Source organism: Haliotis rufescens, unplaced genomic scaffold (assembly GCF_023055435.1).
Source record: "Haliotis rufescens isolate VD_foot unplaced genomic scaffold, xgHalRufe1.0.p SCAF_58, whole genome shotgun sequence".
Lineage (NCBI taxonomy): Eukaryota > Metazoa > Mollusca > Gastropoda > Lepetellida > Haliotidae > Haliotis > Haliotis rufescens.
Genome location: NW_025964312.1, coordinates 3,364 through 75,452, shown reverse-complemented (window position 1 = coordinate 75,452; position 72,089 = coordinate 3,364). Strand labels below are relative to the sequence as shown.

General features: G+C 39.4%; 2 protein-coding genes and 1 long non-coding RNA gene across 3 annotated transcripts; 1 reads left to right on the top strand and 2 right to left on the bottom strand.

The window, feature by feature from the left end:
* Positions 1-16,741: 16,741 nt before the first annotated feature.
* LOC125374502 (NAD kinase-like) lies at positions 16,742-22,368 on the top strand. Its single transcript, XM_048385400.1, has 6 exons — positions 16,742-16,796; positions 18,458-18,603; positions 19,294-19,393; positions 19,515-19,672; positions 21,598-21,680; positions 21,900-22,368. The coding sequence occupies exons 1-6, from the start codon at positions 16,742-16,744 to the stop codon at positions 22,081-22,083; spliced, it is 726 nt and encodes a 241-aa protein (XP_048241357.1). The 3' UTR covers positions 22,084-22,368.
* A 2,515-nt stretch (positions 22,369-24,883) lies between these two features.
* LOC125374486 lies at positions 24,884-29,649 on the bottom strand. The gene is made up of 2 exons (XR_007218627.1): positions 26,034-29,649; positions 24,884-25,050 (listed from the first exon to the last, which is right to left on the bottom strand). It is a non-coding gene; the product is annotated as an uncharacterized LOC125374486 (long non-coding RNA).
* Positions 29,650-33,318: 3,669 nt separating this feature from the next.
* On the bottom strand, positions 33,319-46,302 carry LOC124126007. The gene is made up of 4 exons (XM_048385399.1): positions 46,205-46,302; positions 45,902-45,981; positions 42,568-42,603; positions 33,319-40,379 (listed from the first exon to the last, which is right to left on the bottom strand). Exons 1-4 carry the CDS (start codon positions 46,300-46,302, stop codon positions 34,018-34,020), a joined length of 6,576 nt encoding a protein of 2,191 aa, XP_048241356.1. The 3' UTR covers positions 33,319-34,017.
* Positions 46,303-72,089: the final 25,787 nt, after the last annotated feature.

Sequence of the window (72,089 nt, the reverse complement as noted above, 5' to 3'; positions counted from 1 at the left end):
TTCGTGTAGCAGGCAATGCTGAATACAAGGTGTAGTGTGCATTAAATGTGGGATCACATCAATTACATGCAACCTTTATAACGTTTATTCTTTACAGATTCTTTTTAAAAGACACAGATATATTATATTGCTTGATTTGATGTACGTTGCTGTCCTGTTTAAAATTCCCACTTAGATGTGCACGCATTCTAACAGTTCTACCATAAACAACGTTACACTGGATACATTCTATTATTTAGTTTGTCTTCCTGAAAAACTGACAAAGTGCATAAGTCGTGTGCCTTGCCTGCTGTTTGTATGTCACCTTTTTTCAGAATTACACAACATACACGTTCCATTTTTCATCTTTACCAAACAGTCATATGATATGTAATCAGAGGAAAACCAACAAGTAGAGAAAGCATTTTTCTCAACATTATCCTCTGTGATTGCTGACGAATTCCAGTATATGTTCAAATGTGATGACTTTCTGAACTAGATATATAGTTATATCGAATTTTATTCTTATATGTTTCTCTGTTACAAAAAAAAGCCTGTCTACATTTATATTAGTGCTGTTAGAACAAAATATAGACCGTACCCGCTATTGTGATCATGTTATTAATTGTTTGTAATTGTTATCAATATATGCTCTTCCGCTGTAGTAGGTGATTTGAGAATAAACAATTGATATGATTGTAATGTACGTCACCTATATGTATGACTTCATTTGAAGTTGCATGAATAATTTAAGTGATTGACACATATTACACACACACACACACACACACACACACACACACACACCAAAAAAAAAGATATTGAGACTATTTCTCTTCTATCTTAATTAGTTTTGTGATACTTCCTTAAAGACAAAAGGAAGCGTCAGAATACTTGCATTTGACAAGAATGGGTCACAGTGGGTTACGTTTGGTCAGCATGAATTTTGCTTTTCTTGATTAGAGTTTCTACCTGGTTACCATTAGTAATGAACATTTTTACAGACGAAGACCTTGAGCTTTACGTTTTCCTGTATGTAGAATGTGTCAATTCTTCAACACTTGTAAACACTCACTTGTAACGATAAAATGATAAATAATCAGTGTTTGAAACAAAAATAAATTATTACCAGGCTGCCATCGGGACCTACAGACTTCAGAAGCTGCAGGCCCTGACTAAACTCCTCAGGTCCCATTAAAAAAGCCCAGCAGGTTATTGTGACAAATACATTGACACACAATTTAATGCAGGCCATAAAAACCCATACAAGCTTGAATCTACAAGCCTACCAGCAGGTGCTTATTTCAACCACTGTAAATAATAACCATTTTTATCAAATAAATTCTGCTTCAAGGAACGTCTGTTTAGAATTAATGCCGCACTCAGCAATATTGAAGCTATATGACGGGGGTCTTTAAATAATCGAGTCTGGCAATTATGAACATCGAACTACTCAATTGGGACACAATGACATACCATCAGCTAAGTCAGCGAGCGAAATTACCCAATCCCGACTGGGTTGCTGAAAATTATTTCTTACTTCGTTCTTCAAGGGAGGTTTAAGGAACGATAATGATTCTCTTCATAAATATAACATAACTTTGTACAGGAACCTTCTTAAAGTAAATCTCACTCTCAAATAAAATGTATTTCTTGATATATTATTTGTATTATTTCATTAGTTGAAGGTTAGACGCACTATTTTTATGTACCGAGTTCTGATTTGAGAAAATAGTGAAAAGAAATAAAATTAACACAAAGAAGGCTGAAGAAAGACAGGCCGCCACATTACTCTCTGTTGATCAAATGTGTCCAGGCATTGCAGATGTCACTGGGGTTGTGTATGAGGGAGACTGGTATATTGGCTCCATTGTTGATGATGACGGTGAGATCCAAATTACATTCCTAAGAAAAAGAATAGAGCGTAGCAGTGGCCAAAGCGTGAGGATATTATCTTGATCTCGAAATCAAAGGAAAAATAAAAAGAACACAAAAGAATTTGGTACAGAATTGGTTTGATCATTTAGAAAGATGTAGTGAACAGAATATCATTCATCAATTAAATGGTATAAAACTTTTCGAAAGCATGAACTTGACATAAACAATCAACTCACTGAGTTGGTTGATGCATGTCATATTATCACAATTGCGTGGATTGATGCTCATGATGTCAATCAATGGATTGTCTGGTCCAGACTTGATTATTTACAGACCGCAGTCATATAGCGGGAATATTGCTGAATGCGGCGTAGAACAACAACAAAACAAATTTGCTGAAGAGGCGGTTCACGGCCATGTGGTGAATCAAACCATGGTTCGTCGGGGTTACGAGCGACTTTGTTAACCACAAGGCTACACCGACACTTCTCATTTACAGAAAACGCAGACTTCAATTCCCCGAAACCTCAATATTGCGCAATTTAGAATTAGTCAAGACCTATTAAACGACCACTGGTATATTACGCTGTGTGTTTAAATATCTTGCGTATTTTGAAGCGACAAGGAAGTGACACCTGGTGCATGCTGGCCTACACAGATACATGCAGTGTGAGACAGAGCGAGAGAGAGGCCGTGCTCAGTCTGCTGCGCAGAGTGCTTTGATGAAACATATAAGATACCTTCCTTATTGAAACCGGGTTGTCTTAAACTACAACACCGGTGCACACTTTACAATGATAAAGTGGGTTGGGACTAACGCTGATTTAAACTGAACTTTTGCGTGGTGTTACCATCTAACATATGTGATTATCATTCAATAAAAGAATCTGGATTGGTAAATAAATCATCTGACTTAGGTTAATACCGCTGCAGCGAGTGGTCAACAGTTTGGTGCAGTTGATGGAAAGGTGTTCAGTTACAAAGAAAGTTATTAACTATTTAACACTTATTCTACCATGACTTGAGTAAATACTTGATTCTGATTGACACCGAACAAACTACCGATATGACGATGGATTACGGCGATTTTGCTGTCGTAAATTTCACATCTGTTTTCGAAGATGGATTTAGTGATGATGAGCTCAATTCAGGTCAATGACAGGTTAACGGAGGATAGGCCCACATCAACATCGAACATTGAGAAAAGCCGTCAGTCCACATAAACATTGACACTTTGGGTAATAATTCAAACAAAAACATTCGGTTTTAAATTTAATTTAGTGCCACGATATACGACCTCTTTTTCCACAGTAGGTTTATCTCATAAGTACTTCTCTTAAAATATAAAATAAGTCCAACATATTATTGATATCATCCTATATGCCAGTTTCAAAATAATTCCATCAACAAGAGCTATTGCTTGATGTGACCATCTCAAATATTAATTATATCAACACACATGCCAGTTATAACATCACAGTTTTCCACAAGACCTATTGCACAATGTTACCATCTTAAATATCCTATCTGCAAGAGATATTGCATGATGATACCATATAAATGCTGAAGATATCATCACATAAGCCAGTTGTAACAGTAGCTATAGCCAGCCGCATCACCGTTTTATCACGTGACAAATTTTCCATCATATCAATGACAGTTGCCTAGCCGTCCAGATGGCACTGCTTACGAAATTGTGAATTGTACTTTGGAATTGTTTGTTCAAAGAAGAATTGCTTTATTGATCTTAAAAAGCCCCTTTATCTCGAACTAAGTGTGACCGTGTTGTAACTTTGAGATATTCGGACATTCGAGATAACGAGGTATGGACATCTAAACAGATCCAGAAACAGTATTATATAAAGATAGTATCATACATTGCAATACGGTTACATACACAAGAAATTAGGAACGCAAGACGTGTAATCGATGATAAATATAAATATATTTCGTTGGCATTGATTAATAACAATTGTGTACAGTTAATTTATTACGCATATCAGCAATCACTATATAGTCAATCCACTTGACAAAATCAATAACGTGCCACTCTTTCAACAACCTTGGTAATGCAATATTGTGAGTAGCATGACACCACTTTGATGCATTTAATCCGTCTTCTCACGATGGTTTATTTGTCAGTGAAAATTACCATTACAAATGTATTAAAAATAAATACATCATTGGTTAAACAAATTAGTTGAGATTGCATTGTACTTTTACAGCGATGTTTTATGTGTGGGGATAGGTACTACATATACTTCCACAAAACTGTTAATGTGGCAAATACCAACTTCGAGATAAAGATATAAAATAGCAAAGTCGATAACGAAATATGTTTTAATCTCGAAATCGAGATAAGTGGGCAAATCTATATTTAGTTTATATCGTGAGGCGGTCGAGACCGGAGAATAGGTTCAATATATTTGTACATTCAAGAGAACGGGATTCGATATATCAAGGTTCGGTTATATATACGAAACTAGACGCATGGCAGGGATTCATATGGTTGTTGACAACATACATAGTGGAGATAAGTATGATGACGTTGCGTTTAACATATCTTTGAAATGATATGCATTGATAGTTAGTGAGGGATTTGGGTTTAACGCCACTTTGAACAGTATTTGAGTCATATCACGGAGTGTCAACTTCAACTACAGAACTGTCTACAGGAATCAGTGTCCGTTTGTTCGATTCAAATTATGTCATAAGCATGTTAGGTTGTTTGTCCAGCAACAGTCTAGCTATTTGACGTCCATCTGTGTACAGTAACTCCTTTTCCTGGAATTCTGCCACCTAACAACATAATCTTTGTCGAGATATTTGAAACCTGTTTTGCTCTGAATGCCTTTATTGTTCACACAGGTGTATAACCAGATCAACAGGCATGTCAAGGACGGGTGGGTATGTACACGGAAAAATAATCTCAGCCCGATCTAAAGCTGTGTTAACTTCTAATACGAACAAGCATGAAATACTCACATCCCCCGCCAATATGACATGTCCGGTTGTGTGCAATGCATTAGCCCTATGAACTATGTTCACTGGGCCTTTCGGTAAATGGCCTATATGCAGCTCTAAAAAAGTTATTACTGGTGTTGTTTTGCCATCTGCAGTTTATGATAGAATATGTAACTGTCTTTGTAATGAGTAAGGATGAGACATATGGACAAACAACGTATTTATTACAATTATGATCGATGGTTTCCATGTAGGTTTTAACACCGTTATCAAGCAAGTGACGCACAGAGTATGGTTGACAAGAATATATACAGGATAGGAGGCAGTGTTTATGCAGTTGAGTAGGTTTAAGATCAGTTACACAGTTGTATTTGTAATGAGTTGTGTTTCTGCATGAAGTTAGTCAGTGAATGCAACAACCGTGTCCATGACACTTTTGGAGGAACATACACACAAGCAATGCAGAACTTACCAACAAGAAAGGAAATGTATTCAAAACTGGTTTGGTTTTCAAGATCTGCTCCGGCAACGAGGACTACCGCCATTTTCAGTCTAAATCAAAGTCGTTGCCATGGAAACTGGAACAACATTTTTTAAAAAACTCCTTAACTATCAAAAGGCACCAGTTCACCACTAGACCTATCTATGTGCCAAGTTTGTTGAAGAAATATGGTACGGTTTTCAAGATCTGCTCCGGACACGAAATGTGACGGACGGACGGACGGAAGGACTGAAGGATGGAAGGACGGAAGGAAGGACGGACTTCGTGGCGGGGGATAAAAAAGGAATAGGCTCGTGAACACAAACATGATAAATTGTTTGATAGGCATTACTTCGAAGTTGACGGGTGACAAGGTAAACACAATTTTAACAATAACAAATTCTTTAATACTGTAAAATGCAACGTTTCGGTATAGACTGCTTGACAACGGTATAAGGATCTATACCGAAACGTCGCTTTTTACAGTATTAAAGAAGTTGTTATCCCTAAAATTGTGTCTACCTTGACAAACATGATAATAGAGACCCAGCCTCACTGATCAGCCGTTTTAAAAAAACTGGAAACTGAACGCGTAGATGTAAGCGATAAAACCTTCTGCTGGGAAAGCTTTCTGGGGGAATGGAATCATGATGAAACATTCCACCATCTGGTATGATATTCAACACAGAATTATCAACTCGGACAAAATTATCAATGAAAATATGTTATAATTCCAACAGCGATAAATATGGACAGCTAAAAATATATAAACGTTGGAACCCCATAAAATTTATAATTACATTTTGGCTAAATAAATGAAGTTAAGTTGAGATAAACATTTACATTTAAAGTTATTTTTAAAAAGAAATAGTAAATGAAATGAAATGAATTTGAAAGGAAAAGGTAACATAAAAAAACACTTGTTTGCAATCTGTCGCTTGATGTAAATCAAATTCCTGTGCATGAGAATTAAAATAAGAAGACTGATCGTGCATAGTTATGCAGTCAACTACACACATTTGACAGAAAAAGACAGAATGGAAGTCTATGTATATATAACATGCTGCACATATTCAAATATAATGGCGCTTATCCATGGAAGAGCGCACGATTTGGATGAAGATGGCATAAAGTTAGGCGAAGCTACATTATTGATGGTTCGAGAATGGAGCTAAGTCCGCTTGTCTAATCGAAAGTTCGAACATTCGATACAAATCGCACCTGTTGCAGAATTTATGTTCTACATAAATAGGCCCGTATTACGAACTATTATGTTGTCTATTTGAAAAGAGTATTGTGACTATTAATTGTATTACAATTAGCAAATGTGAAGAAACTACAGCAGAACTCACTTCTACGAACATCGCAAAACTAGGTCGTGGGGTCAGTGATATTCATTAGATATTCCTTTTATGGAACAGGTTCCCGGAAAGGTTTCAGCTCATAGGCTGGTATCATGTCCGAGTTCGATTCAAGGGTAGACATTATTTTCAGGTTTAAATCACCACCGACATTTATGATTAGATTAATGAAGTTGACTTCGTGTACCTATCGTAGAGCTAACGTCACACTAAATAATTTATAAAGACATTTCTCATCAGTATATATTGAAATATATGAGAATTATATATAATGTTACATATCCATACCAACAAAACAAATGTGCACCTACTAAATGACTTAGTCAATCCAATGAAGCCTAGCAATTTCAAAATGGTGAAGAAGTGGGCCCAGATCTTAGAAAATAATTATTATTTTGCCAACCTACTGAAGCTTAGCAATTTATAAATGTGGTCCCTCCTGTCGCAACCACTATGACGGAAACTGTAGGCCACATTTAGAAACTGATTATCAGCACTAATTAAGCAGCCTAATGAAGCTAGGCGAAATACAAATGTAGGCCCACTTGTTTGGATCACCATATCTGATCGGAAAAATGTGGGCCCACATTATCAGCACTAAACCAACCAAAGATAGAGCGGGATCACATTTTGTGAAAACTAATTTTACGAGTTATTGATTTTATTGTCAAGCACCGTTGTTAATTTTCTGCAATTTACAAATAGAATGATAAATATATAATGTGTTTAAACATTTAATTTAAGAATAGGGTTTACTTTAGGGATTAGATGGTCAATTAATAGCTATGCCAACGACCAGGTAATCCGTGTCTGACGCCATTGTTCGCAAATATGAAAACAATGGAGATAGCTCCTGGTTGAAATTAGACTGCCCGAGAAGACTATGTGTTTCAGGTTGAGAACATGACATCAAAAAATTAGGAAAGTACTCCCAAGGTTTTAAACTTTAAGTACCATTTTCCCTTGGTACCTATTCCAAAGCATTTAATTGTGAGTGCCATGACATTGCTTTTTAATTGGGAGTATTGATAATAATATCACTGGATTATCTTTTCCAGACTCGATTATTAAGGTACGACTGCCATAAAGCTGGACTATTGCTGAGAGAGGCGTTAAAATAATAAACACCCAAAACAGATGCAACTATTAAATGAAACAAGACATGTGACACTGCTCTTAGGTCTTTCATATATTTACTTTTCAAAGTGTACTTTATGCAAAGGCATATAATACAATGTTGAGCTATTACAAAGCAATGAATGCAAAGTTCCTATGCAAGTATGGCAACAGCAGAGTGAAATGTAAAGTCAATAATATAATGTTGTCATACGAATTATATATACTTGCATCAATAATATTAATTATTATTAATATTGTTGTCTTGTTTGAAAGGAGAATGTCACCGTAATGCTTTAATCTATTAATGACTGGGTGCCTTGGGAAACAAGTTTGGATTGTGTTGATTTCATGTATTATAATATCACGATTTACATGACTGATATATGTTTATTCAGACACACACACTCCGCATTCCCTCCTTCAAATAAATATCTGACGTTGAAATCGTTGAAAATAATTTATTATATATCCCATACAAACCTATTCTACGTTCGTAATTACGTATGGAATATATCCAGTCTTTATACAATACAAAACTTACTCAAATCATACACAATGTAATATAATGTTATGACGCTTCAACATCAATAGGAAGGACGTAATTGTACCAGGGAAGGGTTAATTCGTTGAGAGGGTTTGTATTTCAATGTGGCGGTTTGCACTGGTGTCTATTCGCTAGGGGAGCCTCTATGCTGGGTGCGATTCTAATTCGTGCCATCCACAGGAAGTGTTGTTTACCTCAAGAAACATAGGAACCAGCTTTCATGTGAGGATTGCTCATCATCCCTTACCTCGGAAGCTAGAACATACCGGTGAATATATTAACTGAATATATTGATTTGTAAACTTAGTGAAGTTCATAATGCATTTGTTGACTGTATACCACTTGTTGGTTGTTTGTTGGTTTCACCAATTTCTGGGTTAACACATTGTTGCAATTCGGGAATCTTTGCTTTGCCTATCACAAATGTTATGCTTGTGGTTAGTGTAGTCTAATATAACTTTGTGTTCAAGTCGGTTTACATGTAAGGCATTATGGTTAATATCTTGTGAATATAACACGTTATGTGGTTTTATTCCTACCACCTAGTGATATTTGAATACGAATTTCTCGTTTGTATAATGCACCATACAGGCCCATAGGAACAGAGGGTGCTAGGGGGATCAAGCGGCCCACTTTCGTGTTGGTATACCATATGAGCTTTTCTAGGAATGATTGCTCATGAGCTATTTCTAGACAATGACGGCTCCACAACACAATACGACCCCAGCGAATTAACCTTACCTCAGTCTGAAGTTACGACCGTTTCCCCGTAACTCGATCTTCGTGCGATATGTCAACCTTAGCGCTGAGAGTACAATCACAAAGCTGTATGACTTGCGTGCTAAAGCCATTACTCGATATGCTTTTAACAGCCACCACTTTGTAACCAACCTTTCTTAATAGCATGCGTACATGTTGTTTCAAGTCCGTGTGTAAGATCTGTATTTAATTAGTTAAATATAAGCAGATTCCCCTCAACTACCCCAAAATGAGTCCAATCGCTGAAAGAATCTACCAACAAAATAGACTCAGGCCGCAACAGGTTATCTGAATGATCATCACACATTTTTTTATTGTGTAAATGTTGCTTTGTTTATAGAACATCAGGAGAATACAATTCTCAAACACAGGTAGAAAAGTACTATGAGCGTCACCAAATATAAAATCACAATGTACCACAGATATCGACAGTTGTCTTGCTTATATTAACCTAACCTTTATTTTATACTTCAATTGTTAATTTAAATAAGATATTAGCATTACACTTTTAGAGGGGCATTACACTATTAAAGAGGCATTACACTATTACAGGGGCATTACACTATTATTGGGGAATTACACTATTAAAGGGGCCTTACATTGTTATTGGGGAATTACACTATTACAGGGGCATTACGCTATTATTGGGGAATGACACTATTAAAAGGGCATTACACTATTAAAGGGGCATTACGCTATTACAGTATGATTACACTATTAGAGATGCATGACACAATTAGAGGGGCATTACACCATTACAGGGGCATGACACTAATACAGGGGCATTACACTATTACAATGGTATTACACTATTACAGGGGCATGACACTAATACAGGGGCATGACACTAATACAGGGGCATTACACTATTGGAGGAGCATTACACTTTTACAGGGGCATTACACTATTGGAGGAGCATTACACTTTTACAGGGGTTTTACACTAATACAGGGGCATTACAGTATTACGATGGTATTACACCTTTTACAGGGGCATTACACTATTACAGGGGCATTACACTTTTACAAGGGCATTACACTAATACAGGGGCATGACACCATTACAGGGGCATTACACTATTACAGAAACATAACACTATTACATGGACATTACACTATTACAAGGGTATTACACTATTACAGGGGCATTACACTATTATTGGGGAATTACAATATTAAAGGGGCATTACATTATAACTTTGGCATTACGCTATTACAGTATGATTACACTATTAGAGGGGCATTACGCTATTACAGGAGCATTACACTATTACAGGAGCATTACACTATTGCAGGAGCATTACACTATTACAGGAGCATTACACCATTGCAGGAGGATAACACTATTACAGGGGCATTACACTATTACAGGGGCATTACACTATTACTGGGGGATTACGCTCTTACAGGGGTACTACTATTTTGCTGAGACTTACTCTAGTATAGGGCATTACACTATCGTAGTTGACAGGTGGTATTAAAAAAACATTCCAAATCTGTAACTGTGAACAGACAGATGAGTCGTTCTTTCCTCGGAAATAGGCACTTCTCCTGAAGACGTAAAGCACCATCTGACATGTTCCTGTATGCGGCTCTTAAAACTCGATTAAACAGGTCACCATGACCAGATGCACCCGTCCCATGCAAAGCTATCACTAACACGATACAATTTGTTATTTAGATAGCAAGCCTGCTTACTTACAGGTGGCTAACAGAGTTTGAACATGTGCGGATGAACTGGAATCAGATATGAATCTGGAAAGCGTTATTTCACATTCAAACTGAATGTCTGTCAGATCTGACAGAAAAGGATTTGTAATCGGCTTTCTGGCGTATTATGTAAATTAGTAATACCTGGTTATGTGTTGCCTCTCAACATTCATTTAAGTCCAGTGATTCTGCTTTCTGAATTAAAATACCTCTGGCTTAGTGTGTCACTTTGAGCAAAGCCCCTTACGAAGACTGTTTCACGTTTCATTGCACACGTGAATATCACTTGTACAGCTATCTATCTCACAACTGTACAATCATCTAGCATAGATAACCAAGCCCTTCATGGTCTTATAAATAAAGAAGCGATCAATCGACCTATCTATTTATTTTCATCACAAGTGGGGAACTATTAATTCTGGTAACACTAAATCGTGTTTTGCTCCGAATGAGTGTATTTTGTACATTCTATATGTAGGCTTACCTTGCATGTTGTACAACATGTCACAGCGAAGACAACGGACCTATTGAGAAGAGCATTGTGAGATATACTAGCTACTACCACAGCAAACACAGCATTACCATATACAATATCAGTGACATCCTTACAAATGCCAGTTGTAACATCACTTCCATCTACAAGATATTTGTTTGAAATGTCATTCATTGAAAAGTATATGCAAATGGATTGGTGAGTGAGTGAGTCAGTGAGTGAGTGAGTGAGTAAGGCGTGTCAGCTTAATGTTGGAGGAAATAAGGAAACCAGGTTATGGAACTTTTGTGGAAGAATTCTCTTCAATAAGTTCGTTATGCAGTTCATACTATAATTTATCATTAGCACGTTTGTTTGTTTGTTTGTGTGTTTGTTGACTAGCACCGTACTCAGCACTCAGTCTGTAAATCTGTATACAGTCTGGACTAGCCTGTAAAGCGACAAGGAAGTGACACCTGGTGCATGCTGGCCTCGATTGATACATGCACAGAGAGAGAGAGAGAGAGAGAGAGAGAGAGAGAGAGAGAGAGAGAGAGAGAGAGAGAGAGAGAGAGAGAGAGAGAGAGAGAGAGAGAGAGGTGTCCGTGCTGAAAGCAGCTTGTTGCGCCGGATGCATTGATAAAGCATAGAGATGGTATAAGTGTACGGGTTACCTCCCTTATTGAAGCCGGGTTGTCTGCAACTACCACACCGGTGCACAGTTTACCCTGCGAATGAGAGTTGGGACTCATGCTAATCAGAGATATTGCATGATCTAACCATGTAACATAACAATGATATCATCACAGATGTTAGTTATAACATCAATTCCATCTACAAGAGACATTGCATACTGTTACATGTACCATATAAAATATTAATAACATCATCACAAGTGTCAGTTGTAACATCACTTCAATCTAGAAGAGTTATTGCATAATGTTACCATCTAAATATTAATGATATCATCACATATGATATTTGTAACACCACTTCCATATTGCATAATGTAACCATCTCAAATATAAATGATATCATTACACATGTTAGTTTTAACATCACGTTTATCTACAAGAACTTTTGCATAATTTAACCATCTAAAATATTAATAATATCCCCACAAATGTCAGTTGTAACATTACTTCCATCTACAAGAGCTATGGCATAATGTAACCATCTAAAATATCAATGATATCATCACACATGACAGTTGTAGTATTCACTTTCTTCTTCAAGAGCTATTGCAAAATGTGACAATCTACATATCAATGATATCATCACATGCCATTTGGGACATCACTCCTATATACAAACGCTATTGATGTTTCCAAATACATACTAAATATAGCATCACAAATGCCAGATGTAACAGTACCTAGGGCCATTCGCATGCTATTTTATCACGTGACAAATCGCCCAACATGACAATAACAGTGGCCTTGCCGTCCAGATAACACTGTTTACGAAACTGGGAAATGTTTGTTTAAAGGAGAATTGCTTTGCTAATCATTAAACCCCCACTCATCTCGAGCCTAGTGGGAACGTTGTGTTACTTCGAGATATCCGGACATTCGAGATAACGAGGCATGAGCATTCAAGAAACAGTATTATATATAGAAAGTACCATACATTGCAATACGGTTGCATACACAATTTACCATGTAAAATATTGATGATATCTACGAGAGCTATTGCATAATGTTTCCATATGAATACTAAAGATATCATCACGACTTTGATTGGCACTTTTCATGTAACCAGGAAGTGCTGTCATGATCTTACTCATGTCGGCTTACGAGGGTATATTTAATATGTGTCAATACAGATTTCCATTGCACCCGTCAATTTTGGGACAATTAATTATTACGAGTGAGTGGCAGGGCGAGTGTTTGTTTGTTTGTTAGTTTGTTGTTTAACGCCGCACTCAGGAATATTCCATCTATATGACGGCGGTCTGTAAAATAATCGAGTCTGGACCAGAAAATCCTGTGATTGACATCATGAGCATCGACCCACGCAATTGGGATCTATGACATGTATCAACCAAGTCAGCGAGCCTGACCACCCGATCCCGTTAGTCGCCTTTTACGACAAGAATAGTCGCCTTTTACGGCAAGCATGGGTTGCTGAAGACCTATTCTACACCGGATTCTTCACGTGTAGGAGGGCAAGTGAGTGAGTGCGTAGGTGGGTGGGTGTGCGAGTGAGTGAATGGGTTCGGGAGTGAAGATTTGCCCAGATTTGGTAATTTCCAGGTATATCATGCTAGGGACACAGGCTTCATGCATTTGAACATGTGGTGACTCGAACCCTGTCTTCGGTGTTACAAGTGAAATTGTTACCCACATCGCCACTTCTCGTCAATAGGGAAACACAGACATCAATACACCGAAACCTTAATATTGCGCTAAAGTAGAAACGTTCTGCAAAACATGTGAGAAGTAATCAAGCAACCACTGGTGTATTGCGTTGCGTGTTAAATGTCTTGCGTATAGTGAAGCGACAAGGTAGTGACAGCTGGGGCATGCTGACCTAGATCGATATGCGCAGTGTGTGTGTGTGAGAGAGAGAGAGAGAGAGGCCAGATAAGTGACGGCGTGTAGCGCCGGGTACAGTGATAAAGAATAGGTGGTATGAACGTACGAGTTACCTCCCTTATTAAAAACCGTTTGTCTTAAACAGCCCCATTGGTGCATAATTTACAGTGAGAAAATGGGTTGGGTCTGACGCTGATTTCATCTGTTAAATGATGTGTCAGCTTGACGTGTGAGGAAAGCCCGAAGTGATGCACGTCTCAAACGTTTACCACTGTGTTGAACCCACAGGTACGGGATTGGCGCTGACAAAACAAATATGATTATCAGGACTAATCTGGACTTCGAGTCCATGGTCATAGGATCCTTGCACGCCTAAGGGACGCAACTTATCATCCTGTCATCATCATCTTCTATGGAAAATTAATGACACATGAAACAAAACATACATTTTCCCAAATTTATTTTTACAGTTGATTGTTCCAGAATGTTTTCATTATCAAAACGATATTTTTCATGAATTTTAAATGAACAGTCACTTAGTGCATGCAATCATGCGGCATAATGATGGTCAGAAATATCAACTAAACTAGTGTTGTTAGATATATTAAACATATTTTAAGGTAATATTGTTGAGACATTGTTTCCAGTTCATAAGGTCCCCTGTGTATTGATGATAGGTTAGGTAGTCAGTCGTGGTCTCATGTTATAGGGGCGGTCGGGTTGCCTGGTGGTCAAAGCGTTCGCTCGTCTCGCCGAAGATCGGGGTTCGATTCTCTACATGGGTACAATTTGTGAAGCCCATTTCTGGTGTCCTCCGTCGTGAAATTGCTGGAATATTGATAAAAGCGGCGTAAACCCATACTCACTCACTCACTCACGTTATAGCCGAAACATGTGTATACATTGAACATAAATTTAGTGACAGTCGTGGTCCCATGTTATAGCCGTCCCATGTATATGCATTGAACATAGGTTAAGTGACAGTCGTGGTCTCATGTTATAGCCGACCAATGTATATGCATCGCACATAGGTTAAGTAGTCAGTCGTGGTCTCATGTTATAGCCGACCCATGTATGTGCATCGCACATAGGTTAAGTAGTCAGTCGTGGTCTCATGTTATAGCCGACCCATGTATATGCATTGCACATAGGTTAAGTGACAGTCGTGGTCTCATGTTATAGCCGACCCATGTATATGCATCGCACATAGGTTAAGTAGTCAGTCGTGGTCTCATATTATAGCCGATCCATGTATATGCATTGCACATAGGTTAAGTAGTCATTCGTGGTCTTACGCTACAACCGACCAATGCAGTCGGGCATACATACATACAGCTGTACATGTAGCACTAGCATGGCGTTGTTTCCACAGGGGTACATGTTTATCATCAGCAACAAACATTCTACTACTTAAAGCATTTGTACTATGGTCAAAATCCTCCAACGTATAACTTTCTCAAAATGCCCCACAGGCCACAGGCCGCCTGTAATCTTATTCCAGTAGTGCCCTGATCAATTGTTTGCGAGCACCATTATGCTAAAATAAATTTCACGAAAGTGTTGAGGGTTTGGGATTTTTCCTCTCTGGAACTGCTTACTAGATCGTAGCTGGAATCACGGATGGTTTGAATCGATTCCGAGTAAAGCCCTGATCAGTATCAGTACTTTGTCTGCACCATATATAACTTAAATAATGCACGAAGATGAACCTTACTTTAATAGTTGGCAGTGCTGTTTGAAGCGTGTCAAGGGAAACAACAGATGTATAAATTAACGCAGCAAACATAAAATGTCCAGAGAAGGGGGAGGTGAGGTGAAATGGGGATTATTGTACTTATATAGCGATCTGAATTTTAATTATTGACTACATAACCCCAAGTGTTAGAGATTAAACTCAGTTGAAAAGCTGACATGCACTTAAATACATGAGGGTTTCCCGCCTTGTTAAGCTACAGAGCTGGACGCTGATGTGATGTTCTTTTGTCTTGACCACCAGTTTTGTGTAGTTGACAGTGAAGAGGACTTCTGTTGAACACTCTGATGATTAGTTTTGCGTGCTTGCAGCCAAGCAGATACCTCGGATAGGGTTCTAGCATGCCTGTTGTCACAACTACTGTGACCCCTGGTCAATAGAGACACTTCATTGGCATTCAATAGTGCTTTTTCACACATTGTGCTGCAACGCCCTCATGCAACTGGAGAAGTGTTCAAATTGATGTTGAATATAAGGCACACACTCCCCTCTCTATTTACAGGGATTTCATTTTAGGGAACTTCAAATGCTTCAAACGGCAGTGACAGTTTAACATTTAACTCTTGATACTGCTGTCAGTGCTGTAGTTCCCTGCTTCTGAAGAATTAGTAATGTATACATGCCATGTAAGACAAGTGATGTTGGTTGAAGGTGACTTCATCGAGTGCCTCGGTGGTGATGGGACACTGCTCATTGCTTCATCTTTATTTCGGGTAAATCAATGATGATGCAAGGATCCCAGTTACATGTGCATGGGTCTCCCGGCACAAAGTTATGTTAGTGCTACCATAATCAGAAGTCGCATACTTTTGGTATAGGCTCCAGGTTGTATAAGTGCTGCGATCACTTTGTTGAACGGGACACTGGAATTTTAATTATATTTTTGCACTTCTTAGCCCTGCCCGCTGGATTAATTTTTGCCCGGTGCACAGTGTCCGAAATAACAGCCCGTGGCTGGTAACTTTCCTGTTGGGTTGCTTGAGACTACTTGCGTATTCCGTTATGTTATTACTCCTTGTAGATTCTTAAGTAATTATTTGCATTATTTTAACTGAATCAAGATCATCACACGCGATTTGTGCCTTATTTGTTTGGCGATTGTTCAATATTTCTGATGTCTGAATGTGTGGGTCATCTGCCTGACAATCTTGTTGGGTTTTAATTTTTTTTCAAACATTGACTGTAATGAGGATTGGTCACTCAAAAGAGTGGGTTCGGAGCATTGAGAGCATTGAGGAAGGTAGAATAGATTGAGCTGTACTATAGAGAGCAGCTGTTCAGTGTCAGCATCTGTTTGTTGTGGGGGAAAGAAACGAGCCAGTATGTAGTCAGTGCAACAGCAGAACAAGGGAGATAACTCTTCAGTCCATGTAGTCAAATCATAGGCCCATCTGAAGGGTGAATCCAAGAGATGTTAGACTCTCTGTCCCTCCTCCCTTTTAGCTCACCTGCAGATATGATTCTCAAGCTATGGTTTCTAAAACTTGTTCACAGAATTCCAACTTAACTTTAAGCATAGACACTATTGTTACTTCATTTGGTGAGCTACAGAGGATTGTGGCTTTGTTTTTCAAATGTCATATTTAATTGCCAGTTTATTTTTTCTTCCCGAAAATTGCGTACATCAAAGGGAAGACTTTGTAATTTTTCTTCCACATCATGAAGACAATGATGAGGAATAATTACATGTGTTGTCTGTAAAGTACATGGAGACTTCATTGAAAGTGGACCACAGTAGTGACTGTAGATAATTTGGCTTCCTGATTATGTCTCGTACGCTCATCATACCAAGCGCCCCAGTTGGATTCATCACATTGGTATAATGCGCAGACATTTCTGGTGTCCCCCGTGATATTACTGGAATATTTCCTTTGAAAGGCATTTAGAAGTTGGAGTACTAAGTAAGGATAAGAAGTTATGGATGAACAACTTCTTTATTACGACGAGCGACGTTTCGGTGTAGGTTCTGACACCGTTATCAAGCAAATGACAGATGTTGTGAGCCTGTCTTGCTAGGGTTGAAACCATTCCTTTCTTGACTTGAGGTGGATGGTTGGAGGCATAGTGTATGTATTGATCTGTGTGGGTAGGTTTTGGTGAAACCCACGAGCACGGGTATGGTGCTGACAAACCTAGAAACATAATCGGGGCGAACCGGAATTCGAACCCACAATCATAGGTTTCTGGCGTACCCAAGGGACGCAACTCTGCACAGCGAATCGCGGCGCCATGGACGACTTGGCCACCCGTGCCCCCAAGATAGGCAAACAAGTCACCAGTGTTTTACAAGGTAATTAAGATATGGAAACCTTGTTTCTGAGTGATATGGAAACATCAACGCAAATTGCTGAAATCTGACAGTACATATTGTTTTTAAGCATTCTCATATTAAAAGGCAAGATAGAAACTACTTACGTGTGAAGATGCACACAGTTGGTACCAGTGATAAAGCCATGCTGCATTTTCACCTTACATCTAGTTCTTGTAAAAATTAAAATCAAAACGCAAAGAGTTTTTTTTTAATTGATTATTGTATTTATTTAGCAAATTCATATGAATTAGGTTCTGATATTTACTATTGAAAAGAAAATTAGTTTAATATTTGTTGGAACTTCCCTTCATAATTGTTAATCACGTCAACGAAGAATAGAAAATGGCTAAAGGAGGCTGATTGTTGACGCAGTACATATGATTGTTTTTATGCTGGGAGCAATATTTGATTTCCATTCTCAGTCATTCAGGAATCTCAATTTCAATATAGCAGCCATGTCGCCGTCTTTGATTTAATAAAAATATTCTTTTCCAAAACGTAGAAGCCTGAAACTTGGAGGGTAAGATGGGCCGGTTTGTTCAAGACATCAAATTATGGCTGCCATCATAAAACCATTCTGTGTCATTCAGGATGTGATGTTTTTGTTGTTTCAGGGGATGCTTCTTTGCTGTTGCGATACCGCCTCAAATGTGTTGTATGTAATCAGGGTTCCGAGTGCTCCAGAATACCTCATGTAAAAAATATAGACACGAAATGTGGGACCGCCCATATATTAGTAAGTACATGTACCTATTGCCATCTGATTGATGACTGATGACTGAGTTTGTTCCGTATGAGTTTAGAGCCAGTTGGTTCTGATTGGCCGTTAATGATGCAGACCCCATAGTGATTCTGGGTAAGAAAATGTCCCCATAGGCTGGTCGAAAGAGGTGACCAAATTAATTATCGTCATGGTACTTCAAAGACTTGTTACTCACAATATCGATCACTGCTTCGGCTGGCCTAGACATAGAGAATCTCCTCGAGTGTCTTTTGATATCAAATATATCAACGGTTGTTGATATATTTGATATCAAAAGACACTCGTGGGAGATTTTATTTTTCATCCAACATCATTCTTCCTACTTTTTCAGTTTGAAGACAGTAATATGCAGTGTTAAAAGTACTGCTCATAGCTTCAGTAGCAGAGCCATTAATGATGTCATTTGATTGTGACGTCATTGGAAGCAATGATGTCACAATGGTCTGGAAAGCATTGTGATGCAATTTCATTGCAGCGATATCTACAATGTAGATATCGCTTGATCTTACACAAGCCATATTTCCTGTGAAAGCCAGTCTGGATGATAAATGATAATTTACAGGCCGCCATCATTTGACTGCAATATTGCTGAGTGCGGTTTTCAACAACAAACAAACAAAAACAAACGCACTGTGAGTGATGATTGTGATGTTTCTGTTTCAGGTGCTGAATGAAGTAGTGATAGACCGAGGGCCTTCCCCATACTTGTGCAATATAGTCCTGTATATAGAGAGTCGACTTGTCACGTCAGTACAGGGGGATGGTGAATGAGAATTATGTTCATTAAGACCACCTTGACCATTGTTGACAGTTGGACTCTTTCAGAACCCATGGCTTGACTGTTTGAGTGTGTCCAAAACCAAACTCTGCACATCCTGTTTCAGGCTTGATCATCTCCACGCCGACGGGCAGCACTGCGTATGCGGTGGCGGCAGGGGCATCCATGATCCATCCCAACGTCCCATGCATCCTCATCACATCCATCTGCCCGCACTCACTCTCATTCAGGCCCGTTGTCGTCCCAGCCGGCGTGGAAATCAAAGTGAGTACAGTTATATGACTATTAGAAGATCGATGGTCATCTGGAGGTATTGTGGAGGTCTGGTGATGGTCTGGTGAAGTGTAGTGATGGTCTGATGAAGTCTAGTTATGGCCAGTTGAAGTCTTCTGATGGTTTGGTGAGTCTAGTGATGGTCTTGTGAGAGCTTTGTGAAGGTCTAGGGATGATCATGTGAAGTCTAGTGATGGCCTGGTGATGGTCTGGTGAGGGTTTTGTGAAAGTCTGGTGAAGTCTAGTGATGGTCTGGTAATTCTGGTGATGGTCTGGTTAAGTGTAGTGATGGCCTTGTGAAGTCTAGTGATGGTCTTGTGAAGTCTAGTGATGGTCTTGTGAAGTCTAGTGATGGTCTTGTAAGTCTGGTGATGGTCTTGTGAAGTCTTGTGATGGTCTTGTGAAGTCTAGTGATGGTCTGGTAAGTCTGATGATGGTCTTGTGAAGTCTAGTGATTGTCTTGTGAAGTCTAGTGATGGTCTGGTGATTGTCTGGTGAGGGTTTTGTGAAAGTCTGGTGAAGTCTACTGATGGTCTTGTGAGGGTTTTGTGAAGGTCCAGTGACGTCTACTGATGGTCTTGTGAGGGCTTTGGGAAGGGCTAGTAAAGTCTAGTGATGGTCTTGTGAAGTCTAGTGATGGTCTTGTGAAGTCTAGTGATGGTCTGGTAATTCTGGTGATGGTCTGGTTAAGTCTAGTGATGGTCTTGTGAAGTCTAGTGATGGTCTTGTAAGTCTGGTGATGTTCTTGTGAAATCTGGTGATGGTCTGGTAAGTCTAGTGATGGTCTTGTGAAGTCTGGTATGGTCTGGTAAGTCTAGTGATGGTCTTGTGAAGTCTAGTGATGGTCTTGTGAAGTCTAGTGATGGTCTTGTGAAGTCTGGTGATGGTCTTGTGAAGTCTAGTGATGGTCTTGTGAAACATAGTGATGATCTGGTAAGTCTAGTGATGGTCTCATATTGTCTGGAAGGTAATTTAAGGTACTGACGTTTACTACAATATCTGAAAAAAATATAGGACCTACTCCAGTCAAAGTTGGTATGAGATTAAACAGTCATACATAACTGGATATTACATTTAAAGACAATCGGTGCCTGAATAAAAAATATGTCTATTTAGCTATCACTATATTTCATCAACAACCAGACCTGTTCGTCACGGGTGGAACGAGCATTCATTGAAACAGCCATCTGCACAATGCTACCCCTGCGTCACAGGGCCATATGACACAGTTGAACCACGGGAATCACGCACCCACGAATACGGTGTTAGCGTTGGGCGTCTCAACGTGCGCGATTCCCGTGCACCCTTTCGACTTGAGTCTTATGTCTGTGGAGATGGGCACAAGTTCTTGGATCATATGCGTCGCTGCTGTCATATGAAGAAACACATCACATCAACACCTTCAGATGAAGGGGGATTCCTCCAGCCAAGAAAGCTATACAGTGATGAGAATCGGAGGAAATTATCTCTTAAGGCTAGACGTTTCTTATGACAAAATGTCTTCAAGAATGTTTCAATAGTGCACTGACATCGCACAAGGCTTTCAGTGATCATTCAGTTACATTCTCAACTCCGAAGGGAGTATTCTTCTGGCTGGATTTCAGTTACAAAATGGTCCACTGCAACTTGTCGTTATAAGCGACTGAATGGATCATGTGGTCAGGTTTCGTGATTGGTTTTTTAGCTTTTCATCAAACACTAATGGCATAATATCAATCACTGGATAGTCTGGTCCTGCCTTGATTATAACAGACCCCTGTCATAGAGCTGGAATATGGTAAAGAAACAAAACAAGTTGCAAATGTGAAAGTGAAATACAGTAAATGTCAGATCTAACTTGTCTTTAGAAATATCTTTATCTTCTTGTCCGTGTGAACCTCCACATGCCTGTGTAGCGTATGTGTTTGCTTGTTCAGATCATGGTGTCTCCGGATGCGCGGAACAATGCCTGGGTGTCCTTTGATGGCCGGAACAGACAGGAAATACAGCAAGGAGACACGTGAGTAGATATTTAGATGTTGTCTATCGCAGGTTGCACTTAGTTTTAAAGTCTGACCTGTAACAATGTGGAATGTTTAGTTGAAAGAACATTTATGAGTATTATCGACTAACTGTACCTCACTTCCAGGCTACGTATCACCACGGCGATGTACCCGATTCCCTCAGTGTGTAAACTGTATAACCATTTATACTATAACTTACTGCCCCTCACTTCCAGGCTGCGCATCACCACGGCGATGTACCTAGTTCCCTCGGTGTGTGCCAAAGACCAAATAGACGATTGGTTTGATGGCCTCGCTGACTGTCTCCACTGGAACGTACGGCGGCAACAGAAGACGTTACCTTCATTACCCAGCACCACCAGTCTGGACTCCGTTATATTGGACCCTGACAGTAACTGACCAAGGTGTATGTGTAACGAGCCTACAAGTAAATTCTAGCAGGAAATATACGTCATAAATGTGCTTTTATAGACCCTGACTCACTGACCACGACACCGTGAGATTGGTGTTGTGTCAACTGTGTTCACTGCTGAAGATCATCTGAACTAAATAACTTACCACGTCAAGTGCAAGGTCAAGGCTGTGATTAACAAGACACCATGATTAGACAGATTCTATGTACCTCCAGATTCATAAATGGTTATTTGGATTTGGCAGGAGGTGAAGATGTGTGAGATTAAGAGTATCTAGGTGTGCAGGTGTTTGTGTGCACATCTGTCTGAATATCTGGTATCTAAGTGTCACGATGTGCTGGTATCTAGGCGTCCAGGTGTCTGTGTGCACATCTGTCTGAATGTCTGGTATCTAAGTGTCAAGATGTGCTGGTAGGTAGGTGTCCAGATGCCCTGGTATCTAGGCGTCCAGGTGTTTGTGTGCACATCTGTCTGAATGTCTGGTATCTAAGTGTCAAGATGTGCTGGTATCTAGGCGTCCAGGTGTTTGTGTGCACATCTGTCTGAATGTCTGGTATCTAAGTTTCAAGATGTGCTGGTATCTAGGTGTCCAGATGCCCTGGTATCTAGAATCAAGATGCCCTGGTATCTAGGTGTCCAGATGCCCTGGTATCTAGGTGTCCAGATGCCCTGGTTTCTAGGTGTCCAGATGCTCTGGTATCTTGGTGTCTTGGTGTTCCGGTACTCAGTGTCCTGTCCTCAAAACTCGAGCTAGCTCATGTTTCCCTATAAGGAATACAATCACATCTGTTTTTGATAGAGATGAAACTTTGTAATGGAATCATCTTTTATAATTCTATATGATCACATGACAGGTCTATGAGAAGGCAATATTGAGTTTTATACACAGGGCTGGAGTGCAATAATAACAGCTTGATCGGGAAGGTGAGAGGGACAACTGGGTCACATTGACCTTTTCCATTGGCGCCGTTATCTGGTATATTAAATGTGTATACACAGTCTCATGCAAATGGTGTGTTTCTGCTGTTGTAATGACACTGTGGTCAATTGGCATTTGTATATATGTCAGATACGTAGTTTAAAATTTTTTAAATGGCTGAGAAGGTGATGAAGGGAGATATCGTTATTCATTGTGTCTGTCTGGACAGAATGATTTAGTTTAATTATCCCGTTAATTGTTCATACATCATTAATATATATGTCAATAGCTTTGTGTTAGTTGATGTTTCATAATTCTCTCGGCGAAGCAGTTTTGTTGTCATGGAAACAGATGATGTCATCCCTTTCCGGTGACCACTTAACATTCCTGAAAACTGTAATATTTCCAATAGCAAGGCACATTAATAATTTATTTTACTTAAAGAAAAAGACTGGACTACAGCTGCTTTTATACTTATACTGCATTGTTGAGTTTTAAGTGTTTTTATTACTGTATGGTGATTTCTGAATTATACCGATGTTGGCACGATATAGACTAGTTTCATAAGAGTTGAGTACGCGATACTTACAACCTTATCACGACATTAACACGATCTCTAAGAGTTTATCACGATGTAAACACGATCTCTATGAGTTTATCACGATGTCAACACGACTAAACCGCAACCAGAATAAGACCGCATGTTGCGGCTGCCATCTTGTCAAGTCAAGTCCGCTGAAAGAACACCTTGCTGCAGGAGCTGACACGAGAGACCACGACAGGGTTCTAGAACTTCCCTATGGTCGACCTGCGTAGAGAGTCCTTACCCTTCTCCCTGAGTCCTGAGGGACTGTGTCTGGTCCTGGACCTGGACCTGGACCTGGTCCTAGTTCTGTGTGGTTGTGAGTAATCTCCAGACTGGGGTGGGTGATGCAACCCACACACTCATCCCACCGTGACTATATCGTAGCGGACTTAGATAAGCTCGTATTCAACACTTGATTATCGTAGTGAACTCTAGGTACACCGTAGCTAACTTGAAGTATGCACGTTTCCCATATCATACTCGTGACAAGGACACGGTTTGCTCTTCCCCATGAAAATTATAATGTGTTGTGCTCTCATGAATCGAACTCACTTTGTGTCTATCGTGAAGACGTTGTACTCCCATGGTGTCTATCATGAAAAAGTCGTGTTTACGTCAGGTCAATTACAGCACGAGGTTGCCACGAGTGTGGTATGACATACACAATCTTCCTTCGAACACAACCGTGGACAACACATATATAACACGAGCAAGGCACGATGTCACATGATCCAACCACAATTGTGATCACGAGCACATAAGGAGTGAAGTTCGAGTATATTACGAGCTGATGTAACGATTGCTCATGCGAGCTTAACATTGTGAAATGTCCCAGCCTAAATCGCGAAAGGTTACAGGTAGCATAACATATAAGAAATGAATTGAAGCAACATGCAGTTTTAAGTGGTTCTTTAAATGACGATGTGAGGAGTTACCTCCCTTACAATATCAATCAACTTGTAGGTGAAAATGGTAGTTACGAAAGGACTTTGTAGGAAAAATAAGAAAATTATTTTTAATTGTTCACTTATGATTGTTTATCTATACAACAAGTAATGCAATCCCTGGAAATACACAAAGAAAGTATGTCCATGTTGTAAATTGAAAACCAAAACAGGAGAGTAATTTATTTAATCACCTCCACATTGTGTCTTTACTGTGCACCTGCTGTTGTTAATCATATATGTGTGTTGTATGCTTCACCAGCTGATAAATTTATATGTGTTAAAGTTAAAAGAAATGCCGAGACATTAAGCCAAGAGCTGAATCTTTTTGCAATACTAATATGAACATTGTCACTCGCTGTTTTCCAATGAGTTTTTTTTATCAGACCATAGGTTTCCAATCACATAATCAGTCTTCCGGCATTCTGCTTGAAACATTTCTCTATGCCATCCACATGTACAGCCATATAGGTAGTTTCTGTAACCCACGACTTCTCAATTAACCTGTAAAATATAGGGTAGTCAGCAGACATCTTTAACAAATACTTGTAGTTGTAAGACCAGTAGTAGCAAATGGGCAGATAACTCTAATTACCCCTAGCTAGCCATGTGCTTGGCATCTGTATTTCTCGACTTGAGACTAAAGTAAGGCATTCTAATCAGCAGCTGAGGTTGTTAACATTCAAAAACCTAGACCTTTGTGGCGTCAAAAATTGAAATCCCAACTTGTGGAATTGTGGTGTTTATTGACAGAGTCAGTCCTCCAGAAACATCAATCACTTAATTTTATTAAATAATACTTATTACATGTGTGCTCAAAAAATAACTCTATGTAAGCCCATTTCCACTGCTGTGATATTTTGTTATAATGCTAAAAGTGGTGTAAAACTTACTATCGTAATAAACTCAATATGGATGCAAGACATTAATCATAAGGCAAGTTATTCTAGTCACTGGATTAATGTAATATTGTCATTAAATATTGTATCTCTATGAAATGATGACATATGGTGTCTAATCTCTGCGTGGACCAGGTCCACGGTCCATCATGAACTCTTCCTTTAGCATGCAAGTAATGGCAACAATTATCATATTGATGTTCTATTTCAAGTGTAGTGACATGTACACAGGTTGTCTAATTGGACCCCTTTGTGGCCATTGACCTGTCCGCACCATATCCGTATTCACTGTAATGTCCTGTGTCATTTGAATGATTCTTCAACAGTAATCTCTGATATAACTAAGATATTGTTCAAAGCAGTGTTGAACCTGACTCCCTCACTCGTTTACCCTTGCTGCCATTGTCATCTATCCAACTGTCCGTGTGAAGCTGAGTATACTGCCAATGTGTCATGTTGAGGGAAGGAATGGTGTGTTCGTTATTACACAGCCTCATTGGTATGGGGATATTGTAGGGAAATGTATCCGTCAGTGTTACATAGTACTGCAAGAGTTAACACGTGCGATTATATACCAAGTACCTTTACCTTCCAACACTGTGTCTGACGTAGCTGTCTGCCTGTTGTCCCGTGGATGGCAACATTTCTTTTCAATTAATTCTTACCTGTCCAACTGTCTTGTAGAAATGATCAGTTGTTCATATTCATACTGATGTTTGTAATATATAAATGATGTTTTGAATTGATTAATATACAATGTCAACACGTGTTTGTATTTTTATGAAATATTTTATTTATCAAGAGAAACAATAAAAGACTACACAATAACAAACTCTTAGTTGTGATATTTGTGATGCTGAAGTCAGTGAACATTACGTAGAGGCTACAGAGACAGCTGATTATGGGAGGGCTAGTTATCATAGACTGAAAGTAAGTAGGAAGGGTTCTGCTTTACATGTAACAACAGAAGCAGTCCATTTCCCACCATTTCCTGAATGTCCAGAAATGGGGTGACAGCAAACTCGATTATCCAGTAATTATATCTCTATTCTGTATATACCTGCGTCTTCCTGCATCTCTTACTAAATGTCACGTGAGAGGTATTTGGTCGGATGTCTAATTTCAAATTTGTGCCATTCAAATTGGCCTCAGGACGACCTTTTATCAGCAAATGCCTGCAGGGTATTTATCATTATAGAATGGAGATATAATACAGTGGATAAGTGCCAATGGGGTAACAGAAGGTCCCCATTGATACAAAGCTGTAGAAATGTTTTCTCTAGTATGTCTAATTCATGTCTAAACTTACTCCTGAGCCTCCAGCTGTCCTAAGAACATTTGTCTGGTTTAATGACATCTCTTCTGGATTTAGCACAAAATACATACTTACAGCAGTATAACTTGGCAACAGCGTCCTTAATAACAAAGGTGTAAGGACGTCCGTTTTAATTACATCATTTCTAGTTGGTTAAGACAAGAACAATAAAGTGCAACTAGGAAAATGACAACTCAATGTCTTCAGCTACCTTAATAAGAAAGTCATAAGTAGTCGTTTGATTACATCATTTCCCTTTGGGGAATACAAGAATCCAGTGCAACTAGAAAATTGAATCATACATGCCTCTAGCTACCTTAATAAGGAAGTTGTAAGATCTGGTATAATTACATCACTTCACTTTGGGGAAATACAACCATCCAATGCAACTAAAAAATTGAAACATACATGCCTCTAGCTACCATAATAAGGAAGTTATAAGATCTGGTTTAATCACGTCATTTCCCTTTGGGGAAATCAAGAATACAGTGAAACTAGAAAACTGACACATACATGCCTCTAGCTACCTTAATAAGGAAGTTATAAGATCTGGTTAAATCACGTCATTTCCCTTTGGGGAAATCAAGAATACAGTGCAACTAGAAAATTGAAACATACATGTCTCTAGCTACTTTAATAAGAAAGTTATAACATCTGGTATAATTACATCACTTCCCTTTGGGGAAATAAAACAATCCAGTGCAACTAAAGAATTGAAACATACATGTCTCTAGCTACTTTAATAAGAAAGTTATAACATCTGGTATAATTACATCACTTCCCTTTGGGGAAATACAACCATACAGTGCAACTAAAAAATTGAAGCATACATGCCTCTAGCTACCTTAATAAGAAAGTTATAAGATCTGGTTTAATCAAGTCATTTCCCTTGGGGAAAACAACACTACAGTGACACTAGAAAACTGATACATTCATGCCTCTAGCTACCTTAATAAGGACGTTTGAAGATCTGGTTTAATTAGATTACTTCAATTTGGGGAAATACAACCATACAGTGCAACTAAAAAATTGAAACATACATGCCTCTAGCTACCTTAATAAGGAAGTTATAAGATCTGGTTTAATCACGTCATTTTCCTTTTAGGAAATCAAGAATACAGTGAAACTAGAAAACTGACACAAACATGCCTCTAGCTACCTTAATAAGGAAGTTATAAGATCTGGTTTAATCACGTCATTTCCCTTGTAGGAAATCAAGAATACAGTGAAACTAGGAAATTGACACATACATGCCTCTAACTACCTTAATAAGGAAGTTATAAGATCTGGTTAAATCACGTCATTTCCCTTTTATGAAATCAAGAATACAGTGCAACTAGAAAATTGAAACATACATGCCCCTAGCTACCTTAATAAGCAAGTTATAAGACCTGGTTTAATCACGTCATTTCACTTTTAGGAAAAGAAGAATACAGTGCAACTAGAAAATTGAAACATACATGCCTCTAGCTACTTTGATAATAAAGTTATAAGATCTTGTTGAATTACAACATTTCCCTTGGGGAAAACAACACTACAGTGAAACTAGAAAACTGATACATTCATTCCTCTAGCTACCTTAATAAGGAAGTTATAAGATCTGGTTAAATCACGTCATTTCCCTTTTAGGAAATCAAGAACCCAGTGCAACTAAAACATTTAATCACACATGCCTCCAGCTACTTTAATGAGAAAGGTGTAAGGTCTGGTATAATTACATCACTTCACTTTGGGGAAATACAACAATCCAGTGCAACTAAAAACTTGAATCACACATACCTCTAGCTACCTTAATAAGCAAGTTCTAACATCTGGTATAATTACATCACTTCCCTTTGGGGAAATACAACCATACAGTGCAACTAAAAAATTGAATCACACATGCCTCTAACTACCTTAATAAGGAAGTTATAGCATCTGGTTAAATCACGTCATTTCCCTATTAGGAAATCAAGAATACAGTGAAACTAGAAAACTGACACATACATGCCTCTAGCTACCTTAAAAAGGAAGTTATAAGACCTGGTTTAATCACGTCATTTCCCTTTTAGGAAAACAAGAATACAGTGCAACTAAAAAATTGAAACATACATGCCTCTAGCTACTTTGATAATAAAGGTATAAGGTCTTGTTTAATTACATCATTTTCCTTGGGGAAAACAACACTACAGTGAAACTAGAAAACTGATACATTCATGCCTCTAGCTACCTTAATAAGGAAGTTTGAATATCTGGTTTAATTACATTACTTCAATTTGGGGAAATACAACAATCCAGTGCAACTAGAAAATTTAAATGGAAATGCCTCTAGCTACCTTAATAAGAAAGTCATAAGCACTGGTGTAATTATATCATTTCTATTTTGGGGAACAAACAATCCAGTGCAACTAAAAAGATGAAACATCCATGTCTCTAGCTACCTTAATAAGAAAGTCATAAGCACTGGTGTAATTATATCATTTCCCCTTATGGGGTGGTTAAATAGATACTTAGGCCTGCTTGTTTTGTCACACAGATCTGGGGATGGGGAAGATATTTGACACTGTGGACAACTAACCTGTTGGATGTACAGGATGTATCACGTGATGGAGCCTAAGAAAACAATTGCCGCTCTCTAGACAACCTGAATGAGTCTGGGTTATTTCTAATACTGTATATATTTACAAAATTTTGAATTTAAGTACAATCAACCAAAAACAAAAGACATAAGTTTCTACACAATGGTCATCTACCCATATATTCATGTATGAACTCCAGTTGTGAGTTGATACTTGTCTTGATAGAGGGATAAACTTATATCTTAAAATACTAATACTAATACTAATAAAGTATTTTGCCAAGTATGTTACAAATGTCACATAACGAATTACACCCAATCTGATAACATTCAGATATAGTAAAAAAGGCATTTTCGACTGCTTCCATGAAAGCCATATCAATAAATCTGATCAGAATCATGTGTGAAATTCCCTGACACGCCAATTCTAGGAATATATACACATTATTACATTTATTTTCAGTGTTATTTAATTTGTTTCCAGTCGTTGGTCATATGTTATAGTAAAACAGGAAAAAAACACACACATGAAAATACATTTAAGTTTTGCTGCATACAACAAGGTACATTCTACCTTCATAAACTTCATGATACATTAACAAATGTTTAAACAATCAGTTCCTTATACTTCAAACATTGTTTCAGTGAAATATGTGCTTTGTTTTGCTTGTTCGACTACAGTATTTACAGTGAAAATCCCAGTGTGACATCAATAACTAACACACAACTGTCCATCACATAAAGCCCAGAGTGTGACGTCAGCAACCAACACACACCTGCCTGTCAGACAAAACCAGGTGTGTGACATCAGTAACAGACACACATCTGCCTGTCACATAAAGCCCAGTGTGTGACATCAGTAACACACACACACACCTGTCTGTCACAAGGCCCAGAGTGTTATATCAGTAACATCCACAAACCTGCCTGTCACACAAGGCCCAGTGTGCGACATCAGTAACATATACACACCTGCCTGTCACACAAGGCCCAGTGTGTATCATTAGTAACATACACACATCAGTCTGTCACACAAAGCCCAGTGTGTGCCATCAGTAACATACACACATCTGCCATTCACACAAGACCCAGTGTGTGACATCAGTAACATACACACACCTGCCTGTCACACAAGGCCCAGTGTGTGACATCAGTAACTTACACACATCTGTCTGTCACACAAAGCGCAGTGTGTGACACCAGTAACATACACACATCTGCCTTTCACACAAGGCCTAGTGTGTGACATCAGTAACATACACACGCCTGTCTGGCACACAAGGCCCAGTGTGTGCCATCAGTAACATACACACACCTGCCTGTCACACAAGGCCCAGTGTGTGACATCAGTAACATACACACAGCTGCCTGTCACACAAAGCCCAGTGTGTGACATCAGTAACATACACACACCTGCCTTTCACACAAGGCCCAGTGTTTGACATCAGTAGCATAAACACATCTGTCTGTCACGCACGCAAAGCCCAGTTTGTAACAACAGTAAACAACACACACCTGTCTGTCACACAAAGCCAAGTGTGTGACATCAGTAACATACACACATCTGCCTTTCACACAAGGCCAAGTGTGTGACATCAGTAACATACACACGCCTGTCTGTCACACAAGGCCCAGTGTGTGCCATCAGTAACATACACACACCTGCCTGTCACACAAGGCCCAGTGTGTGACATCAGTAACATATACACATCTGCCTGTCACACAAAGCCCAGTGTGTGACATCAGTTACATACAAACACCTGCCCGTCACACAAGGCCCAGTGTTTGACATCAGTAGCATAAACACATCTGTCTGTCACACAAGTCCCAGTGTGTGACATCAGTAACATACACACGCCTGTCTGTCACACAAGGCCCAGTGTGTGCCATCAGTAACATACACACACCTGCCTGTCACACAAGGCCCAGTGTGTGACATCAGTCACATACACACATCTGCCTGTCACACAAAGCCCAGTGTGTGACATCAGTAACATACACACAGCTGCCTGTCACACAAAGCCCAGTGTGTGACATCAGTAACATACACACACCTACCTTTCACACAAGGCCTAGTGTTTGACATCAGTAGCATAAACACATCTGTCTGTCACGCACGCAAAGCCCAGTTTGTAACAACAGTAAACAACACACACCTGTCTGTCACACAAAGCCAAGTGTGTGACATCAGTAACATACACACATCTGCCTTTCACACAAGGCCTAGTGTGTGACATCAGTAACATACACACGCCTGTCTGTCACACAAGGCCCAGTGTGTGACATCAGTAATATACACACACCTGCCTGTCACACAAGGCCCAGTGTGTGACATCAGTAACATACACACATCTGCCTGTCACACAAAGCCCAGTGTGTGACATCAGTAACATACACACACCTGCCTGTCACACAAGGCCCAGTGTTTGACATCAGTAGCATAAACACATCTGTCTGTCACACAAGTCCCAGTGTGTGACATCAGTAACATACACACATCTGCCTTTCACACAAGGCCTAGTGTGTGACATCAGTAACATACACACGCCTGTCTGTCACACAAGGCCCAGTGTGTGCCATCAGTAACATACACACACCTGCCTGTCACACAAGGCCCAGTGTGTGACATCAGTAACATACACACATCTGCCTGTCACACAAAGCCCAGTGTGTGACATCAGTAACATACACACACCTGCCTGTCACACAAAGCCAAGTGTGACGACATCAGAAACCAACACACCTGCCGGTCACACAAAGCCCAGTGTGGTGACATCAGTAACCAACACACAGATGTCTGTCACACTAAGCCTAGTGTGACGACATCAGAAACCAACACACACCTGTCTGTCACACAAAGCGCAGTGTGTAACATCAGTAACCAAAACACACCTGTCTGTCACACAAAGTCCAGTTTGTGACATCAGTAACTAAAGAAGATAAACCCATCCATAGTCACATTTTACTCCGGTCATAAATCCAAATTAGGCACCACTAACACAAAAAATGCATATTCTATAGCTACACGTAAATATTGGACCAACATTTATGGAATGAATCTCTGACAAAATATAATATATACAAATGTTTGAGACTATTACACAGGGAAGCAGGCATGCACCTAAATAGAACCTGCAACTATGCAAACTTGTGGGCAAGTGTGTATTTACATCATGTGACATAACAATGTGTGTCACTAGGTCATGGATCCATAGCGACATCCTGAAGATTTTATCATGTGGCATACATACATATTCATATATATACATTCATAACATACGTGAGATGGATTTGAGAATGCTGTCATAATCTCCGATGTCATGAAGATCTCATACAGACATATCTAGATATATCCTTTCAAAAGTACTTGTCTTTCAAGCAACAAATACATTTCGTAATTCTCTCATTGTGCTGGTCATTGTGTAAGCATGCCTTTGTTGTGCTTTAATTTAGTTCCGACCCGCAAAAAATGTCAGGATTACATAAAATTGCAGTGAAAACTTTCCGACCCGGTCGTGAAAAGTTCGGGTTGAGAGAAACAAATGTTTGGGTTTGTTAATGAGCGATGTTCCTGTATATTGTTAATGTGCAACACGAAAAAAGGGGAAATTAAGACATACAATCGCAATACAAATATACAAATATATCAAATAATCAACGATTACAAAAACATCTGATGAAAAGGGAAAGCATGAAACAAATCCCAATAGTTTATCAATTATAAAGGCAAATGTGAAAACATGTCATTTTGAGTGAAACGGAAAGAATGCAGAGACCAAAACGCAACCGAAATCGGAAGTACATGTACTGCTGCACGATAATTCCATGGAAAGACTGTGTTTATGTCAAGTAAATCAAACAAAACGGCAGTCGCCGGTGAATACTACGGCTGGCGGGATGAAGTCCCCCAAAGACAACAGAAAATGACAATGTTCTACCATGGTAACAGAGCTTTAATAAAAACAACAACATTTGTGTCCAGAATTTGTTTGTTTTTTCCAAAAATGTAAACGGAAATGTCAAATAAGAACTTTCACACACAGAGCATTTGTTCTGATCGGAACAAATATATTGCAAGTATTTGTTCCATGCTTTAAATTCATGCATCCCTTCTCTATCCCTCCCCGCCCCCTCCCCAAAAGAACCAGGGCCCAGTTTTTAGTATAGCCCAAGAAAAATCGCGCTTTTAGACACTTGACAGTTCCACAAGGTAGAACATATGTGTATGAAAATCTTGTGTGACCGGAACAAATGTCAGTGTGAAAGTATACCAAACCTGCACCTCAAAATGAAACAAAAGTTAGTAGCAAAGATTCTGCCGGAACTTATATGCACATGGTCGATAAGTCATGGAATATGAGCCGCAGGCATGATTTGAGCTATTGTCTGAGGTAGAGGAGACAGATCAGTTATCTCCCTTGTAGGGCGGGTAATACGAAGCTTCTGGCGGCTTCTTAGTAAGTAACTTTCTCCTTGCATTCATGCAGTCAATGTATCATCAATTGTACCCACCCACTTACTGACAGGAGGAATTGTTTTACACAGCTTGGAGACAGGATATTGACAGGGATTTCATCCTTCAGCTCGGAGTCTAGGAGTCGTTTGCTGTCTCACCATGCTGCTAGGGGTAGAGAAGTGTCATCATTTTTGTTTTACATGGATATATCTGCCACCCCCCAAACCCTTGTCTAGAAGTAGTTTTACTGTCTCACGATGTCCCGTGATGCTGCTAGGTGTAGAAGAGTATCGCCATCTTTGTTTTGTGAAGATACATTAGCCTCCTCGTCTAGAAGCAGTTTTGCTATCTCGCTACGTCCCTGCGATGTTGCTAGGTTTAGAGGAGTTTTACCATCTTTGTTTTGTGTGGATATGCAAGCCCCCTCATCCAGGAGTCCTTTCACTGTCTCAATTTGTCCCCGCGATGCTCCTAGGTGTAGAAGAGTATTGCCATCTTTGTTCTGTGATGATAGAAGTAGCTTTACTGTCTCACTTTTTCCCTGCGATGCTGCTAGATGTAATGGGGTATCACCATCATTGCTGTGTGCAGATACAACAGCTTCCTTGTCTAGAAGTAGTTTCAATGTCTCATTTTGTCCCCAGAACGCTGCTAGGTGTAGAGGAGTATTACCACCTTTATTTTTTGTAGTAAGAAGTAGTTTTACTGTCTGACTATGTCCCCACGATGCTGCTAGGCGCAGAAGAGTATTACCACATTTGTGTTTCGTAGATAGAAGTAGTATTGCTGTGTCACTATGTCCCCGCGATGCTGCTAGGTGTAGAGGGGTATCACCATCTTTGTTTCGTGCAGATACACCAGCCTTCTTGTCCAGAAGTAGTTTTACTGTCTCATGATGTCCCCGCGATGCTGCTAGGTGTAGAGGGGTATCACCATCTTTGTTTCGTGCAGATACACCAGCCTTCTTGTCCAGAAGTAGTTTTACTGTCTCATGATGTCCCCGCGATGCTGCTAGGTGTAGAGGGGTATCACCATCTTTGTTTGGTGCAGATACACCAGCCATCTTTTCCAGAAGTAGTTTAACGGTCTCACTATGTCCCCGCGATGCTGCTAGGTGTAGAGAAGTATTGCCATCTTTGTTTGGTGCAGATACATGTTCCTCCTTGTCTAGAAGTAGTTTTACGGTCTCACTATGTCCCCGCGATGCTGCTAGGTGTAGAGATGTATTGTCATCTTTGTTTGGTGTCAATACATCAGCCTTCTTGTCTAGAATTTGTTCCACTGTCTGACTATGTCCCCGCGATGTTGCTAGGTGTAGAGAAGTATTGCCATCTTTGTTTCGTGCAAATACATCTGCCTCCTTGTCTAGAAGGAGTTTTACAGTCTCACTATGTCCCCATGATGCTGCTAGGTGTAGAGGAGTATCACCATCTTTGTTTTGTGAAGATACACCAGCCTTCTTGTCTAGAAGTAGTTTAACGGTCTCACTATGTCCCCGTGATGCTGCTAGGTGTAGAGATGTATTGCCATCTTTGTTTGGTGCGGATACATCTTCCTCCTTGTCTAGAAGTAGTTTTACGGTCTCACTATGTCCCCGCGATGCTGCTAGGTGTAGAGAAGTATTGTCATCTTTGTTTGGTGACAATACATCAGCCTTCTTGTCTAGAATTTGTTCCACTGTCTGACTATGTCCCCGCGATGCTGCCAGGTGTAGAGAAGTATTGCCATCTTTGTTTCGTGCAAATACATCTGCCTCCTTGTCTAGAAGGAGTTTTACGGTCTCACTATGTCCCCATGATGCTGATTGGTGTAGAGGAGTATCACCATCTTTGTTTTGAGCAGATAGAAGTAGTTTCACTGTTTCACTATGTCTCCGCGATGCTGCTGGGTGCAGAGGAGTATCACCATCTTTGTTTTGTGAAGATACACCTGCCTTCTTGCCTAGAAGTAGTTTTACTGTCTCATGATGTCCCCGCGATGCTGCTAGGTGTAGAGGAGTATTGCCATCTTTGTTCCGTGCATATACATTTGCCTCCTTGTCTAGAAGCAGTTTCACTGTCTCACTATGTCCCCGCGATGCTGCTGGTTGTAGAGGAGTATCACCATCTCTGTTTTGTGCAGATAGAAGTAGTTTCACTGTCTCACGATGTCCCCACGATTCTGCTGGTTGTAGAGGAGTATCACCATCTCTGTTTTGTGCAGATAGAAGTAGTTTCACTGTCTCACTATGTCCCCGCGATGATGCTAGGTGTAGAGAAGTATTGCCATCTTTGTTTCGTGCAGATACATCTGCCTCATTGTCTAGAAGCAGTTTTACTGTCTCACTATGTCCCCGCGATGCTGCTAGGTTTAGAGGAGTATACCCATCTTTGTTTTGTGAAGATAGAACTAGTTTCACTGTCTCACGATGTCTCCACGATGCTGCTAGGTGTATCGGAGTATCACCATCTTTGTTTTGTGCAGATAGAAGTAGTTTCACTGTCTCACTATGTCCCCGCGATGCTGCTAGGTGTAGAGAAGTATTGCCATCTTTGTTTCGTGCATATACATTTGCCTCCTTGTCTAGAAGAAGTTTTACTGTCTCACTATGTCCCCGCGATGCTGCTAGGTGTAGAGGAGTATCAACATCCTTGTTTTGTGCAGATAGAAGTAGTTTCACTGTCTCACTATGTCCCCGCGATGCTGCTAGGTGTAGAGGAGTATCACCATCTTTGTTTTGTGCAGATAGAAGTAGTTTCACTGTCTCACTATGTCCCCGCGATGCTGCTAGGTGTAGAGGAGTATCACCATCTTTGTTTTGTGCAGATAAAAGTAGTTTCACTGTCTCGCTATGTCTCCGCGATGCTGCTAGGTGTAGAGGAGTATCATCACCTTTGTTTTGTGCAGATAGAAGTAGTTTTACTGTCTCACTATGTCCCCGCGATGATGCTAGGTGTAGAGAAGTATTGCCATCTTTGTTTCGTGCAGATACATCTGCCTCATTGTCTAGAAGCAGTTTTACTGTCTCACTATGTCCCCGCGATGCTGCTAGGTTTAGAGGAGTATACCCATCTTTGTTTTGTGCAGATAGAACTAGTTTCACTGGTTCACTATGTCTCCGCGATGCTGCTGGGTGCAGAGGAGTATCACCATCTTTGTTTTGTGCAGATAGAAGTAGTTTCACTGTCTCACTATGTCCCCGCGATGCTAGGTGCAGAGGAGTATCAACATCTTTGTTTTGTGAAGATACTTCAGTCTCTTTAGCTAGAATTAGTTCCACTGTCTCGCTATGTCCCCAATGTGCTGCGACGTGTAGGGGAGTATCGCCATCTTTGTTTTTTGTAGGTACATCTGCCCCCTTGTCTAGAAGTAATTTTACAGTCTCACCATGTCCCCGCGATGCTGCTAGATGTAGAGGAGAATCACCAGTTTTGTTTTGTGAAGATACATCAGCCTCCTTGTCCAGAAGTAGTTCCACTGTCTGACTATGATCCCAATGTGCTGCTAGATGTAGAGGAGTATCACCATTATTGTTTTGTGTAGATAATTCAGCCTCCTTATCTAGAAGTAGTTCCACTGTCTCACCATGTCCACGCGATGCTGCTAGATGTAGAGGAGTATCACCATTTTCGTTTTGTGAAGATACATCAGCCTCCTTGTCTAGAAGCAGTTCCACTGTCTCACTATGTCCTCGCGATGCTGCTAGATGTAGAGGCGTATCACCATCGTCGTTTTGTGTAGGTACACCAGCCCCCGTTTTTTTAAGTATTTTTACGGTTTCACCATGTCCCCGCGATGCTGCGAGGTGTAGAGGAGTATCACCATCTTTGTTTTGTGTAGGTACACCAGCCCCCGTGTTTGGAAGTAGTTTTACTGTCTCACTATGACCCCAATGTGCTGCTAGGTGAAGAGGAGTATCACCATCTTTGTTTTGTTTATATACATCTGACCCCCTGTCGACAAGTTGTTTTACTGTCTCACTATTTCCCCAAACTGCGGCTAGGTGTAGAGGAGTATCACCATCTTTGTTTTGTGTAGATGCATCAGCTTTCTTGTCAAGAAGTAGTTGCACTGTCTCATCATGTCCCCACTGTGCTGCTAGGTGTAGGGAAGTATCACCATCATTATTGTGTGTTGATACTTCAGCCACCTTGTCTAGAAGTTGGTTTACTGTCTCATCATGTCCCTGCTGTGCTGCTACATGTAGAGGAGTATCACCATCTTTGTTGTGTGTTGATACTTCAGCCCCCTTGTCAAGAAGTAGTGTCACTGTCTCACCATGTCCCCACTGTGCTGCTAGGTGTAGGGGAGTATCACCATCATTATTGTGTGTTGATACTTCAGCCCCCTTGTCTAGAAGTAGTTTTACCGTCTCAACTTGTCCCCGCGATGCTGCTAGATAAAGAGGAGTAGCCTCATCTTTGTTTTGTGTAGATACATCTGCCCCCCTGTCCAGAAGTAGTTTTACTGTCTCACTATTTCCACGCAATGCTGATATGTGTAGAGGAGTATCACCATTTTTGTTTTGTGTGGATACACAAGCTCCCTTGTCTAAAAGTAGTTCCACTGTTTCACTTCTTTCATTCTCTGCGGCTAGATGGAGCGGAGTACTTCCACTTCTATTCAACCTGTGTACGCACTGTGGATCTAATGGCAGATGTTGACCTTTTTGTTCATTTAAAAACATGTTAGTGTAGTGAAGATTTCCTGCCTGAACTGCCAGATGTAGAAGTGTATTACCTTTTCCATCTGTGATATTTTGAAGAGGGCAGTTGGCAGGTATCAAATATATCAACATGTGTAAGATGTCACACATGATGGTAGAGTCTTGACAAGTATTAGAAAAATTGCTTGAACAGTTACACCTCTTATGAAGCAATGACAGCTTTAATATTTCCTGACACCTTGATACAATATCCTTGTCATTTCTAAGATATTGTAGTATATGTTTCACTAAGTACTTATTTCCAACTAACACAGTGACTAGGAGTACATCGTACGGCTGAGGTATCTCCGTAGTATTCTGTGTCAGATGTGTCTTGATATCTTGATCAATAGCCGGAGAAACACACAGTGCCAGGAAGCAATCAGACGGATGTGTTGTACACTTGTCTGGCAGCTTTCGCACTAGCTGGTTATCCTGGATATACAGAGCAGGTCCCAGCAATTCAATTGTATCAACTTGATGGAACACGTCAGACAGTATTTTCTTCAGGAGAAACGTCAACTTCTGTAAAATTACATCAGAGATAAGGGAAGTATAGGTGAAAAGGGTAAGTGAATTATGATAAAAACCAAAACTTGAATGCAAATCATCTCCTTCAGAAGAGGGAACGTCCATCTTAACACATTTCACCTCGTGCTTTTTCTGTATAACTTTAGTTAACTTTTTATTTTCCCGCCAACGTTCTACCAGAAACTCCACAAATTCCTCATGACGTAAAGAAGGATGATCAAGTATGACACTGTAACTTTCTGACAAAAGAAGATCTGTGATCTTGTCAGCTAATATAGGGAAATTGTCTCTGGGTAGGATAACAGCCAAGTCATCCTTGTTCATATGCTGTGTATGCATCAATTCCACCAGCATCTTTGGTGGGCAATTGTGTATAGCAATTTCAGGTTCCCGTTTTGAAATATTGATAAATACAACGTCATGTATAGATTGATGCTGGAACTGGTATACTTTTCCCGTTTTCACTAAATACACTTTACAGAAATCCTCTATCTTTGATTTAATGTTTGTCACTGTGACAACTGTGGAAATGTTGCAACATTCTTTAAGATACTCAACCGTGGACTCAAGTTCTTGTTTATAGGTAGAGAGTTTCAGATGATCTGAGCTGAGGGTACCATCTTTCATCAATGTGAGAAGGAGGACAAGGTGACCAATTCCATCACATTCCTGCATTCTCGCTATTTCCTCAGAAACGAACTCCTGTGGCCTTTTGAAGAATTCCATGCCTTTTGATTGTGCTTCCTTGCTTGATGCAAAGAATGTACAACACTGGGGAAAACCGAGGACAGTGGGCATTCTAACAATGTCATGACGTTCTTGATGAGAAAAGAATTTTTCTCCACATATCTTTTCTATCATTTTAAGTTTTTCTTTTGGTGTGAAAACATATTCTCCTTCATCTAGAACTATGCACTGAATAGTTTTTATGAGTTTGTACTTACTGATCTTGGCATCACACTGTGAACATATTTCAGATCTTGAGGTAATGACAAGCCATACATGACCTGATTCCACATTTAGCCAAAGTCGGTCAAACAACTTGACCCAATTATTCACATCTGATTCAACCAGATTACTTGATCCAAATATATCATCGATTAACACCACATACTTTTTCTGTTCAGTACTTTCACCCCCCTGGTGGTTCTCGTGATTTACCTTAGGAATCAGATTCCATTCATTGCATGATGAAAGCACGATTGGCAAGCGGTCTTTTTCTTTTGATACGTTTGCTAAAATCTTTCGACCAAGTGTAGATTTCCCTGAGCCTGACTTTCCTTTTAAGAAGACAGATCCATACTGCTTTAGTACATTGTATGCAGACCTCTCAGCGCGTGTAGATACATGCTTGTTTGAATCGGGCTTCTTGATAAGTTTCCTTGCATCACCTGCAGTTATATGTCAGTGTCAGTATTCAAGTAGTTCTTGTCTGATATTGACATTTCTAATACTTTCAAGAATAGTTAGTGAGTGAGCTTGGTTTAACGCCGCTTTTAACAGTATTCCAGTTATATCATGGCGTGTCAGCTTAATGTGGGAGGAAAGCCCGATGTGATGCAGGTTTCAGACGTTTTCCACTTCAGTGAAACCCAAGAGCACGGGTATGGTGCTGACAGACCTAGAAACATAATCAGGGCGAACCGGGATTCAAACCCACAATCATAGATTTCTGACGTGCCCAAGGGACGCAACTCTGCACAGCGAATCCTGACGCCTTAGACGACTTGGCCACCCGTGCCCCGCTTTCAAGCATAACTCTGTATAACATCAATAATTTGAGAAACGATAAAGTACCCTATTTGATAAAACTTGACCACATAATGATGAGAAGCATAGATATAAAGTATCAGTTTGTTTGTACTATACCTTTTCTGAGAAAAGTGGAACGTTGTATGCAAAGCCAGCAACAAAATACGTCAACTCCCTTAGATTTTACACATATCTTTTTATACCTGTATAAAGCTGTTTTTTCATCTTTGCATATTTTAGTTGGGTTGGCCCAAACAACAATTTCACTTTGATGGCAAAATGCTCCAATACAGGGATCCATTGAAAGTATTTATCAATTATGTGGTAAACTTGACTTTTCACCTTCAAGTGACTTCTTATTGTCTCATGATTTATATTGTTTCCATTTTCTTGTTTGTATGTTTTCAGTAAAGGTGTTGTTTAAAATATTCGAAACTTTCTTTTTTTCTTCAAAATAGCAAATTCTCAAGTTTGTTTCTCTTCTTACACTCCGGCAATATTATGGTGGCAAATGTCTACGCTGAGTTTCAGAATATTTGCAGCAATAAAAGGACAATACTTATTATTTTAACATCATCCAGTCATCCTAATACTTAAACAATCTGTAGTCTACTTGAGTCAATCCCCATTTAAACACAGTTTCAGCTTTCTGTAAATTGTGGTTCTTGAAAAAATGATATTATGCTTTATTGTAAAAAAATATTTCATTATTTTCAGTAAATAAAGTAAAAGCAAGATCACACCAATTTGAACATATAAAGGTGTGAAATGTTAAATTTATCTTTGAAATGATGTCCTACTTTGAGCCATTTCATCCTCATGAACATATGCAGGTTTATTATTGGTGGGAAACGAGCATGTGACGAACACGTTCATTGGACCAATTCCAGACAAACAGAGCATGAAATAAATTCACTTGATATTCAGTCAGGTGAGCTTGAAAAAGAGGAATCCCAAGCTAAGAACATTTCACAAAAGTACATAATTTATAGAAACAGTTTTAATGAGATAAGAAGGGTGTATGTTCACCTACATGCCGTTTGTGTAACTCGATATGGAGTTTTTGAAATTGTGGTAACACCTCGTAGGAGGTATTACAACGATTGTAACACTTCGCAGGAGGGCTTTCAATCATTGTAAACCCTCGTTAGAACAAAAACTACGAACAGCCTACGAGACGCAAGTGCAGATTTCGTGCCATTGCGAGACGCACGTGCAGATTTCACACCGTTGCGAAACCCACGTGCTGAGGTCACCGGTTTTATTGAACCGAGTTCACGACTGCAGGCGATATCTCCGATACAGGTGATACATTTGAGAGTTTTTATTACAGTTATTAAATTAAAAACGTTGTCCATGCATGCGATGAGTCAGTTGATAAGTTGGACAAACCATGTCTCCTCGAGATTACGAGAGATTGTAAACCGTCACATTCGGGAACGTTCCTCGGGGCCTACGGCCCCCCCGGGACGTTCCCTCGTGTGAGGGTTTACAATCTCTCGTAATCCCTCGGAGACATGGTTTCTCCTGCACAGAGACAACAGTGCTGGTGACTGGATGTAGTGAATCCAATGGATCACTAGATTTGATATCCATTCTGATCTTATGGCAGTCTGGTAACTTTCCAAGTATCACATCCTTGTCAAGTGTGGGTATTCTTTTAAGTAAAATTTGGAAGCAGTCTCTTTCTGTATCAGACAGTATGGTCCGCCAAAGCGTCCATTAAGTAGGGGTAGCTAATTCATTCCTTAAGATATACATGTAGGTCTTCCAATCAACTGAACTAACTTGTGTTTGCTTTCATAGATGAAACATTTCCGTACTTACTGACTACATTGTCCAGTTCGGAATTACTGCAGCTCTCTGAAACAAACAGGTTGTTCAATTTTATTCTAATAAATGCTAAACATTTTAGACAATCATTTGATGTAACATTTTATAGGATCAGTTGACATAACCATTTTCAAGAGGATAAAGTCGGTCTCTGTTTTGTATCACATGTTAAAAATGTGATTTGTTGGTGATATGTTCATGTACAATAGTCACGATATGGCTGAAATATTGCCGACGAGGCTTTAAATGTTAACTCACTCACTCATGTACAACCAATAGTAACTGAACCCATATTCATATGGATACTCATCAATTGTCATCTAGAAGCACATAACACAAAATAGTGGTTTTCTTTATGAAAACGTAAACGAAATTTGATGTTTCATCCTGCTAGCTAGTTGTTTTAAAAATAAATATCCTGGAATGATAATAGGAGACAAGCCTACTGTGTTTTATGATAGTCTTAACTGTAGCTGAAGTACATCTTATATCAATTTTGAACCGAGTGCTTTAGCACAAGATTTTTCAATTACTGCCATGACAACAAGATCACTTAAAAATGATACTCTTTATCAACGCATAATTACATGTACTCATAGCTTAGTGTAATCCAGAAGAAGTCACATGCAGTGAAAAACGTAAACAATATGTTTTCAAATCCAAGACTAAGTACATGGTTGATTGCATGTCATCTTATCCAAATCGATGCTCATGATGTTAATGGATTGATTAACTGGCCCGGACCGCCGCCATATAACTCGAATATTGCTGGGTGCGACCTTTAACAACATACACATAACCAACCAGCCCAAACCAACCAACCGATTGTATTCTTGACTGGATTAAAATAATGTTTACAGTATATATATATATATATATATATATATATATATATATATATATGGACTCTTGGGAGGTTTCATTACCCTGCCTCCATTACATCATTGCCATAATCCTGTATTTTGGCTGCAATCACAATTTTACTTTATTTTTAGATGTTCAGCTGAAGTCATCTTCACTGTCAACTATGCATAACTAGTTGTTGCGTAGTAACACCAATCAATTTACAGCTCTTCCATGTGCAAAGGAAGTTTATCGTCTAGCTAGTTCTCGTTTTCAGTTTCAGATATAGTTAGTAATTACGTTATAATGCTGCTATTTAAAAAGTCATCTTCTGTAAGTTTGGTGGTTCGAAGTCAGGTAAGTATCGATAGGAAGTTGTGTAGGAGAGCCCATCATGGCATCATCAACCTCCACTCAACATGTAAGAAGTGGGGTCATTTCATATTTACAGGGGATACTCATGCTTCCAGCTAGAAGATATTGGGAGGCTGCAGGTACTGAAAACTCTTGGTAAAAGGAAGGTATCTCCCTCTCCAAAGCAGTCTTCAACAAGCTCTCAGAGTCCCTTGAGAAGGCCAAGCATAATGATGTGGCAAAGAAGAATGTGAATGTGATTATGTCTTTAACCATTTCCACTGCCGCTCCTCCCCTGAGCCGTCTCCTAAACCTGCGACCCCAAAGACGCCTAAAACGCTTGAAACAGCTCTAGCTTCTCCCTAAGTATGCCTGAACAACTTTTTTCCATGCCATGTCTTTATGAACTCGGACCTTATGAACATCAAATCATCTACTGATAAGGGGTCTTCCCGACCACTGCGCGCCCTAAGCACAAGTCATCTACCGTTATGGGACCTTTTCAGCCTCCGCATGGACCCTGCATGGACTCTACTAGCTGTCAGTTTTCAGACTCCAACTCTGCACGAGCTTCATGGAAGCAAACGGTTTCCGCCAAAGTCACCAGCTCTCATCACCAGCAACCCTAGTGGGTTTAAAGAAGACCAGCCTACCAGTTCAGATCCATTTGGTAACAACAATCTATCACAGACTCCGGAAACTTGGACGATGATCCGCATGGGGACCACGTGGATCCCACGCCCCTACGGATTCTGAATCGGATTTCATGTAGGAATGTTATTTACAGTCAGACTATTCTCCTCAACGAGATTATGAGCCTGGTCATATCTTATCCGAACTACTGGAAAAGCCTTATCACCTTATGCCTGTTCTCCAATCTGGAAGAAGTTGGAAGAAGGGGAATTACAACAGATGCCTGAATATGCAGTTTGTCACACCCGGACTCAGTCACACAAAGTGCATCCTATCCTCCAATGGCAAAGTTAGGTCATCAACAGCGCCTCTGGTGACCTACAAAATTTGAGACATGACCATCATCTTCCCTTACCGACATTGAAGAAGAGATAATATCAGACGGTCTGTACACCTAATACTAAGATACCTTTGACCATGGCATGGGTAGGGTCTTAGCAAGGCAAATAAAAACTCAATGGACATCGGAGCATATATAAACCGGTTTGTGGCGGGAATTTGACATGTCATCCCACCACTTCAGGAGTTTTACAGGAAATCACCGGGGACACGCCACAGGCCATCAGGACCAAGTAAGACTCATACATAGTCTTCTGGATACCATAGTCCCCATGCTTAAGGACTTAGTCATCAACAATATTTGGATGTCATTTTGGCTAATAGGGGTCAAGCATCAACAGCTACTTTTCTAGATTCGCACCAGAGCTGTCTCAGATCAGGCGAAGAGGATAGTTATGTCACAACCCATCAAGCTCTTTAATGACAAGCTAGGAAGGATAATAAAGGAAGTGCGTCAAGATACAATAGAGCGATTCCAGGTCTACACTGTCAACCTGGCTGTGAAAGCTTATGCGTTGATATGTGAGTATTAGAAGAAGATCAAAATCGGGCAGTTGGTTTGATCACAGATTATGACTCTAGAACCATCTCTACATTCGTTTTTTAATCAGTCTTCCAGTCTAACAGTCTAAAAACTCCCAGACATTAAGATGATCAGTGATCTGAAGCTTCCCCCAAAATCATTTCTTGTTTCTCCTCACTTGTTCCAGATGGAATCTGTACAGAAGTGAAGTTCGACCCTCAGAACGGGAGATTGGCTAATCAGGAAAAACATACAAGACGCCTATCTCTACGTACACATCCATCAGTCATCGAGAAAATATCTACGCTTAGCAGTAATGGAAGTCTTTTACGAGTTTAAGTCCTTCCATTTGGGATTTCGATAGCACCTTTCCATTCACCAGAATAATGGCTCCCGTCATCAGCTTTGCCCACATACAGCTATTCTTTATTCATGGTTGTTACCAGGAAGATTTTCTAGCGGCGGATTAAGACAGATCTCAACTACATCAGAACATGATCTTCTTTATCCATCCAACCAAATGAGAGATAAACCCAGTGTATGACAGATTTCAACTTCAAGTGGGACATCTCCCACTGTTTGATCGATTGTTTGCCTTGAGAGACTCCATCATCTGCCGGATGAAAGTTTGACAAGTTCCCGGGAAGATGAACATCCTAGTAGACGGTAGCAATGGAGTGGTCACTTCATAAAGAGGTATTTGCAATAAAAAATAACTTCACGATGGGACACCCCACACCCGGATCTCATCCTGTCTGAACAATCAACTGTCGATCTATTTCAGTCCACTATCAGACTTGATCATGATCTCTCTCCAACTCTTTTGATGAATGAGGCAGGTTTCTAATCTACAACGATTTTACCCAATCTTCATCTCACCACCTGGAAGTTATCTTGCAGAAAATGCAGGACTCCGGCTTTTCTGTATCTGCATCTTCAGCTGCTGCAAGATCCTTGAGACCATCCTCCTCCCTCATCTATGACAATTGAAGCGACAAGTGACATCTTCATCAAGAAAACAAGTTTCGCCGTGGCACTATTGAATGGTACAGAATTGCTCTACATTCTGTATTACAATATGATGGAGGGGGCATGGGTGGCCCAGTCGTCTAAGGCGCCGCGATTCTCTGTGCAGAGTTGCCAGAAATCTATGATTGTGGGTTCGAATCCCGGTTCTCCCCAGTTATGTTTTTAGGTTTGTCAGCACCATACCCGTGCTCGTGGGTTTCACAGAAGTGATAAACGTCTTAGACCTGCATCACTTCGGGCTTTCCTCCCATTAAGCTGGCAAGCTGTTATATAACTGGAATGTTAAAAGCGGCGTTAAACCCAACTCACTCACTCACTCACAACATGATGGATTAGCTATTGGAAATTATTCGATTCCGAACAGTCATGTGATCATTTCTCTTTGGAGAATGTTCGATCACTCTGGATCCTTCCCAAATGGAACCCGTGATTTGTATTATCAGCTCTCCTTGTGGAATATATGAACCTCTCAGTAAAGCCACCTTGCTTAAAACATCTCGCATTTCTTCTTGTCATGGAGTTTACTGGGGACAGAACCCGACTATGATCCCATTGGTATATTCTGCCAATTATGTAATAGAAACCAATTATCCAGTGCTGGTACCGGTGTGTGAAAAGCCATCAGAGGCGCAGAAGTCATAGTAGCCACAATACACGTTGAAGGCAAGACAGTTGTAAAGAGAACACATTCCCAACCTTAAAGTGTCATAACTAGTTGTGGACGCACTTAAGAAGGCGTGCCTAGAGGCGTTGTTGAGTTGTAGACCTGGGTGGGAAGAACCCCCAAAATAATATGATGTTTCTGGTCTGGGCATCTCTATGATGTCTGGGCATCTCTGGTAGACATACTTGGGAAACATTATTCTAAGATACAGCTATAAAGAAACTGCAAATGTAACAAACAGATGATGTTGGTTGATAGACAATGTCTATTCTACATCATCTGTTTATTACGTTTGCAGTTTCGTCCGAAAATCACATATCACAAATACAGAAAATGGTGAAAAACTAAACAAAGACACATGGTATTATTGTATGTAGTAGCCTCACAAGGAAATGTCAATCACAAATGTAATCCAGAAGAACCGAAACGAGGCCGATGCAATGGAAGGAAAAGTGAGGGCTCGAGGGGAGGTAACTCTATTCGGTGTCTAGCTTGAGAGCGCCTCCTAGCAGAGCGACACCTTTTGGTTCTGTGTTAAAGGATATTTGCACATGAACACTGTAATGGTGAGAGTTTAATATATCTAAAAGGAAGAACATTTTTGGTATGTTATCAATTCTAAATCTGTGGATGAAATGATTTTGTATGACTTCACAATTATGTGTCTTACAATATGTAAGAACATATAAAATATTTTTGTGCAATTGGTCCTAGTTAAAATATGAATCAGAAGTAGTGAGATACGTACGTTTGTAGATGGTATTTCCCATTCCACCATGAACCACACCAGCGATATTCTGCTGCTTCACATTATCCCCTCCTGAAAGCAAACAAAAGAATCAACTCGTATCACCAATATATAACAGGTGTCTTCACATTATCATAACGTTCACAAACACCCGGAGTGTACATAATAATGGTAATGTAATTTGAAAAGAAAAGGCAGTAATCATTGGTAATTGAAGAGATGTGGGAACATAGAAATCTTAAGCAAGTTTATGAACCTCTCAGTAACGCCACCTTGCTTAAAACATCTCGCATTTCTTCTTGTCATGGCTACAGCAGCCATAGGTTCTAATGACTGGAGCATGATTACCATACTATTCTACTTTACTATTTTAGTTACTATTTTCGTATCCCACTTTTGGACCTTTTTGTGTCAATCCAGGCTTCGATATAAGTTTGACTGGAGGTGAAGACAGAACCGGGCGTTACATCACAACCGGAAGGCTTAATAGATTGGAAGTGACGTCATAAGAAACCGAAATGACATCACAGACTGTAATATTTGGAAGTAACGAAATATATCAGAAAAATGGCGTCATCAAATAGATATTTATGACACTAAAACCAGAAGTGACGTCACACCGGACGTTTGAATAGATGGGAAGTGACGACAGAACTGGTAAATACTGTCTGAAAGATGGTCTTAAAACATCTCATGATGTCATAAATATGAATTTCAGTAAAAATAAAGTTATTACCTATTAGGATTTGAAATAGCTAATAGATAAAGGAATCACAGCAATAAAATAAACAGGGAGTTTACTGGGGGCAGAGCCCGACTATGATCTCATTGATATATTCTGGCAATCATGTAATAGAAACCAATTTTCCAGTGCTGGTACCGATTCACTTTTTACCCCTTTGGATCCCTCTTCCAGTACCCTAATGATTGCTGCAACATGAGAACTTGCAAGGGACATTGCCTTGAGAACTAAGCGCCATATCTATTACCTTCTCGTCCACCCTATGCCTCCCAATGTGTGCTCCCAATTATGGGAGTCTTTGTCTTAAATTGGTGATGACGTTTTAGGAGTTAGCCGATATACCCTGTGGCAATATTATGAGCCATGGATTTATCTAACCCACACATCCGGGGAAGTGAGGTTCAAAACATCTGCAATTGCTTAAAATCATAACAAACAGTGCTACATAGGCCATAGCCTCAGAAAGTAATTTCTTGAGGCAAGCATGTCCGGCACGCACACGAAGGTGACTTAACAATTCCACAACATAAACTCATCATCTTGTTCACTATCATCTTGTACGGCAGTTGTAGGTGACACCTTGGGAGGCCTCCAGAATATTCCATGGTGTGTGAAAACCCATTAGAGGCGCAGAAGTCATAGTAGGCACAATACGCGTTGAAGGCAAGACAGTTGTAAAGAGAACACATTCCCAACCTTAAAGTGTCATAACTAGTTGTGGACGCACTTAAGAAGGCGTGCCTGGAGGCGTTGTTGAGTTGTGGACCTGGGTGGGAAGAATCCCCCAAAATAATATGATGTTTCTGGTCTGGGCATCTCTATGATGTCTGGGCATCTCTGGTAGACAAACTTGGGAAACATTAATCTAAGTTACAGCTATAAAGAAACTGCAAATGTAACAAACAAATGATGTTGGTTGATAGACAATGTCTATTTCTACATCATCTGTTTATTACGTTTGCAGTTTCGTCCGAAGATCACATATCACAAATACAGAAAATGGTGAAAAACTAAACAAAGACACATGGTATTATTGTATGTAGTTGCCTCACAAGGAAATGTCAATCACAAATGTAATCCAGAAGAACCGAAACGAGGAGGGTGGAGTGAGAGCTCGAGGGGAGGTAACTCTAATCGGTGTCTAGCTTGAGAGCGCCTCCTAGTAGAGCGACACCTTTAGGTTCTATGTTAAAGGATATTTGCACATGAACACTGTAATAGTGAGAGTTTAATATATCTAAAAGGAAGAAATATTTTGGAATGTTATCAATTCTAAATCTGTGGATGAAATGATTTTGTATGACTTCACATTTATGTGTCTTACAATATGTAAGAAAATATAAAATATTTTTGTGCAATTGGTCCAAGTTAAAATATGAATCAGAAGTAGTGGTAATGTAATTTGAAAAGAAAAGGCAGTAATCATTGGTAATTGAAGATATGTGGGAACATAAAAGTCTTAAGCAGGTAAATAAATACTGATTAAACAGATTCAGGTGAGGCAGCTACCAACAAGGTAGCTCTATCTTGAACAAAATATACATTTTCACAAGTATGGCGCTCAGGGGATGTATACCTCTAATTTGGATTTCATTTGGTTCCCTCATGTTTTCTTCAGCATCCTTTAACCGAGGCCCAAAATACTGAAACAGAAATCATTTAGAGAACTATATGAAACTTGGCTGTTGTTTCACTCAGAACGTTAATAAAATTCTGAACCAGAAAAACACAGTTCTTGATATAACACCCCACGCCGTCTGAGTTGTCTGTTCTCACCTGGAACTGAACTATTTAAACTATGTAATATTACTTGAATTGTGGTGATCGTATCTGTTGAAGATCGTATCTCATGAAGATCCGAGGTAGAATAGGTCTTCAGCAAACCATGCTTGCCTTCATCATATCCCAACTGCGTGGATTGATGCTCATGATGTCAATCATTGGATTATTTACATTGTAAATATTTGATATAGTTTTTTAATTTTTGAAAGTAAATTGATTTATTAGTAATATGCATTAGCTTGTAGCACTTAATAGTTTAAATAAAATATTGGTCTTTTAGTTGTTATGATATAGATATATTTTTAATGAATATGATAATTTGGTTTTAATGCAAAGTAGAAAACATGTCATTTAACTGTGTGATAAATAAAATATAAGAGGGTTTGTTGAAATAATGAAAAGTTGAGGGAAAATGAATTACTCTACTCTTGAGAAGTGAATATTGTATACCAAAAACCTTCTTTAGCCCTGCAAGTACACAACATAATGACAAAAAATACTTTCACAAATACATAACGGTCATATTAAAATGCTCCAAAAGTGTATGTGAAACTTTCCTTTTTATATTAAGTTGTAAGGATGAAACACTTTTTTTTATCAATATTTGTTGTTAATTTCCAGCGATGAGCAATGGTAATTTTAGAATGTGTATGCACTTTGTTTGTATTTTTGCTCCATGAACTATGTACATTAACGGTATTTCTAGGCTATGCAGGAGAATGGTTCTGCTGTGCAGTATAAACAGTACACACTTACTTCAAGTCAGAAGTGACCAAAATGCAGGACCAAATACACTAAATTTAGGAGATCAACCGATGACATTGTGAATGACACTGACGAACATGCCTTTATATGAACGTGATTCTTTCTAAGGGAAGAAAGGAACGGTGTTTTACACCAAAGTGTCAACTATATTAATTATCATAACACCCTACAGTATGAAATTAATCAATTCTGGTTGATAGCACAAGGTAATAGTTTGCTAATTAGTCTTTCAGGTTGTGATGCTTAAAAGGTCCAAGTTAAAATAAATGTGAGTTAACCATTAATATGTTCAACTTGATGATCATTCAGTGAACACTGATGAACACAACTATGTACAAAGATATTGACTTGAGTCAAGAGATGGAAACAATTGCACCTACATGTATTTTTCTTAATTTGTGTTAGCAAAACATTTTGTCAGTAAAGCCAAGTTAAACAAATAAGGTAACCAACATGTCATATTTGGACCAATCTGTTTAAAGTTTACTTGTCCGGCATAATGTTTATTGTTTATTTTCTATTGAAGCAGAGCTATTGCAAAAACAAGAAATGTTGATATTTCAACAAATACTTGATTTCATGTGAAACTTACTGCCTTTGCTATGACATTTTATTTTTTTGATAAACATCTGTTGCAGTCTCATCAAAATCGAAACATAGGGCTTGATACAGCTTCATAAAACTTGCATAGGGATTCTTTTCTTATGTGTAAAAGGTATATATTTGGGTATATAAGTGGGAAGGTGATATAAAATATTTTGTGTCATATATTTTCAGTGGATGTAGATATATAAACTAGTGTGCCAGATCTGTTCTAAGGAATATATAATGACAGAAGCACTCAAACATAATGCGCAACCCCTCTATGGGATGCAGTATTTTGGAAAATTGTAAATTTGAAAATTATATGTATGTTTATATATTTATTCTATCTCACACTATGCATTTCTCATTATTTTTTCGATCCTAAGTGAAACGTGCCTCAGCAAAGGTTTCAAGCTTCTAAAATACAATTCACCAGATCACACCTAGCGTCACCATGTTCATCTCCCAAGACGCTCTCAACACGTGATCTCCCCAGCCAATTCATTCTCTTTATAGAGCTTAATAGACCAGAGGAATGGTAATGCGTGGCTGGACGGGTGGGCATACTGCGTGTGAGATAGGAAAAGTATATAAATATATAATTCATCATAATTTTTTTAAACTTATCCTATCGAAACTGCAAGACAGGGGTATCACTATTTCCCATGGATGATAGGACAAGCCAGCTTGTCATCTCTTTTAACACTTCGTCAAAACCATCAATCTTTGGGGTTATAACGATAGGTTAAGACAAGAACAGGAACACAGCAAGATACATAACTAAGGTAGAACTTATGGTCATACAGGGATTTGGTTGACGATCTATGATCATCAGAAATGGTCTTGGCTACTCTCCAGGAGTAACCATTGGCAACAAGGGACTTCTGTAATTGCGCCAAACTCACAGATTGAGGGTTCGGGCGTTGGCTGGAGCAGCTGGGCGTGAGGTTGATGAAGATGGTCGACCCTTAGGAGTAGATTATATCTTCTGTCTGCTAGCGTGGTGATCCGAGTGGTTAACTCCGAGTTGGCCTAAAGGTTACGACCAAAAGCAGTGTGAGGTGACGTTATCTTTTGCAGGATTTGAGGTAGAACACCAGCTGGGGGGAAAGGTGTGAGCTACATATGTAGGCCCTCCCTCGAGATTGCTAAAGTATCGTGGTGGCAAGCCTGAGGATCTAAGATGGGAGATACGAACACATATGGCTGAGTGTTGAGTGAGTGAGAATGGGTTTACGCCACTTTTAGCAATATTCCATCAATATCATGGCGGGGGACACCAGAAATGGACTTCACACATTGTACACTTGTACCCATGTCGGGAATCGAACCCAGGCCTTCGGCGTGACGACCGAACGCTTTAACCACTAGGCTACCCGACCGTCCATGGCTGAGTGTTAACGCAGGTTGGAAATAACAGGCAAATCCACTGGAAGATAATTAGTTTGTCGGGTCGGGACAAGGATCATGATGTTGAAGATGCCGGGTTGTGTCTCGACCAAACTTTAATGTTGAGTCAGTCAATCAGTTGAATAAAGCTGAGCACCAGAGAGGGTGGAGACCAGTGGAGCCCATTTGGTTTATGTACCTGACGACAGATAGGTTGTCCAACGCTGCAAACATGAAAACGTCGTTTTTTTCCGTATATGGTCATTGGACGGAAAAACGACTAAAAATTCATTGAAATTGATTAATTGGTTAGGGTCTAGAAAGTGTCCAGAAAAGGGTCGAGTTTTTCAAGCGTAAAATGGACGGAAAAACGATGCTTTTTGCTCCGCCTTGTACAACTGTTAACGGCCAGTCAGATGGCGCTGGTACCCCGACGCACGTGATTCCTAAGGCTTCCTTTCGGAAGCTTTAGGTTTCGTATTTCTGGCATGCCTTGCTCTAGTATCTGTCGCGCGCAGTGCAGCGAGATTTGCTGATAAGCCAGTTTTAGGATATGTAACATGTTAATGGAATTCAAACACGCGCCAAGAAGTCAAACCAAACAATGTTACCAAGTTTATTGTGTTTATTTTATATCGGATTGTGTTTTATTCGGTTATGATAATAACTAATTTTTTCATGTGAAATTTACGAGAGGACGAGAGGTCGGTCACATGACGTTCTTCACGTGACTGCATTCTTGAAATGGCGTAAACACTGACTGCTTCCACATTCCTGGGGAATACCCTTGGAATTCCCTGGTACGAATTCATACAGAAGCGTGGGTGCATGCCCGGGATGGTCTTTTAAAGCTAGTAGTAAGTCAAGGCACCATGCGTGTATATGATCTGTTATTATATGTGTTTAAATTACGGTTTGGGGCGTTAATAAAATACACTGAGGCAAGTAGATTCTATTCAAATCAATTGGATATTTGAATATGCTTTCTTTTACATATTACATAACAGCACTGCACAAAATTTGAACAGTTGCAGTAACACACTACGGTATTTGCATTAAACACCATTTTCAACTGTACAGTATTTCAGTATTTCAGTTATATCACGGTGTATCAGATTAATGTGGTTCAGGCCATCCAACGGGTGTTCGGGAAAAGGTGAGCGTATCCTGCCACACAAGTGGCACCCGTTACAAACACATGCAAGGACAAATCAATTGCTCACCTGAACAAAGCACGGAAACACACAATGATGCCCGTCCTCACTTTTATCGAGCATGTAAATTATATTGTCCGTCAAAAACATTGACGAGTATAAACAATATGTTCATTCACGTAGTACATGTCATACATTCGACAAAATGTATTGACTCAGAGCTTTATTGTTAATCACAGCGTATATACTCGGCATGCAGTTAAACTCATCACCCTTCCCATTATTGATAATCCTTCTTGAAGATCTATGAAATCAGAAGCTTTTAATTGGCATGTCAGACTTCTATTTCATAACTCAGTTTTATTTGTACGGATCACTATGCAGGGATGTGAGCAGGTTTTGCCGAAAAAAGAGGAAAACTCTAGGGGGGTCGGGGGGTATGCCCCCCAAGAAATTTTTAAAACATTTGATTGCATTTTAAGCAATTTCATGCAGTTTGGACAACATTCACACCAAGAAATGTAATAAGTCAATGGCAAAAGTCAATAAGTAAATTAAACAAGATGGCAGATGCAGTAAAATTTCGAAGTTAAATCAGTACTTTAAAAAAATCGGGCATAGCTTTCGCGCACCTGGCTACCCGCCAGGTCTGGGAGCAATACTGCCATAAACTTCAACCCCCATCCCCCAGACACAAGGACAACTGTCACAAGCGTGCAATGTCTGACCCTTTCCCCATGTTGAAGCATATTGAAAAAAACTTACCTTGTACTTACCTTTTGATGAAAAAAACAAAACTCCATTGCAAACATAAGACATTAATACAATATATATCCCCATGACATGGGGTTTTGGACGCTGAAGAAACATTCATAAATTTCTCGCTTATCACATGAACAACTGTAAAACATCTCATTCACTTACAGGCTAAAAGACAACTTTATCTTAAAAACAAGCCATCAGCTGACTGAGTATTTACAATTTCTGTGTGACGCCACACCCCACGTTATAGTGCAAGTATTCGTGACAGAAAACGTATGATGTCCGAAAACCTATGCTGTGAAAGCTCCGATCAAAAACAGGACAATCCGAGCCAATTGTCCGGTTTTCGATCATATTTTTCGGAGTGTTTTTTTTTAAAAAAATAATAATTTTTTCCGCGGAAGATTATTTTTTCCGAGGACTACTGTTTTAAAAAACGCGATTTTCCGCGTTTCCGCGGAGATTTCACATCCCTGACTATGGTAGGGATATTGTCGCGTTGTCGCATTGACGCCCTTACAAAAACAAGCAAAACGTGTCAAAATTAACAAAAGCGCGACAATTGGCCATTTGTCGCATTGTCGCGTGGTCGCATTGTATCTCTTTGAATAATCTTTTCTTTATTTTACAAAAGGGCGACGATGCCGTAACGCGACATTTTCAAGGTCAAAATATGTCTCGTTGTCGCATTATCGCCCCATCACAAATGTGTATAAAAGGCGTAAAGTTCAGTTAATGTTACAGTTAGGAGGCGGTAACCAAGTTACATCTGTCGTAGAAGTTCAACCTGATACATGTACGTCTTGAAATGAAAACACAAGTCCGTCCGCGAATCCATAACGTTTTATTGTGAGCTCTTCTCTAAAAGTGCTTAGTGTTCAACTCCCAGTTCCAAACACGAAGTACCTCATCAACAATCCACTGACATGTACCTCTAGTGCAGTGGTCGTCCGGAAGATCTTACTCTTGACCGTATCAGACAACTGACGAGTACACGCCTGACCTGTGACCTCGTTGCAACCCCCATGAGGTGTTTGCCGAAGGGAGAGGGGAAGGAAATGTGTGCTTCAGCCCAGCGCAGAACTCGCCACACACTGTATACTGCATGTTGTATACAGTATATTGCAGTTGATATACTGTATACAGCATGTGATACTTACTTGCGGAAATGTTACAACTTTCAAGATTCAAGATTCAATTTGCATTTATTTTATATACAACAGACCGCCGTCATATATCACTGGAATACTGCCGAGAGCGGCGTTAAAACAATTTGTTTTCATAATGGAGCGCTGTAATTTAAAATAGAACCGTATACATATGTAGTACGAACTCACTCACTCTGTTTCGAATATTCAGCAGAAAATATATTATTAACCAGGTCTTTGGGAAGATATATCAGATTTTTATTAGCAGTCACATAGGGATGATAAAGGACCCCTCGCTGATTAGGTTCTTGTTTACTTAAGAGCAGAGTTGGCCATGTTAGATGATAAAACCAAAATCCAGGAGCTCCGGCGGGGGTCAAACTGGTCTTGTATGGTATGAGCTGTGACGTTAATCTAAGAGAATAATGTAAACAATGAGACCAACTCAAGTCTATAATGATTGGGAAAGTCTAGATTTCCACAGCTCTAGCCTGAAATTAAGAATTGTTCTATGCTCCATTTTAATTGTATTATTTTCATTTTGTAGACATGGATGGACCAACCAGGAAAGAAATTGATGGAATATTAATATCACATGTTACGACTGATCAAGTTAAATTCATCACACAATAATATATTAGTATTTGATATTGCGAAGGGCATTGTCATGTACATGTTCACTGTAGTAATGTACATACTAGTCAACTTGATTATATTTTTTATTATAGTGTAGCGCGGCATCAACGATTACTATATGATATCCTCACTTGTCATCGATGTATTGACATCGAACAATGGACGACAATTCGAAATTCTTATAAATAGTTTCAATAGGGACAGCGCCAGTGTCAGTACAACTTTCGTAGTTAAAATTATGTATCTACAAAAAAAAAAAATATTTTGTAGAGACATATTTTTAACTACGAAAGTTGTACTGACACTGGCGCTGTCCCTATTGAAACTATTTATAAGAATTTCGAATTGTCGTCCATTGTTCGATGTCTGACGCAGCCAAGAACAATATTTTTTACTAATGCTTACTTTCATGGATAGAATTGAGGCAATCTAGGCTTGCCAAATCGTTCTAGACTTGAGCTGGATTCCTTTTAAATTTATTCTCTATGGTCTGGGAGACGTACAAGGGAGTCAGTATCGCATGGAGAACTGGGACTGCCTGAGCTGGGTCAGTGTAATCGGATATGTTGTGGAGTTTCGGTTTGGGGCTGTTTGTGCCCTTGTTCGTGAGCCCTTGTTCTATTCAGCAATGTAGAGATTAAATCAATTCCACCTCTCTTTATATCAGATATGTTATTGTGATTTGAAATCTCTTTTGGAGAATTGCGAGTTATGTATACTCTGTATTCTTTCGTCATGGTAGCATATATATTTTCTATGTTGCTTTTTGAATTATCCACAAATAATGAGAACTACAATGTAAACCTCTCTCTGGAGATATTATTATAATACAATAATACTACTGAAAGGCATATCTGAAAAATGGGACTTATCGACATATATTTCTTTCTTAAATACTTCCCGTTGCAGGCATTCTGATCAATATATTATACTTTGTACAGTTTAAAAGTCAAATAATGGCAAATTGTGTATCTTTCTACATTTTGAATTAATTATAATTTCTGCAATATAACCTTTGTATCAGATAGTGATATAAACGGATATGATCTATACTGTGATAAATGAATTATCAATTTCGTATTATGAATTAGATAAACAGAAATATGATAGTAAAACAAATTATTTTAATCTGTTCGTGTGAGTAGGTAACGAGAGATCTAGGCAACTCACAAACGTAACCATTTGTGAAAAATGAAATATTAAGTTAATATAATATATTAATGTAAGTTTAGGGGTTTGAACATGTACATTGAATGACAGGGAAGAAAGCAAATTATGAATCAAATTATGTTATAAATATAACAATATATATAAAAAAAGAAGTTTTATTTCTCATTGTTGGAAGGTGTTTAATAAAAGATTTTGTTTGATTGTTTGTTGTTTAACGCCGCACTCAGCAATATATATATATATATATATATATATATATCAGCTATATGACGGTGGTTCGTAAATAATCCACTCTGGACAAGACAATCCAGTTATTATCATCAAGAGTACCGATCTACGCAATTGGGATACGATGACATGCATAAACCAAGTCAGCGAGCCTGACCACCCGATCATGTTAGTCATGTTAAGCATGGGTTGTTGAAGGCCAATTCTAAACCGGACCTTCACGGGTATTTTATTAATAATAAGGTACAATGAAATTCTGTATATGTCCATAATAAGTGTGTATAAGTAGATGGATAATATGTCCATACACGCCAATTAAATGGGTCAGACTGCATATGGTTCACTGGTGAGTTCTTTCACAAGTCCATATTTCAAGACATGTATTTGATATTCATAATAACTCCACAAAAGCTACGCAATGGCGACAAAACGGTACCAGCATCACAGATACCAATAATACATGAAATACAGATAATTACTTTAAAAATTAAAACATGTAGCTAAATAGAAAATTAGAAGGATTAAAAATACACACTTCCGACATTTTTCGTATTTGTTTTCGTTTGGAGAGAGAAGTTGTGATTGGTATCTGATGGGAGCAATGGGGCAATGCTATAGCCCTTAATGAAACAAGCCTAGATGTTCAACAGGTTCAGGCTGAAATTTCCATCCCATTTGGGCTCCTTTAAAATTTAAATATAGTTTCTCGTTTTAATGAAAATGATATGTTTTCAAAGACTAAGCGTTAGTCCAACCGTGAAGTACAACTATCCAAAAGATCCCATGCATGTCTATATATCTTCAGATGGACTCTCCATGTTCCTGTCGATATGTGTCAAAAGATATGAATTAAATATTACAGCACTGGTGAATAGGTTATATGCGCATGTCAGCGTCGATCCTACAATATCCTTTTGTGCAAAATACATATATACTGATGAATTAAGGTAGTAATACTACGCAAATATATGTCCAGATGTATGTACATCAGTATCATCTCGTGATCTTTATTCGTGCTTTAAGCTCTTTTTCTACCGGAGATTATGGAGTGTTATATCACACCAGAAAGTCCAGGTCCAAATTCAAGTAATAATTTCATGGTCCGTCTTGTATGTTGGAAACCAATATCGCAATATGGCTGAATATTGCTTAACGTGGTGTTAACCCGATTACTCACATAATTATTCCATTTTCTACAGTCATCTACGAACACTATCTTTAAGGAGGTACGTGTATATCTATATCATCCAAATGTCCATACATATATGTCCACATATATATGTATAAAGCAAGTCGTCCTGCACTCTTCCTTAAAAGATAAATGCTAAGCATTTCCTCTGTATGTATTTATATATGTAAATATCGTTTTAATGTCAATGCTGATGCAGTGAACGTACCACAGACCTGATGCTAGAATAACATCTAATTTCTGAAATGAACATATTTTACAGAACAAAAACAGTTCTTAAACAATAGTTATAAAATATAAGAACAAGGAGCCAAGAGACTTTCTTCATTTTGCCAAATATTGGGCTGTGTTGGACATATTTGTTTCGGGGTCTGTATGACAGACAAACCTGAGCCTTCATGTATAAAGATAAGTAAGTATAGCTGTTGTATATATTCAAATATGTTTGTGATTAACCCAACCTTGAAATATATTGAAAGATGAGTTGTAACTATTTATGTCATTATTTCAAATTAGACTGATAGCACATCAGGAAAGCATGGCACTTTAATTTACGTATCTTGTTAACCCAATAGTTTTTTTAGGAAGAGCAGCATGTATATCGAGGGTATAGGTTTGGTGCGTGACACAGTACTTTCAGAAAGTGTGAATATTCTGTTTATCGGCAATAAATAACATAAGACGATTCATACAGGTAAATACGATTTACTTCAGAACTAGTATAGATTTCTTAAGGTTTGGGGGAAATGTATGTGATTAACAGAACTTGGGGCGGGTTTAAAGGTTTTGGGTCCTGGCTTTGGCTTTGTGTTGGACGTGTAGACGGCATTTCCAGGTTTGACGTATCAATGACCAAAACGATGTCTGATGCAATTCTCTGCCTTTTCGGTGAACAATTGGCTTGCCTTTGCATGTGTTTGTGGCGGGTGCCACTAGTTGATCGGAACGAGCTCGCGTTTTTGCGAGCACCCAGTGTCATCATTTATTATGATGCATCATGAAACATGCTCCTGATGTTGTCGTAATTGTGCAGTTGGCGCTACTTTTGGCAAGGGTTTCTCATGATAATGGAAATACTAATGTCGCTTTTGTTGACTGATAAACATGAAAAGATATGATGTTAGTGTATATGGTCATGTAATTAAGAAACAAACGACGAGTGGGAGTTGTTTATTGTACGATAAACAACGACCGCGACTCGTTTATTTCTATATGAGATATCAACATTGCGTACAGCCTCTTTGAGGGTGTTAAATTAGGAAAAAGTACACGCTTTAAAATATTTACCAGTACTTAAATAATGATGACTCTCTGAATAGAATCCGACAGCGGCCATGCCAGATAAATCCATTTTAGGGTTTGAGTTTGGTCCTTCCCGCATATTCTCACAATTTTCTCGTCGATTATCTGTACCTTTTCTCCCAATACCGATTGTCATATCACTCTCACTTTCGGATTCGATTGTTCCGGCACTGCGTTTATCTACCTTCTCCAGCAACATTTATTGGGAACAACTCACTAGACACATAACTCTCCAAAATAAGGTCAAATTTACGACGTTTTCAAGTTGCGAGTGCATGTTCGAATCTCCATAAATGACGTCATGTTAGAACAATGTTTTATAGTGAAATAAATATCGCTTCCTTCTTTGTTCTTTGCGTTTCATCGCGTAGCTATCTTATATCATCAAATGTCAATTTCTCATTGCTTTATCATGACGTATCCGTGTCATAACCAATCATGTAGCAATAGCATACACAAATATCGTTGACTTCGACGTAGAATAGTGTCATGAAATATGATTATCGTTTGGTGTGCAATATTTCTGGTTGATAAATCTAACATATACTTACTTTTAAGAATAGCGACTACACATTATTATATCCCTTATCAGGTCTCTGTAACATTTGCTAAATGATACAAATTTAAAAATACAACTGAACCTGAATGTAATGTTTTAATATCCTTACGTTGCTGAGTGCGGCATTAAACAACAAACAAACGAAACATAATATAATATTAGAATTATGTTAACAATTCCGATGCTAAAAATAATCTCACAATCTCCATACCTCTTTCTCTATGAAAACATAATTACTTTTTTTTTATATCTGAAGGAATAATAATGGCAATACTATCATAATTATCATCATTATATGTTACTTATCCTCAACTGAAGTAGTCCTCCACACTATACATTCAGTGAAGAAGCCCATGAACATATTAACTATGTATCATACATTAATGGAAATTAGATGAACAGTTGAAGTTAGCAAATGATATTATTCGGTAGAACGTTTATCAGCCATCTATTCTATTCATGAAGAACATTTCACGTGGGACTAACAGAGGGAATTATGACTATCGACTTGCTAATTATGTTCTTATATTCATGCTAGCTCAAACGATCTATTGTTTGGATTTATTCTTATGGTATCCACAAAATAAGTAGGATCCGTTTTTTTTAAAACTGAATTATATTTGCTGTTCACATATCAAAGTTTGCCAAATTGTTACAAAATGTTTGCCTACAGCAAGGCTACGTATTCCCAACATATTGTGCTAGGCACAGTATAACTGGACTGAGGGAGGGCGGTATTCCTCCTTGTGGGTCACCTGCTTGGCAATATGGGACGGGAAAACTGCAGGGGGTGAGGGCAGTTAAGTTGATTGTACAGACAGATAAGAGAGATCGTTTTACAAATATGAAACCTCATTCCACAAAGGAAGAGGCGAAAGAAGTGTACAGCATAAAATTGGCTACGTAGTTCGGATAGATAATGTAGAAGCCCGGCTAGTATGACATTTGAGTCACCACAGTTTCAGTCATTAAAATGCGTAAAACAGTATTTGTGTGAAAGAAAACACTATAAGTGAGTGAAACAAAAGACCTCAGTACAGGCACACCCAGTCCCCCAACCCTAAGTCTGCATGTACCAATACTCATACCTGCCACATCCTCAACCACTTAACTTCCTTACACAATCATCTCACTACATGTCCGCCAACCCTCGTATCACAACGCATGCACGCATGCACGCATGCACGCATGCACACACACATCGCGTTCTTCTTTCCCCACCATTATGTCTACGTCAGCCATCGTGGATCCATGCGCATGCCTTCATACATAATCCATCCTCCCACCATTCCCTAACATCCATCGAACTATAACTATATCCGCCCTCATGTATCGGTATTCGTGCTTACATACAAACACTCTCCTACCATTCCCCTACATCCATCGCACTATAACTATAACCGCCTTCGTGCATCCGCACTTATGTTCACATTGCATCGCATGCACCGAATTACACGTTTAAAATATCGTAAAAATTTTACAACATGTACATATAAATATCAGCAAACAGAGATTATTATAACGCAATAGATTTCATCCGTCAAAACATCACAGAAAGAAGGGCAGCCTGGAATTTTACAATGGCATCTGAATGCACTAAGAAGTTCAACTGGTCAGGAGGCGAGAGTTGCGGAAGATTACGATAAACATCAGTTACAGATCTCCATTACGAAGATAAAGTACATGTATGAATAAAGATCACAGCTTGCTATGACGTGTACTGCATTCCTGCAGAATTAGCACTGTCCTTAGCTCTAAATTTTATGTCTAAATGCTCAGGTAGACAAAGACCCAAATGTATATATCCTTCATCAGGTGAATATTATTAAATGCTATGAGGCAGAGAACATAAATATGTACCAGTAAGAACAACAAAAGTAAAAAGATAGCAAAGGAGGAAACGCAACAAGGGAAGCCAACAGATAACTGGCGCTGATTACCCCGCCTCCCGTTTGCCCACTGTCCATTTCCCATTACCAATCATTCATAAGTTAAGTTTTGGCTTTAATTTGTCCATCGATAATCAACCATAAACGTCTATTATCTCAACCCTAAAAAGTACGAGAATATGTAGTTTACTGAGAAATATAATATGTGTTACTGTTGACCACTTTCTTAATGGCATTGTGGGTTCAAACTTTCGGCCATAGAAGCCGTGCCATTTTTCACTTGTCAGAGGAGTACACAAAGTACGTCATCTGGACTAACATTTTTGGTTCGGTGGCTTGGTAAGATCGCTGATTTTGTGTGTTGGCAATTGGGTGCCTCACTCACAGTGTGGGTTCAAATCCCGGACGGGGCGACCAAAAAAGTACGAGAACCTGTTCTCTACTCAGAAAGTGTTATCCCAATTATAACATTTGTTGTCAAGAAAGCACAATAAATGTATATTCGGCTTTGGATGGGTAATAATATCACAGACATTTACGGATATGATGAGTTGGAAGAGCTTCGTAACGCACGTCTTCTCAATTCAGGGATTGGTAAATCAAAATGTGTGTGTGTGTGTGTGTGTGCGCGCGCGTGCGTGCGTGCGTGCGTGTGTGTAAATGATGGCCTGTTGGATTTTACATAAAACATTCACGGGATGGTAGTTCGAGTTGGATTAGTATGTTAACTATATGATCTTCTTGAGGTAGAGAATAGGGTGGGGTGTACACAATGTGCTACCTGGTAGATTGTGTGTCATCAGACCGGACAACGTTGGCCTTTGATTGATTGGGGCGTAAAACACACTTAACATTTACTTGTATCGGAAATTTAATATTCATCTTAATTGTTATTGCTGAACACGTCATATATTTTTAAAGAAATAAAACAGTGACATAATTTTTACAACTTTATGTGAGCACGAGTAGCTCTATTGGAATGAGCTGAATAAGTGTTATAAATTTGATAGCTTCTTCACAACCGTGTAACTATTAATTGACTTTATTGGGTATTCAAAAAAGAGATAGCGACCTAAAATAGCCATATTTCATACGATTTCACTTGTCCACCATGTTGGATGCAAGGCGAAAACATTTCAGCGCGTTTAGATCCACTGCGAATGCCCCCTGCAGAGTTGGACGAACATTCTGCGGTATCGCGGCGGAGTTGACCAGAGGCTATCAGCAGAATGTCCTGTCCAGGTTATAAGGTCCGTTGTTTGTTTTTGTGTGTGTGAGTGGGGGATGGGGGGTGGGGGTCGGGGTGGGGGTGAGAGTGGGGGCACAGATGATAGATTTAGCAACAAGTAAGGTCATCTGGAGCGGAACGGTAGTCGCATATGGATTAGCATATGAACTATGATTCTCTTTAGGTAGAAAATGAGGATCCACGATGTTCGACCTGGTAGAAGTGTGTAATCTAACCTCACAGCATTGGTTTTTTGACTGACTGTGGCGTCAAAACAAACTCATCATTTACTTGAACTGAATGTTCATCTTCAATTGTCATGGATAGTCACGGAGCCATGATCCAGAGAACAGGGTGTCATTAGATAGAAATAAAGTAATAATAGGATTACCAGAAAAACGGGGTATAACACCCATGCCATTAAACTTCGCTCATTAACACCAGAGTAAGTCAGTCGAGATTGAAAACTGCCCCATAATTATGTATGGCATGCTTGTCGGGTATTGCTACATGTATATGTGAAAATACAGTTATTAAAATGAAGAGCAAAACTGATGAAAGTTACCAATAAACGTGTATAAGCGTAATATCGTCACTGCAAAAATAATGAGTGTTTGTCTTTAGTATTAACATTCAAATACGTTTTTCTGTATTAGCGATATTGTCTATGTACCACTGGTGAGTCAGCGTTAGCCGTACTATCTCGTAGTATCATTGTATTTCTGAAGACATCACGATACAGTTTTTACAATGCATCACGTCTGCACTAGCGCTTGATAACAGCCTTGTGTTTGGGTGTTTCAGTAGTTTAAATCGCTGCTCTTGATATTGTTGATTAAACATTGATACTATGAACAATATAATGTTATATGGGAGTATGACTTTAGAACGGTAACATACTATATAGTATATATATATATATATATATGATGACATAAATAGAACAATGAGCAGTCTGTCCAGATAAGTGTATAGGCAACATTAAATAATTAAAATAATTAAATTCAACAACTCCCCTTTTAAGTCATTTTTCCTGACTTGAAAGTAAATGCAAGAACACAATCGGCCGGAATACAATGTATAATTCTTGTCCACTTCCATATGACTATATAGCATACAATAAGCTTTCGGGTCCCGTTTAGATTGGTTTTGAGGGGCAGCCTAGATAGCCATAAAATAGTTTCATCTCGGAATCTCCCATATCACTGTGGCTCCTCTTCAATTTAAATGGTGTTACTTGTTACGATTCCGAACCTTCACGAGACTGTGTTTATGAATCATTGTCAAATAGTGGTGACATTAAATCTAGGAAACAAAACGCGAAATTGCTCATGCACAGAACGGAAAATTTGGAAAAGGCATTAAGTAATCCGCATGCGCAGAACGATTGATTTCAATACTTCCGCTAAGCGCTTCGAGTGCAGCGTCAAATGCGGGCCTGTAATATACACGCGAGGACTGACCAATGAAATCTGGGACGTAGAAATACCGGTAGACGCTGTTGCTTGATTGACAATGTCAATCAAGAAAGGGAGGAGCTTAACGGTATCGTTCTCTCCCAGTAAATTCCGATGTCAAATAACGACGTTATTTGGACGGGAAAACGATGGTTTGAAAACGTCAAAATAACGTCGTTTTTCCGTCGAGTGACCATATACGGAAAAAAACGACGTTTTCGTGTTTGCAGTGCAACTGGATCATCAGACTGGAGGCAAGAAGAAGTGTCGCCCAATGAGACACTGCCAAGATCCTTGCTTTGAACTCAAAGTTGTTGATGTGAAGATGGCTTTCGAGAGACCACTGCCCTGCCACTTGTAGTTCCTGACAACAAGCTCTGCACGGTTGGGGTGGGAACGAAGGAATGTATCATTGGGATAAACGGCCACAAAGTTTGCAGACGTTTGGCGTTACCAGCCACTATTAGAGATATGGCTATAGGTAATTCAACAGGGGAATTAGTACATTGCAATTGCCGCTCTGTAGTTAGGGCTTGAGAAAACACTGAATTGGTCGCAGATGAAGTTGTTGCCATTGACTCAGATAGAGTGACTGTCTGAGTGCCAATGGAACAAGGTGTTGAATCTTTATCCAACGATCATGGGGAACGGACGTCTTGCCTATGTGCGAACAATGCCCCAATAAAGTGAAGAAGTTGAGTTAAAATTCTTTTTTTCGAATTTTTGGCATTTATGAGCCAGCAGAGTTGATTAAGAAGATAATGCATGAAGTTGAGATGTAGTAGAAGAATGCCTGGATCTTTGTTGCCCTGATGTATGAATCGAAGATGATGCCTCAAACGTGACGGAATTTGACGATGGGCTTGGTGAGACTGGTAAATAGCCACTGGGCCAAAGAAATTCCAAATGGGAGCACATTCCATTGGTAGTGGCGGGCGAGGAAAATGAACTGCAGGAAATGTTGGTGCTCCTGATGAATCAGGACTTGTAAATACGCGTCCTGTAGATCTAGACGGATCACAAAAATCGCCAGGATGAAGAATCGTCGGTTATAACGCGATTGACGTCATTAGGAAGTGTGGAGGTATCTCTAGACATAACTTGTTGAAAATGTTCATGTTGTTTGTTGTAGGAGGAGTTGCAATGAGGGGTAAATGATAACCGTTTTTGCAGAAGGAGTAGTATAAACGGATCATCCAGGATGGCCCAATTGTTTGCGAATGGACCCCCTGACACCAGGAACACCACCTCAGAGAGGACGAGTCACTGAAGGTTGTATTTGCCGATCTCTGAGATTTGCAGCTACTTTCAGATCCAGTATGTCCGCTGGAGTTGTCCTCGGCAACTATGTCAACAACAGCGAAATGAAGCAGATCTGCTACTAATAACCTCCCAGACGTCCAAATGATTTTGAGTGTAGGCAGCTTGTTTACAGTCCTCCCGTTGTTGCTCTTTAGGTTGGTTACGTTGTAAACGGAGTTGATTCACCGTCACCTGGAGAGAAGTGTGCCTCCTGTGCAATGTCTTGAATGCGTCCAGCAAACAGTCAAAGAGTTGACCAAAGCAATTGGTATAGGCGATTTTAAAGGGATCGTTTCATTAGCAGTGTTAAAGGACACCATGCCGTGTTAATTTAGTAATTGACCCCAAGTGATGAGTGAGAAGATCCAAACATGGTTGTAACTTATCTTTGTAAAAGACCGACAGCACCTCAAATGTAAGCTTCCTTGGGAGAAGATGCGTGAGCCAAAAGTGAGGTGAGAGCCTACGTCACCGAGAGAATAGTTGTGACTAAGGGTAATGTTGGGCAAATAGTAGTGGGAGTGAGCTAAGCATTTGGTGAAGTTGCAGAAGGGAAAAAAAAAGATGATAAGGCATCTTTGGTTAAAGTACTCATGGGAAGCTAGAGTTTATCTGCTATTCAAATCAAGACCATAGCCGGATCCACAGTGTCAAAACTAGGGGAGGCCTGACAATCAATTAAATCATTGACTGGCACAGGAGAAGAAGGTGCGACTGTTGATGTCATCGGCTGAAGAGAAGCCGGAACCGAAGTGACTTTATCCATTTGAGGACCTGACGTCAAAGCTTGTAGGTGAAACTGAAAGTGGAGTTAAAATCATTAGGATTCCATGAGGAAGGAAGAATATCCGTGGAAGACTGTACTGTCACCAGAGGATGTGGTACAGTCATTGTAGGCAGAGATGAGCGATGAGGGCGAGGAGAGGGATAGTAGCTTGTCCGAAGACAGCAATCTGGGTAAGAAGTGGCCATTGGCAGAAGGAGTCCATATGCTGTGGGTGGTGTTCTCAATCATACGTTGGACATTATAAGAAGCAGGGTACCAAGGAAAGTCTCGTCGTTGATGATAATAGGCATAAGACCAAGAAGGATCACATAGGATGAATCAGCCAAATACAACGTGTGTCCAATAGAATCAGTATGAAGTTCATATTCCGAACCAATACTTGAGGAAGTGTCCGAAGTGTCTCTCCATGAAAGATGATGAGAAGATGACCGATCAGTCTAGGATTGTTGATCTGAAGAGAAGCAGCGATCTTTGGGGGTTCATCGAACAATGGGCGAACGTTGATCCTTAGATATGACGTCGCTCCTTTGAAATGCGTCAATGCTTAGAGAAGCAGCAATAGGTGGAGGTGCAGCAATCATTAGATGTTCGTCGATCCTGTGAGAAGCATCAAACATTGGAAATTTGTCGCTTCTTTGAAGTTTGCTGCTTCAAAGAGAAGTGCCGATCTTGAGAAGGTCGCCAAACCTGGGATGTTTGCAGAACCTTAGATGTACGTCGATCCAGGGAGTTGTCACACTCCTTTGAGGTATGGCAAGTCTGAGAAGATCACTGATCTCGTGATAGGCGAGCACTAGATTAGCGATCTGCATTCTTTAGTTTGTCAATCCTTTGACGATTGTTGATTTGAGTTCTGCGATTGAACTGTTGAGGAAAATTATCCACTGAACACAGAGACTTCACAAGCTGATCCGTATAGGCGATCGTCGATTGTCACAAAAGCACTTGTGAGAATGAGACCTGTGTGAGTGAATTAGAGAAGTGTCTGAGCATCAATCCTGTGACGACCGCTCTCCTGGAGAATGACGAATAGGGGATCTGGAAAGTGAGATGCGGCCGATGTAGGCAAAACTATAGGGGAGAGGACTGTCAAGGGTTCAATCGAAGTCTTAGAGATGCCCTCAGGTGAAAAAAAGCTTGACATTATGAGCGGCATTACACAAGGTCGACGAAGAAATGATAGGTCTACAGCAGCCTTCATAGAAGCAAGAGCGACCACAGCCGAGTGTGAGGAAAATACAGGTTCAGTCGAAAACCGAGGGAACATTCTATACATCCAAACCTGTAGGTTTGTTTGCAGTACCTGACGAAAGTAGATTCTTCATAATGGGCTGAGTAGTCGGAAATGTATCAGTCAAAGCTATCAGATACACCGTCAGATTCGTCGACAGATAATATGTGGGGTTATGTGATTCCCCAATTATCAAAGATATAGATAGTAGTAGTACCTATTTGCTAGCAAGCCCAAATGAATTGTAACAGTACGGATGGAGATAGCAAATGTACTTACTACTGATAGTTTCGCCAACTTGATTTCTTCAAAGGCGTTTTCTTAGTAAATTGTCGATTTTTCAGCAGATTTAGAGAGTCTGTCCTGCTCTCGACGCTGACATTTGTGAAGTTAAATACTGAAGGATTCATTGAGCAAGTGAACGGAACAAGCACACTACGCAGATGTGCTACAGTGTCCACAGCAGAATGCGGATTGGATGGAGGGAAGACCCGTCTGCAGGTAAGACATGCAGGATGACGCATGGTCCAATCGTCCATGGTGATAACCATCTTTTTAAGAAACTCGAAACCTTTGTTTAGGCACGTTTACACTTAGGATCAAATGAGAAATGCAGAGTGTAAGATATGATAAGATAAAAAATTTATAATTGATGCAGTGAATTATCTAGCATTCTCTTTTACATATCCTACACCCTACGCTTTTACGCATTTTGTTCAGATCCATGTTATCTGCAGGGTCCGAGTCCTCTCATACAAAATCAGTCTCCCGGTTTCAAAGATTTTCTTATAATTTGTGGTTCTATAACCATTACATATAGATAAAAGCTTACAAAAAGTTATCTTATACTCAATGATTTCCTGCTTATATCTTCATTTATTCCCTTACTGAGTACTGATAGTATGTCTACTTACTGTAAAAACTGATAAAATTTATCCATGTGGTAACAGGTATTGTTGAAGTATAATAAGTTATGGAGTGTCATTGCTTTCCAAGCTTATTTAGTGCAGACTGTGTATATGGTCTGTGCCCTACGTCTACGCCCTGCCAATGTGATTTTGCACTTAATTATGATACCTGCGAAAATTAAGTATCTTCGTGCGATCAGTCTTTAATGGTCTCTGGCATACAGTATATGGTTCGTTAAAACATCTCCAAGCCAGTTTCACTTAATTGAATGTTTCATTACATTTCTGTTCAGACTTTTGAAGTTGGCTAGGTTTTTGCATACACATCCTACTTTTAGCGCAGATAACATATCGCATCTGTTCACCTTGCCGAGTCTTGGCTCAAAATATAAGACTCCTAATTTTTAAGATCTTACTGTTATCACGAAAATATTACTTTCATATGCAAATGACAACACATTACGTTCGTTTTGTTTTTGTTCCTACGTCATCCGTGTATTACACTTTTACATTATTTTCCAAGGTAATACATGTGATACTAAATGTTTCTGTCCGTCTGGTATTCCGACTGCATGTGCGACAGCGAGCAGGATGTGCCACTCGGTCGAAACGTTCAGTGTTTTTTTTGTGTGTATGGGACCGTGTACGAGACGGAACCTCCATTTAACTAGTTAACGTTATGTCATTGTTTGACCGATATTGATATTCTGTTATTCATTTATTTACTTGTACGCGTCTGTATATTTTATCTAAGTCCATTTCAATCATTCAAATCACGATCAGTGTCTGTAGCAAATACTAATCTTGTCAACCTGACCATTTTAATCCGTTTATTTAAAACTTATCTATTTAAATTATCTTATTGTTTCAATATGTGTCCAAAATGCACCGACAGTCTATCTTTGTCTGTTTAATGTTACATAAAAAATCGGGTATCCCCTCTGATGATGAGCAACCTCCGGGCAGGACCACTAATCCCCAGCGTTATCTATAAATTTCCATGAACACCTCCTCCTGATGTCGCCCAATCTTACGTATGTACATTTTCGTGGGTCACTGACCTTGCCTCACGTTATGTAAAGCCACTTTCTACAAAACCTGACTGACATGGTTAACATCAAATTTGAAAGTCTCACTAAAATTCTGAACACGTGTGGTTACTTTTTGTGAAGAAAAACATTGTTTAAGCTGTTTCGAGACACGAAGTCGGCAATTGTAAACACTGACCCTTCCTCCACTTTTCAACACTGATATGTGTCATAAATATTTCGCTAAATATGTCAGCTCGCTATTGTCACGAAATCGTATACATAATTACATGCTTGACAACATCAATATAATATCGACAGCATCTTAGCAAATTTGATAACATGATTGTTGCCGACTATGTCCCGTTTTCTCCCATTGTTATATAGTAGAAATAGAGGAAATATTTAATATTTAAAAATAAACACTTTTGATCCGTAATAATGGTGTTTAATGATAGGGCCTGTCATTGGTTCTGATTTTGTGGCTTCTGAAATCTTTTTATTTTGAAATATATGCTTACTCCTTCACCATGTGAATGAATGCCATGTGGCAGAGAGCATACACTACTGCCTAGAAGTTCATTCCCCTTACACGCATGGGCAACGCGTTACGCAACCAGTGTGCATCGGGTTGGTCACGCGTGTGAGACCCGTGTGCAACGCGTTGCACACGGGTGTGCACCCCGTCCGCCACTCGTGTGCAACGCGTGACACACTCATTAGAGGGGGAACAAACTTTTGACCAAAGGAGGACCCGTGTTAAGCTGAACTTGGAGGTGGTAACAAGGAGAGAAAATTTTGTTATCCTGACGAAAAATGATAATACACATGTATTTCCTAATGTCTCCTTTCTTTATGTGATTTTGTGGGAATAACATGAATAAAATAGATCTGTTTTGTTTTATACGACCATTGCTTCTAAATCCGATGGTGTTAAGAGAATACATGGTATTGGAACATGTTATTGCAATTGAAATGCTTTTATTGTGATTTGACATTAACCGTCTGTAGTACGACTTTCAGTGATAATATGTATGAGGTTTGGCGGCGCATTGTTTTTATTAGACCCTAATTACTTTATG

Coding starts and splice junctions, on each gene's coding strand:
- LOC125374502 (XM_048385400.1), top strand. CDS start 16,742: ATGAGGATTGGTCACTCAAAAGAGTGGGTTCGGAGCATTGAGAGCATT. Junction 18,604..19,293: donor GTGGGACCGCCCATATATTA/GTAAGTACATGT, acceptor TTTCTGTTTCAG/GTGCTGAATGAAGTAGTGAT. Junction 19,394..19,514: donor CACGTCAGTACAGGGGGATG/GTGAATGAGAAT, acceptor ATCCTGTTTCAG/GCTTGATCATCTCCACGCCG.
- LOC124126007 (XM_048385399.1), bottom strand. CDS start 46,302: ATGAGGGAGGAGGATGGTCTCAAGGATCTTGCAGCAGCTGAAGATGCA. Junction 45,982..46,204: donor TGCAAGATAACTTCCAGGTG/GTGAGATGAAGA, acceptor ACCGTCTACTAG/GATGTTCATCTTCCCGGGAA. Junction 40,380..42,567: donor CGAACTGGACAATGTAGTCA/GTAAGTACGGAA, acceptor ATATAACTGCAG/GTGATGCAAGGAAACTTATC.